The sequence below is a fragment of the Lasioglossum baleicum genome, chromosome 19 (genome assembly GCF_051020765.1).
Source record: "Lasioglossum baleicum chromosome 19, iyLasBale1, whole genome shotgun sequence".
Classification (NCBI taxonomy): domain Eukaryota; kingdom Metazoa; phylum Arthropoda; class Insecta; order Hymenoptera; family Halictidae; genus Lasioglossum; species Lasioglossum baleicum.
The window spans coordinates 6,905,127-6,969,192 of NC_134947.1; the positions used below are offsets into that span (position 1 = coordinate 6,905,127).

At 35.6% G+C, this 64,066-nt stretch overlaps 2 protein-coding genes across 2 annotated transcripts; one reads left to right on the plus strand and one right to left on the minus strand.

Moving 5' to 3' along the window:
* Positions 1 to 33,104: 33,104 nt before the first annotated feature.
* Positions 33,105 to 39,625, plus strand: LOC143218289 (uncharacterized). Its single transcript, XM_076443410.1, has 3 exons — positions 33,105 to 33,255; positions 35,400 to 35,732; positions 38,767 to 39,625. The coding sequence occupies exons 1-3, from the start codon at positions 33,244 to 33,246 to the stop codon at positions 39,052 to 39,054; spliced, it is 633 nt and encodes a 210-aa protein (XP_076299525.1). The 5' UTR covers positions 33,105 to 33,243; the 3' UTR covers positions 39,055 to 39,625.
* Positions 39,626 to 43,201: 3,576 nt separating this feature from the next.
* On the minus strand, positions 43,202 to 55,961 carry LOC143218311 (uncharacterized). Its single transcript, XM_076443437.1, has 3 exons — positions 55,804 to 55,961; positions 50,451 to 50,633; positions 43,202 to 46,428 (listed from the first exon to the last, which is right to left on the minus strand). The coding sequence occupies exons 1-3, from the start codon at positions 55,813 to 55,815 to the stop codon at positions 46,003 to 46,005; spliced, it is 621 nt and encodes a 206-aa protein (XP_076299552.1). The 5' UTR covers positions 55,816 to 55,961; the 3' UTR covers positions 43,202 to 46,002.
* Positions 55,962 to 64,066: the final 8,105 nt, after the last annotated feature.

Consider the following 64,066-nt stretch of genomic DNA (forward strand, 5'->3'; position numbering starts at 1 on the left):
ATGATATTCCAAATTAAAGTCGAGTTTAGTTTTAAAATAAATCATATGAGTTACACAACAATTCCATACATTCAACTGATTCAACTGCGAAATATAATATATCTTATAGATTTTCCTTAATTCTATTGACTCTACCGCTCGCAATATGATATAATATAATACATATACGACAGTTCAATATTAGTTGTCAACAATAATATTTAATATTTAATTTTACATATAACATTATTAAAGTAAGTATGTGTATAAAAAGAAATTCAGAAATAATATATTGTACATGATTGTGATTAATTATTATCGATGGTTAAACCACCGGACGTGACACACTAATTACACCATAACAATCTTTCTCGTTCGAATAATTTAATCGTTCGAATATGAATTTATTGTTGTTAAATGCCATGCGTAAATTAAAATAGAAAATATCTACACATTTTTGAGATTAAATTATTGTAAGCTATGTTTAATATACAAAGACCTTCGTAATTGCAGACACAGTGTTTTAGAAAAGTACCAAATATAATTAGATTTTATACTTCAATTACTTACATTTATAATAAGAATTGGTTTTAATTAAAAAATTGTACTGCAAGAAGAGTTAGTTAGTCATAAATGTCAATGAATAAACAAGATTTGCCTAAAAATCCTAAAGTTTGTGTCAAGAATGAAGTTGAAATTGGAAAATTGAAGTTGAACTTGACAAAACTAAAGTTAAAATGGAAAAATTGATGTTGGAATTAAAGTTGAAATTGTGAAATTGATGTTGAAAACTGAAAAAGTGAAGTGGAATTTGAAAAATTGGTGTCGAAATTGAAAAATTGATATTGACAATGAAAAATTGAAGTTGAAATTGAAAAATTAAAGTCGAAATTGAAAAATTAAAGTTGAAATGGAAATAGTGATGTTGGAATTGAAGTAGAAATTAAGAAATTGATGTTGAAAGCTGAAAAATGGAAGCGGAAATTGAAAAAGTGAAGTGGAATTTGAAAAATTGATGTTGAAATTGAAAAAATTAAAGTTGAAATTGAAAAATTGATGTTGGAATTAAAGTTGAAATTGAGAAATTGATGTTGAAAACTGAAAAAGTGAAGTTGAAATTGAAAAATTGATGTTGAAATTAAAAATTGATATTGACAATGAAAAATTGAAGTTGAAAGTGAAGTTGAAATTGAAAAATTGATGTTGAAATTGAAAAAATTAAAGTTGAAATTGAAAAATTGATGTTGGAATTAAAGTTGAAATTGAGAAATTGATGTTGAAAACTGAAAAAGTGAAGTTGAAATTGAAAAATTGATGTTGAAATTGAAAAATTGATATTGAAATTGAAAAATTGATATTGGCAATGAAAAATTGAAGTTGAAAGTGAAGTTGAAATTGAAAAATTGATATTGACAATGAAAAGTTGAAGTTGAAATTGAAAAATTGATATTGACAATGAAAAGTTGAAGTTGAAATTGAAAAATTAAAGTTGAAATTCAAATTGAAGAGAAAATCGAAAAATTGAGGTTGAAATTGGAAAACTGAAGTTGAACTTGAAAAAATTAAAGTTGAAATGGAAAAATTGATGTTGGAATTAAAGTTGAAATTGAGAAATTGATGTTGAAAACTGAAAAATGGAAGCGGAAATTGAAAAAGTGCAGTGGAAAATTTGGAGTCATTGAAAAAATCTCTGTACCAGGAGTGGGACCGAATGACGCCAGAAGAGCTGCGGCCCATTGCCGAAAATTTCAAGACACGTTTGAGCCTCTGTATCGGCGCAAATGGTGGCCATTTCGAAACTTCTTAAATATATGAATACTAAAGGTCCACGTTATGGTTGTTATTATTTGGTATTTCAAAATTCGTCATTTTTACAGAATTATAATAAGAAATGATTAACTCCGTTATTTCTTGTCACCCTGTAGAACCTAACGGATGTGAGTTTAGGACGAGATCGGGTTCAAATTTTCGAACGGCATTGCTCGCGTGCGGGTTGCGGCAATACGTTTCCGTCACCGAAACCCGAATCCGGCTGGAACAATCGACTGAGAAGCACGCCATAACCGGCCAGGAATTCGTTTCGCCGGCTTTCCAGGAAAATCCAACCGCGAGCCCTTTGTCTAGCCGTGATAAAAAGCCTTCGTCTATATATAGATAAAGGGAAGTGGGGAAACTCGAAGGAAAGTTCACGGCGTGACCCGCATTCTCGCTACTCCGTGAGATCCTGAGGAGCTCTCGGCACGTCGGGTTGCTCCTCGGATCGCGCGAAATCGCAGTCAAGGTTCCGCGGGACGCAAATCGCGAACCTCGTGGGTAGTTTCTACGCTATACAATGAGGGATCAGATAGCGGCCCGTAAAAATATTGTAATAGCTTGTCGCGCGGCGAGGATGTGTCGAAACGTTTCGTTCGCACATAATTACTACCGCAGGTTCCCGAGTCCACCTGATCGGGACAATATTTTGCACGAGACACGTAGTCCAGTCGCCAGGTACTTTTACCTGGAAAGTATTCCGAACTTAATGAAATTTTGTCACGTCATTTGGGGGTACTCTGTAGGGATGCCGATTATTAATCGATTATTTAAAAAATCGATCATTTTCACAAAATAAATCGATTTTTAGAATCGATTCTTCAATATCCGATTTTTACAAATAATCGATTCTAAAATTGTAAAAATAATCGATTTTTATGGCAAATTGTATGACTGTACGTGGAGACCGTGGAGTATGTTTATGCGGAGACTGTATAAAGAGAATAAGAGCATCAAAAGTAACTATATAAGTGTTCCTTCCTAAAACACGACAATTCTATTGCACATAATGATTCTAACGAAACTCGTTCATTGGTTAATTCTCTACTCGTACTCGGCCGACCACGCGACCATTGGTTGACGCGCAACGACATATATATGTATATATGTATCATTGCCCTTCGAAGATTGGTTATTAGACTGAATCTTTATACAAAATAAAAATTTTCTACACCGATTGCAAGAAATAGAAACTAAATTGAATGTTACCTCTTCCCGTAATGATCTTAATATATGCATAGAGGAGAAATTATATATTGATATCTTCAATTTTAAAAATTTTTCAACTTCTTCGATTTTCATATACTCAATTTTGCTATAAATGCATAAAGATCCGCAGTATAATAATTATTATTACTTTATTTCTTTAATAAAAATGTCCAACAAAATTTTGATCTTCGTTTTTTTATCATTTTCAGGCATTTCTAAAAAAAAAATCGATTATTCAAAACATCGATTATTTGGAAACGATTTTTTAGTGGATCGATTCTTAAGCTTCGATTATAATCGATTCAGAAAAATCGATCTTTTTGAAAATAATCGGCATCCCTAGTACTCTGGGGAGTCGAATCTGAGTTTTCGACCTCGAGGACCCTGTGCTAACGTGGGGAGGGGGAAAAAACCACGATTTTTCTTACCTGTTTTTGGTATTTCGTCTATAACTCAAGAACTATGGCTCCTATGATCTTTTCCTTTTCATTTTTGAAAAGAGCATTAAATTTCCTTCAAATTTCACTGCTCCAACGTATTTTTTGACCCAATAGGTACCGAGAGACGGGCGTTCGAAATTAGGAAATGTTTCTCAAAATGATATTTTGAGCCACACAATGTAACTTAATGAAATTTTGTCACGTCATTTAGGGGTACTCTGGGGAGTCGAATCTGAGTTTTTTCGACCTCGAGGAACCTGTGATAACAATTATTGAAAATCCTATTAATAGGCTTCCGGTAGGTAAAGTGTTAAAATGCACTAAAAAGGAGAAAATAATTTTTCTAGACATTTTAGTCACTATAAATAAAAGCGTGGAGCGCTAAACTATATTGACGTAATCTTCGTGGGCGCTCCATGCTTTTATTTATAGTCACTAATGCCTAAAAAGAAGTATTTTCTCCTTTTTAGTACATTTAAATATAAGCGTGGTTTTTAAAAAGTCTTTTTTATGTATATCCTTTTTATTTTTTACTGTCTGCTACTAATTTTTTATTTTCTACGACAAATTTGAAGAAAGTGGTTCCAAATATAATTCTATTTGCATTGGTAATATGTAGCATTTGTAGATCCAAGATAAATAAAAATCGTACTAGATCCTATTGAATTTAATCTACAATATATATAAAAGCGAAGTCCTGACTCACCTATCAACGCCCAGGCTAAACCCTTGGACTTAGAAAGCTGAAATTTTGCACAGAGGTTTCCCTTATGATCTATACAAGGGATAAGAAAGGATATTTCGAAATTCAATCCCCAAGGGGGTGAAAAGGGGTTGCAACGTTTGTATGAGGAATATTTTGTTCGTGGTCGGATTTACTTCATACTTGGTCTTAATGCTCTTTGATATAATTAATCAAACACCTGTATCGGCATTTTAAAAAATTGGACCCCCGAGGGGGTGAAAAGGGGTTGCAACGTTTGTATGAGGAATATTTTGTTCGTGGTCGGATTTACTTCATACTTGGTCTTAATGCTCTTTGATATAATTAATCAAACACCTATTTCGGCATTTTAAAAAATTGAACCCCTAAGTTGGTGAAAAGGGGTTGCAACGTTTGTATGAGGAATATTTTGTTCGTGGTCGGATTTACTTCATACTTGGTCTTAATGCTCTTTGATATAATTAATCAAACACCTGTATCGGCATTTTAAAAAATTGGACCCCCAAGGGGGTGAAAAGGGGTTGCAACGTTTGTATGAGGAATATTTTGTTCGTGGTCGGATTTACTTCATACTTGGTCTTAATGCTCTTTGATATAATTAATCAAACACCTGTATCGGCATTTTAAAAAATTGGACCCCCGAGGGGGTGAAAAGGGGTTGCAACGTTTGTATGAGGAATATTTTGTTCGTGGTCGGATTTACTTCATACTTGGTCTTAATGCTCTTTGATATAATTAATCAAACACCTATTTCGGCATTTTAAAAAATTGAACCCCTAAGTTGGTGAAAAGGGGTTGCAACGTTTGTATGAGGAATATTTTGTTCGTGGTCGGATTTACTTCATACTTGGTCTTAATGCTCTTTGATATAATTAATCAAACACCTGTATCGGCATTTTAAAAAATTGGACCCCCAAGGGGGTGAAAAGGGGTTGCAACGTTTGTATGAAGAATATTTTGTTCGTGGTCGGATTTACTTCATACTTGGTCTTAATGCTCTTTGATATAATTAATCAAACACCTATTTCGGCATTTTAAAAAATTGATCCCCTAAGGGGGTGAAAAGGGATTTTGAAATCTAAGATTGCGGCATGACATAACATTAAAACTCTATAGGGGTGAATGGGGGTTAAAAGGTTTTATATGGAGAAACAATATCAATTTCCGAGGGCATTAAACGGTTTTCTGTGCGAGCGAAGCCGCGGGCAAAAGCTAGTACTCGAATATTTTCTGAAAATGTTTATAAGCCATAAATGCATAAAGATCCGCAGTCTACTTAATTATAATCCTTCTGCAATTGTGCTCAATTTCTGGGATAGAAATTCAGTACAAAATAGAATTTTTAATTCTAGAATTTTCTGTTCGCGTTTTACTAATTAGCGTCGTTGTTTCCACGCGGCATAAAACTTGTTCAAAAGTGGTCCACACGACCCCGGCTTTCGTAGACGACAATGAAAATGATGAAAACATTTTTACAACTCTCTGATCGGTGCCCGTGTTTTTACCTGCAAAGTGAACCGAGAAAATTTTGGAATAGTAAATTTGTTTTTATTGTCCCCTTCCTCACAAGTAAGGTGTGATATATTCGATTGTAAACCATGTGGTCACTAATGACCTCGCCATTAATGCGACCTTATTAAAATGAACTATAAATAAATAAATTTTTCAATAAATCGATCCAGTAAGTTTCGAGACATCGTGGCCTCGTGTTTCGAAAATAGTTTCCAGAAGAGCTCGTCTTTTTGTTGGAATTCCAAGGAACGCTTTCTAGACACTAGTCTGTTTTTGCGAAAAAAAAGAGCAAAATCCGGAACTCTGAGATTTTATAGTTTCTAGGTAGACCTGTTAAATCGATCCCTAAAATCAATTCGGTTCCGAATATATGTCGTTTCGCCGCTGCATCCGGTTTTGGTGTTTCGGCACGGCGGAGACGTGTTGCCAGTTGTGGCAAGGTCAGCAATTAAGGATCATGTTAATTAGCTGATCCTGTAAGATGATTGGAATGCGGCGGCGGATAATGACGGTCGTTGCATAGCACTTTCGAGAAATTAATAATCGGTTGTGCACGCCAAGTCGAGAGTGAATGGAGATGGATAGTAAAGCACGAGTTGCGTGGCGCCCGAGCTCGCCCGAAGATGGGGTTGATTGTTTATTGTAATTATCTCGCGCTGTGAATGAGAGGATGTGATGGGAATCATTGAATTGTACAGGGCGTGTCAGAATTTGTGGACGTTACCTCAACGATGGATTAGGTGATGAAATGTAATTAAAAAAGGAAAGCTGAGATGCGCGTATACTTGATATACGCAATGAATCACAGTAATATTCGGACATTTTTAAAAGGACAATTGCAGTGACTCTCAATTATATTCGGACGCTGTTAACACTAAAACTATCGAGCACTGAACGCGATTAAAATGTTTGTAGCTGACGAAATTGATCAAGGCTTTATTTATTTAGATTTCGTGCAGTTTTTATTGCAATATGTGCTCGGATAGTTTCCAATGCAATTTCCATGCAAGCAACGTGATAATTTCAATAATTGCAAAATTGAAAAAAGTAAGATCGGTCATTTGACCGGTAATGGTAGGTTTAGTTTTAAAAACGATCACTTTTCTAAGCCTTTTTTAATTCCAATCTTCAACTTTTTCACTGACGAATCGATACAACAATCAATTAATTAAACAATTGATGAAAAATATATTTTTTTCTCGAAGTCTTGTTTCTCAAGAACTGTTCGTCTGGGAGAAAAATTAAGGGCAGATTCGGAATCAGAGCATAAAACTCTATAAGTACCACCGTCACAATGTAATTGTGAAACAAATTTGGTGCTGGACAGTGTTATTAAACGATACTTTAACTTACTTCTGGCACACCAAATTTTGTACATTTAGTATAGAAAGATCAATATCTTGATAAATCTTCATAAATAAATTTTGTTTTCAACATTACCATTAATTCATGCCTAATTTAATGTATAACTAGTCCGTGTTTAATTTCTTAAAAAATTCCCATGTTTTGTACAATTTAAAATTAGTCGGTAAATGAAATTGCATAATTATCGATTATGAAAGTGGTGTAAGTCCAATTGACAGAGGTAGGTGGCGTAGCAGATGGTTGCCGGTCAGATCAGTAGCCTGTTATTCTACATTCGTTTTATATTACGTGTCATATTACGTGTCAAGAGTTACTAGTTTAGGTTAATTATTCTATTTTTTCCTAAAATGGATAACTTCATATTAACATCAGATAGTGATATAGGTAAGAACAAATGGTAAATCAATATTATTTTATGACAATTGAAAATATTTATTTTATTTAATTTTAAATAAATTCACACAGAAATAAAGCCCATGAATTTAGACAGAAGAATAATCTCCGATTCAGAGGATGAAGATAATTCCGCTATGAACAACAAATTAATGAATAGTAAAAAGAGAGAAAGAATAATAGAGAACTTAGATTCTGCAGAACAAAATAAAGGAAAATATATGCAACAAATATACAAAATTAAGCGATGTCTAATTTTGAAAGTGATGCAAGTCTATTTGCAGCCCGTAAGTATACATCAGTGTAGTAAAAATTTATATAACCAAATTACATATTGATATGTAGAAACATACATATTGATAACAGTAGAAACATTGCCAGACTTCATATTATTTGCATAAATTTTTTAATTAACATATTATATGTTAACCTTTAATTTTCTCGAAACAAGAGAAAGTGGTATAAGTCTATTTGCAGCCCGTAAATATATATTATTTTAGTTAGCCTGAAAAAAATGATCAAATGATGATGTATATGATCAAATTACATATTTTTAAATTGACTAACATGCTAACCTTTAATTTTCTCGAAACAAGAGAAAATGAACTTACACCACTTTCAACATAAACGGTCCAAATATGTAATAAACTTGTTTATTTTTATAAGTGCATAAATATTACTGTTATCACGATTTCATTATTGAAAATATGAGTATTAACTTACTTTTGTTATGCACTGTAAATACATCAAATCCTCAGTCTAATAATAAGGATCGTAAGTTTGCAGGTGTTCAGAAATGAACAATCAAGGAATGTCGTTCACCGATGATCGTAACCGATTGCCGAAATCCGTCGCATCAAATCGACCCAGAAAATGGACTGTCCGATCGACAGCGTGAATATCGCTAGTAAATAACGGGGACTGTCTGCGTGCCGCATTATCTGCGGCTCGTGTAATGGCCACGAGGCACTCTAACTTTCTTCGGTAGGCGAGAGATTATTCAACGAGTCGCGCGCCTAATTGAAAAACGGACGGCACGATGTCGCCGAAAAGCGAGAGATTATACAATAAGCAACGAGGCTAGTCTGACCACGCGTGAATAATTACGTAAAGCCTACAGTGACTCCCACTAATATTCGGACACTCTTAAAAACACCATAACCTTTTCAATATTGAGCTATGCGACTTGAACTTTTTTGGGAAGCTAAAGCAATTTTCGATTACTACAGGACGTGAAAAGGAATTTTTTCAAAAATTGCATTTCGCCGGAATTGTAGAGAAAATATTTAAAGTTGCATTTTACAACTTTCTTGTACAGGCCTGTATTGAAATTTTCAGCAATACGTTTTGTAGATCTGTGTAAATTATATGCACTGTGGAAGTTTCATAGAAATCGGTTGATGCGGGGAAAAAACGACAGGCATTGGAAGATGTAAGAGATCCTTAGGATTACTGCAGTTGGAGGCCGAAAATCGTGAAAAACTGCAATTTTTACCATCTTTTCAGAATATGTTTAATTGATACGGATCGACGAAACGTGTTTTCTAAATTTTCCACATAAGCCCACATAAAAAAAGTTGAAAAGTACAACTTTTAGTATTTTCTCTGCAATTCCGACAACTTGCAGTTTTTTTCCAAAATTTTTGTCACGTTCTGTTGCAAACCAATTGTTCTACACTCGCCGAAATGTCTATAAAGTCATCGTCATTTTTTCATATAGATATTTTTAAAATATTACAATTTCTGTTGCTTTATCGTATCTGGCCTTGTGCTTTGTTTACACTCGGATAGAAGGACCGCGCACTCAAGACCGCATTGTTTACTATTTACGTTTTTTTTTATTTATTTCTGCGTGGTGCAGAACACAAGTTCGAAGTTTCTATAAAGTCACTTAGTGTTTCTCTGGATACTGAGCAGAGAACTACGGGAAATTGCGAATATTCTAAAAGTATTAGTTTTAGAACTCATAGCAATTCTGTTTTTTTTATAATTTGATTCGCGTGTAGTACAATGCCGAGAGGAAAAGTACTAACAATTGAAGAAAAAGCATCGATCGATGCTTATAAAAAAAAAATATCGGCTGCTCTAATCGCGCAATTGCTAAGAAAATTAGTCGGTCATAGACTGTGATTAATAATTATATCAATTTACGTGAAAATTACGGAAAAAATCATTTTAAAGGTGGTAATAAAAAATTGTCAAAGAGACAACAATTCATTGTTAATGAGGTCTGCGGCTAAGGAAACGAAAAATGCAGCACAATTGCGAGCTGAATTGGAGCTCCCAGTAACAACAAGACGTGTGCAACAACTTTTAAATTCTTCTGGGCAATTTGTGTGGACACAAATGCAACGTAAACCAGGCCTTAAAGAAACACATAAACAGGCCCGTCTTGATTTCGCACGGGCACACATATCCTGGACGAAAGAGTGGGAGTCTGTCATTTTTTCAGATGAGAAAAAATTTATTTGGATGGGCCTGATGGCTGTAAATATTATTGGCATGATCTGAGAAATGAGAAAAGTGTGACAATGAGTCGTAACTTTGGCGGTGGTTCCCTAATGATATGGGCTGCGTTCAAAGCTGACAAAAGAACTGCAATCTGTTTCACAAATCACAAAATGAATTCGGAAAATTATACGGATTTGTTAAACATGGTTCTAATACCCTTTACAGAAAATATTGAAGATGACAATTTTATTTATCAGCATGATAATGCCGCAGTGCACGCGTCGAAGCACAAAAGTAGTGGCTTCTTGAAAGAAATATCAATGTTTTGCCATGGCCTGCTTGTTCCCCGGACATAAATCCTATTGAAAATGTTTTGGGTATCATTGCGCGACAAGTTTATAAAAACTGCAAACAATACAACTCCATTAGCGAACTAAGGGATGCGGTGACTGAAGCATAGGCGTCTGTTAAAACAGAAACGCTACAAAAGTTAGTTTCGTCAATGCCCAATCGCATTTTTAATGTAATTAAAAAAAAATGGAGGTTACACTAAATATTAAAATAGATATAATAAAACAACAATTGTTGATTTCAACATTATCCGTATAAAACGAAAATGCAATTATAGAAATTTCGCAGTCTGTTCTGTGTAAAATTATATTTTTGTTCTCTTTTATCAATAAATGTTATACTTATGTTTTGAAATCGGTGTGTATGCTTTCTTTATGTAATCCCGAAATGCTACCAAACACAAATTTTTCATTGGTAATGATGGAATTCATTACAAAACACAGTGACTTTATAGAAATTTCGGCGAGTGTAACTTCTCCAAAAATTTCAAGTCGTATATTCCAGTATTAAAAAAGTTATGGTGTTTCTAAGAGTGTCCGAATATTAGTGGGAGTCACTGTACGTTTAAACGATTTAAAGGCCACGATGTGCGATGTATCACGATGGGCGTGCATATTTCAGATCAACATTACTCTCGTTCGATTAGGTTTGCACGCTTCCACGTCGAAGGGGATCGAGTTTACCTCGTCCGAACGAAAAGGTGTTCTTTTCGGCAGAAATATGGAGATTAAAGCCGATCGACGGACACGATCCGCCACGAATCTCGCGTAAATCTCTCCGCCGCGCCGCGTTGTGCTGGTTGCAGTGGCGATTGACCCTGACAAATTTTTTACTCGTTTATCTTGCACTCCGTTCGCCCCCGGGTCCGTTCGGCCCCGTGATTTACGGTCTTAGGTGTGCAATAATTTGCCCGATGTTTGCTCGAGAGGAAACAATATTTCACACGATCATTTGAACGCTGGCGACTCTCTTTTGCGGCCTTGCCAATTTTTCATATCCTCTTTAGTTCCTTAAATTATTACTCAATTTCTATACCACTATAATTTGCCCAACGTTTGCTCAAGAGAATACAATATTTCAAACAATCACTTAAATACTGGCGACTCTATTCTGCCGGGTTTAACAGATTGAAAATAATCGAACATTATTTTTTAATTCTTCTGATGTGTTTACTGTTTTAAATGACACCTACTCATTTCTTTCCATAAATGCGTAAAATATGCTATCCTCGGCTCCCGAGGAATGCCATAAAATGTCCTCTTTTTGCAGGCAGCTCCTTAAATTATTACTGAATGACGATCAATAAAGTATTTTATTGATTGGCGACCCTATGAATAAAACGAGCCTCTATTGCCACGTCCGATTAAGTTTGGCAGCTGCATGCAAACAATCCGTAAAATAAATAATGTTAATAAATAAATTTGTTCAAATTCCCTACGTGTGTTCAGTTTTGAATTTCTCCGTGCAGAAAACTCAGCGTGACCATGTCCAACTGTGTTCCGTGTTGCGTTACATAATTTATGACTGCAAAGGAGATCAGACAACGTGTGTTCAGTGGCCTTTACATATCCGTGTCGAAAATACACCGAATTAGGAAATAGAAACCACTCCACATATTGAAATTTCTAAACGCGAGATCGAAACTTCCGACGTCCTCCGTTTCGCCATCTATCGCCCGATGCTGCTATCTTCATCCTCGTAATAGAAACTATTTTGGAAAACAAATGTAGTAGCTTGTCGAGGTGTTAATTTACGCTGGCAATAAATTCGGCGGAACGTCTTCTTTGATCGAGCAGCTGTTACGTTGTGAAACGCGCGCGAAGAAACATCCGTTTCCCGAAGGCGAGAGAGACGCGTATATAAATTGGAAATTTGCGGAACGATTTCGATCCGGCTGTTTCTCCTGGATCGGTTACGATCGAGAATGTGAAAACAGACCAGCCGTGATGAAAGAGTAACAAATCTCTGTACGACTGATTACCACACGAGAATATCGTGTGACAGGGCTCTGGTTTAAATTTTAAGGCCGACAAGGTTCCACGTAACGTTCACGCCCGCGACGTTCAAAACACACAGGTGGGTCCCAAAATGGGTCATAAGAGTGGCTATAATATTGGTTACAAGGTTAGTTACAATATTAGTAGCAAGATTGGTCACAAAATTGGTTGCATTATTGGTCACAATATCGGTTACATTATTAGTCACAAGATTGGTTAGATTATTGATCACAAGATTGGTTACATTATTGATCACAATATTGGTTAAAATATTGTTTACAAGATTGTTTACAATATTGGTCACGAGAATGGTTATAATTAGTTTAAAATTTAAGAGCAACAAGGCTCCACGTGGCGTCCGCGCCCGCGACGTTTAAAACAAACAGGTGGGTCCCCAAATGGGTCATAAGATTGGTTATAATATTGGTTACAAGGTTAGTTACAATATTAGGTACAAGATTGGTCACAAAATTGGTGATAATATTGGTTACAAAATTAGTTACAATATTGTTTACAAGACTGGTCACAAAATTGTTCATAGTATTGGTTGCATTATTGGTCACAATATCGGTTACATTATTAATCACAAGATTGGTTAGATCATTGATCACAAGATTGGTTACATTATTGATCACAATATTGGTTAAAATATTGGTTACAAAACTGGTCATAATATTGGTTGCATTATTGGTCACAAGATTGGTTACATTATTGATCACAATATTGGTTACAAGATTGTTTACATTATTGATCACAATATTGGTCACTGGATTGGTTACAATACTGGTTACAAGATTGGTCACGAGAATGGTTATAATTAGTTTAAATTTTAAGAGCAACAAGGTTCCACGTGGCGTCCGCGCCCGCGACGTTCAAAACTAACAGGTGGGTCCCTGTGAAAAATGATTTCGCCCGGAACCGGCTCGGCGCGGACTACACTTTAACGAACACGACGACCATTACAAAATGCCGTAGAACCAACGACCATAGCAAATTGAACACGTATTCACCGCGATCGACCGAATCAATAAGACTCTCTAACTACATTGAAGGACACTTAAAGAATCACGAAAGATGATCACAAATTGCAGAATATAAATTACGTCCAGCTGTGTGTACTTCACTTAGCTGAAGGTCTGTGTAAGCTCGAAATTGTAAGCAAAAATTGTTTTTTCAACGCTAATGCAATGAAATAAGGCTGGGAGTTTTCTGCAGATTGGTTACAAGTTTTGAGTTGGTAACAAGATTGGTCACAAAATTGGTCATAAAATTGGTTAGAATATTGGTTACAAGATTGGTCACCAATTGGGTACTAATATTGGTTACAATATTGGTCACATGATTGGCCATAATATTGCTTACAATATTTGTCACAAGACTGGTCATCAGGTTGCTTACAATATTGGCCACAAGATTGGTTACATTATTGGTCACAAGATTGCTTATAATATTGGCCACGAGATCGGTTATAATATTGGTCACAAGATTGCTTACAATCTTAGTCACGAGATTGGTTATAATATTGGTCGCCAAAGGGGTCATAAGATTGGTTACATTATTGGTCACAAGATTGCTTACAATATTGGTGACGAGATTGGTTATAATATTGGTCACAGGATTGCTTACAATATTGGTCACGAGATTGGTTGCATTATTGATCACATGATAGGTTATAATATTGGTTACAAGGTTAGTTACAATGTTAGTTACAAGATTGGTCATAAAATTGGTTATAATATTGGTTACAAAATTAGTTACAATATTGGTTACAAGATTGGTCACATTACTGGTCACAATATCGGTTACATCATTGATCACAAGATTGGTTACATCATTGATCACAAGGTTGGTTACATTATTGATCACAAGGTTGGTCAAAAAATTGGCTAAAATATTGGTTCCAAGGTTAGTTACAATGTTAGTTACAAGATTGGTCATAAAATTGGTTATAATATTGGTTACAAAATTAGTTACAATATTGGTTACAAGATTGGTCACATTACTGGTCACAATATCGGTTACATCATTGATCACAAGTTTGGTTACATCATTGATCACAAGATTGGTTACATTATTGATCACAATATTGGTCACAAGATTGGCTAAAATATTGGTTACAATATTGGTCACAAGAATGGTTATAATCAGTTTAAATTTTAAGAGCAACAAGGTTCCACGTGGCGTCCGCGCCCGCGACGTTCAAAACTAACAGGTGGGTCTCCGTGAAAAATGATTTCGCCCGGAAACGGCTTGTCGCGGACGACACTTTAACGAACACGGCAACCATTACAAAATGCCGTAGAACCAACGACCATAGCAAATTGAACACGTATTCACCGCGATCGATCGAATCAATAAGACTCTCGTGACCCGTCCGCTGACTTCGGTAGTCATCAATAACCGTAAACGTGCTACCTTTGTCATTCAATCACGAATTATAACTCCTTTAAATTCTAAACACCTGTCGTTTGTCCTAGAGTATCCTAGGAATTTTTGAAAAATCCTCAGAAATCAATCTTGATTTTCTTTGACAAACTGTGTCTAATGTCAGTGAAGATGAATTGTCCTATTGAGTCCTGTGAAGTAAAAGGTAGCCTCTTCATTTGTGAAAAAAACTACAAACGACATCTGTTTTGTAGTTTGCAAATTTTTATGTAAATTAGAATAGAAGTTCAATTCCTTGTCCAATGATAAGTACAACCACATTATTAGAATCAGAACATGTACGACACAGCTGCAACCGAACTTATTTACGAACTAAAAATACAGTAAATACAGTAAAGCCTTGATCTAAGAAACACGCTCGGGTCCGTGCTGTTTCCTACATCCTGTAGTTCTACTATTTTTCATTGAATTATATCGTGTTTAGTGTCATTTTAAACAGAAAAAATCCAAAAATAAGTTGACGAAAGTCCCATAAAAAAATAAAGAAGAATAAAGAAGTTCTGTAATTGCAAACAAAAATTTTTAACATTTAAGTTAAATGGCCGGTCCTTCGATTTAAACTTATTGAAATTAAGAACACGTTTGTATGAAAATTTTCTGTGGCAAACTGTGCCTAATGTCAGTGAAGATGAATTGTTCTATTTTCGGCAAAAAGCAGCCTCCTTCATTCGTTAAAAGTGAAAAGACGATTTCTGGTTAATCAATACGTATATTGTTGATGGATGGACGACGGATTTTTATGCAAAATAGAAATTTAATAAACATTCAATCCCTTGTCCAGTTGACAGGTATAAATACATTATTATAATCAGAACATGTACGACACACCTGCAACCGAAGAACTAAAAATACAGTAAATACAGTAAAGCCTTGATCTAAGAAACACCCTCGGGTCCGTGCTGTTTCCTACATCCTGTAGTTCTACAATTTTTCATTAAAGTATATCGTGTTTAGTATCATTTTAAACAGAAAAATGCCAGGAATAAGTTGACGAAAGTCCCATGAAAAAGTAATGAAAAATAAAGAAGTTTTTTAATTGCAAACAAGTATTAACATTTAGGTTGAATGGCTGGTCCTTCATGTTACAATTATTGAAATTAACCTTCAGTTACTCGCACTCCACTCTCTAGAGAACTGTCTACATGGAACTTTATACGACTCCAACATAAATAAATTTTTATTGAATAAAAATTGAATAGAAAACTTCAACGCGAAATAAATTTAATGTTTTAAGATTGTAAGTATTACAATACTATATTAAAAGTTAACAAGCGTTCCTAAGAAAAATGTTTAACCATATGTTAGAATTTTCTGATTTTTAGACAGTTTTTAGGCAACAGAAAATAAATAAAGAAAATCGTTCGACGTTTAATGAGAGCTTCTATTCAAATTCGTCCATTCTGATTAATTTTCGATTTTCGGAGTCGTCGAACGTCCGGTTTCGACAACACTCGCGACGCTGCCTTTCATTTGGAGGAACACTTATAGAAGAGGGTTATGTATTCCGGAATTTCATGTCGATTGCCTAATTGTATCCTCCTGGTGGCACTGGATTCCGGAGCGTCGCGATTCGGCGACACAAAATCGACTTTCTTTCTGAACAGAGCACGGTCCCGACGTGAAATCCGGCTATTGCCATTCCAGCGTGTAATAACGTACCCGATCATGCTAATTTTCATGACAATAAACGACATGCACGGTGTCGTAGATCGTGGCGATACCCGGGCCAACGTAATTCGTACGTGAAACTTTTCGTCCGTTTTCTACACGCGAACGAGCTACACGCGATAGATGGTGTCATGACTGTTTGGCTTCGAGCAAATTGCTCTCCTCTCGAGTGCAGAATGGTTAATAAAGGTGTACCACGCGGCGAGATACAATGTAATCGGACTGTTACGACAACGGTGCCGTTTATTTAACAGTCCTTCTGGTTTTTATGCCGATTCTCGGTGTGGCACGCGCGCCACTTGAACTTTCGAACTCCCGCTTCTGTTTCGGCAACCAATCCCCCCGACGATTTACCAGAATTAAATAGGTTGTTTGGGCTCTTTGGCTCTTTGGGTTGGCACGAGAAAATATATTTTAGGAAATTGTTTATATTTTTCTACCAGTCATAGTTGTGCTAATTCAATTACGCAATTGAATTACAAATTATTCTATATTCCATTGATTACGTCGTAACTGAATTACATGATTCAAACCTTTCAATTAATTCAATTATTAAGTATTTTAATCGGATGTGTAATTGAAATACAATATAATTGAAATGCAATATGATTGAAATGCAATATAATTGAAATGCAATATAATTGAAATGCAATATAATTGAAATGCAATATAATTGAAATGCAATATAATTAAAATACAATATATTTTAAATACAATATAATTGAAATACAATATAGTGGAAATACAATATAGTGGAAATGCAATATAATTGAAATGCAATATGATTGAAATGCAATATAATTGAAATGCAATATAATTGAAATGCAATATGATTGAAATGCAATATAATTGAAATGCAATATAATTGAAATTCAATATAATTGAAATCCAATATAATTGAAATGCAATATGATTGAAATGCAATATAATTGAAATGCAATATAATTGAAATGCAATAGAATTAAAATACAATATATTTTAAATACAATATAGTGGAAATGCAATATAATTGAAATGCAATATAATTGAAATGAAATATTATATAATTGAAATGCAATATAATTGAAATACAATATAATTGAAACACAATATAATTGAAATCCAATATAATTGAAATACAATATAATTGAAATGCAATATAATTGAAATACAATAGAATTAAAATACAGTTCTCCAAATTATAGCCCAGAACTTTGAAGAGGTGCGGTATATTTTTATGTTCCGTTCATAATACGTAACGCTATATTTCATGTTTATGGTTGAAATTTTAAAAATATGTACCGCAGAAGTTATTTCTGTTCAGATATTATAAACTTATAAATAATAAAACCCTTCTGTTTGAAACCTTCACATGGATTTTTCAACCTCTTCTTACCTATCACTTTGTTATTCTTTAATTTTTAATTGTAATTTAATTACATCGTAATTCGCAATTAATGTAATTTAATTACAATCTATTTTATAATTGTACTCCGATTGCAGTTACGAATTAAATTGCAATTTAATTCAATCTATTTTATAATTGTACTCCAATTGCAATTACGAATTACATTGTAATTTAATTGAGCGAAGATCTGAATTATAAATTACAATATGACTGAATTACAATGTAATTCAATTACTTTGTAATTATAATTCCTCGAATAATACAATTGTAATTCTGCACAACTCTGCTACCAGTGAATTGGGGAAGATATAATATATTTAGATATAGTCGATGGAAATAGGCTTCTGTAAAAGGGTAGCAAATTAAGGGTTGTTTTCAATGAACTATTTCATGTATTTAGGATTACGAAGTACCCGTTTCTGTATAAATTTACTAGCCTCGCTTCATTTGTGTTCGCGATCGATGCGAGACAAGTGCTCGTTGGATCACCCGGTAGATTTCACGATTTATGTATCGACTATCGACAATAATCGACTGTCCCATCGAGGTACGCGCCTCGCAATTCGAACATGGAATTTTTATCGATTTCGCTGCACCACACCGCCGCGGTTTCGAAATCGAGAGGAACGAGCCCATCTCGAGCGCGTAGCAAACGATGCGTGGAGGAGGTTCGTGCGTTGAAAAGAAGGGAAAAAGGACAAAGACAGTTTCCGCTGTCGAAACTGACCGAGAGACGATTTATGCAACGCACAACGTGCGTGATACGCACCGTGTATATCCCAATCCGCGGTTTTCGCGCCGCTTCGTTCAGTCCCAAATCAACTTTCTGCCCGATACATAATTCGCGATTACGCGAAAGCGATCGAACGACGCAATTTCGCGCATTGATCGGGTGAAAACGATCCCCAACACTTTTGATTGGCCATTCGGATAGACGATAACGGGGAAATCATAACTGCATCGGGAATTCCGTGCTTCGTTGCAAACGGAATAAACAAATTGCGGAATATCTTCGAAATTCGCGCTTTCGTCGATTTAAACGATTCCGGAGGCTCGGAGAAATTTTTCAATCAATTTATCAAATCCTGAATTCCGTAATTTGTTCATCGAAAGTCGCGCTTTCGTCAATTTAAACGAATCTGGAGGCTCGACGAAATTTTTCGATCAATTTACCAGCTCAAATTTTTTACAGTCGTATTGATTTCTTCAGTTTTAACAATTTCGAGCGGAACATCTTGGAAATTCGCACTTTCGTCGATTTAAACGACTCTAAAGGCTCGGCAAAAAATTTTCGATCGATTTATCAAATCCTGTATTCCGTAATTTGTTCAAATTTCTTATAGTCGCATCGATTTTTTGAGTTTTAGAAATTTCGAGCGGAACATCTTGGAAATTCGCGCTTTCGTCGATTTAAACGATTCTGGAGGCTCGACGAAATTTTTCGAGCAATTTATCAAATCCTTCATTTCGTATTTATTCCATTTTATTTTTACATTCGAATCGATTTCTTCAGTTTTAACAATTTCGAGCGGAACATCTTGGAAATTCGCACTTTCGTCGATTTAAACGACTCTAAAGGCTCGGCAAAAATTTTTCGATCGATTTATCAAATCCTGTATTCCGTAATTTGTTCAAATTTCTTATAGTCGCATTGATTTTTTGAGTTTTAGAAATTTCGAGCGGAACATCTTGGAAATTCGCGCTTTCGTCGATTTAAACGATTCTGGAGGCTCGACGAAATTTTTCGAGCAAATTTATCAAATCCTTCATTTCGTATTTATTCCATTTTTTTTCACATTCGAATCGATTTCTTGAGTTTTAGCAATTTCGAGCGGGACATCTTGGAAATTCGCACTTTCGTCAATTTAAACGACTCTGGAGGCTCGAAGAAATTTTTCGAGCAATTTAACAAACCCTGTATTCCCTGATTTTCTCAAATTTTTTACACTCGCATCGATTTCCTGAGTTTTAGCAATTTCAAGCGGAATATCTTTCGTCAACTTGAACGACTCTGGGGGATCGACGAAATTTTTCGAACAATTTATCAAATCCTGCATTCCGTAATTTGTTCAAATTTTTTTTACAATCGCATTGATTTATTAGATTTTAGCAATTTCAAGTCTACTATGCTGTTATTGTTGAGAACCGTCTCAAGGGAGACAAAATAAACAAATTTATTCAGTTCTCAAGGAAAAACAAGGACAACTTTAAAGAAGAAAAAACGGAAAATATAATTTTGTCGACAAAAAAATGTTTACATGACTGTGAATATATGTATATACGAATTACAACATTTTTGAGACACCCTGTATGTGTAATTGGGTGTGAATTGATAACAGTAAAAGAATTTTTTACGTATAATTTTAATTCCATTGGATAAGGTACAAGCACCAGTTACCGAATATTTAGTGACGACTTGGAAGGTTTTTCTATTAATTTGAAGTCATTCTGTAATTTATTATTGCACTATTTCTGATAAAAGATCGATTATCAACCCTTTTTCTGTATCGTCAAATTTTTCTGGACGATTTTGTTAAAAAGCAAAAGAAATATTATCGTAATTTTGGTCCTATTTACCGGACGTAAGAAATTTGTGTTGACAAATTAGTTAATTAATTTCTCTTTATAATCGGAAACGAGAAAAATTGCGTTGTCTCGGGGAATAAAGTTGTCAACTAATCTTTTCTATATCTTAAACAAAAATTATATACAATGCACTGCTATAAAGTGTATCAGCCCTTCGTGGTCGCTAATACCTACACTAGTGGAATTAATTCTGGACACTTTGAATAAAAATAATCTATAGTTCATATTTCTGCAGAAAATGTATATGTATTCTGCTATGCTAAACTGATACCGCAATATTTTCATTGTAATCTACAATATAATATTTATACTTAATATTTTCACATGATTTGGTTTGTAAATGTTAAAAAATTTTAATTTTAAAAAGTCTAAACTGTGTTGTTATTGTGGTAGGAAGCATGGGTCCATTGTAACAACCAATCAAGAATGCTTTGACGGTCATTACAAACAGTTTCATTGTTGTTTCAGTCAGACATTGTATTTTCAGAATCGAGGACCTCAATCAAGTTTTTAAACGTGTGAATAACAACTGAAACAGTTTCTAATACCTCGAAACGTGTTGAAATTGTTATTATCATTGAAAACAATTATTAGAATATAAAATATAAATAATTATTACATATATTATATATATTATATACAGGGTGTCTCAAAATTAGGTCCGGAGCCGAAAATGGGAGGTTCCTGAGATCATTTCAAGCGACATTTTCCTTTGCAAAAATGTCGTCCGCGGCTTCGTTAACGAGTTATTAACGAAAAACACGGACCAATCAGAGCGCGAGCTAGACGCGTGCAGCCCGGCGCGCCGGCAGCCGAGTGTCGGTGGCACGCCGCGATGTCGTAACGAACAAAAGTTTCTCGATGATGTGAATCCTCGCCAATTTCGATAAGCTTTGGATATGTTGTCAATACCATGATTTTGAACAACATTTCCCTTTACAGTTTCTGTCGATCGGCTTTAGTTTACGACATTATTGTAAAAATTTGTAATTGTAAATCGATCGATGTACTATTTCCTGTCCGATTTCGATAAGCTTTGGATATGTTGTCAAGACCATGATTCTGAACAACATTTCCCTTGACGGTTTTTGTCGATCGGCTTTAGTTTACGATATTATTGTAAAAATTTGTAATTGTAAATCGATCGATGTACATACTATCTCCTCGCCGATGTCGATGAGCTTCATTTCAAAGGAAAAAGATATTTAAAACATCGAATTTATAACATATTTCAAAGTCATCGAAATCGGTGAGGACCTACATCATCGGCAACTTTACCCGAACGATAGAAGAAGCACAAACTTATTGAATCAAAAACTCACTTATTCAGCCGTAAATCCATTTGACTACCACATACAACCACCACACTTTTACATAATTGTTGAACTCGTACCACACTTTTATAACTCGTATCGATATCGAACGAAATTACTTACTCCGACGCGGAAAGAGTTCGATGCTCTTCGCGATGCCGCGCGAAACTGTGCTCTCCCAGCGTACAATGTATTCGATGAAGGCGTCGTTTAAAACAAATGAAATCGTTCCCAAGGAGATATTGATTTTTCGAGAATCACATGATTCTCGAAAACACCGATTCGAAGATTATGTAAAAGTGTGGTGGTTGTATGTGGTAGTCAAATGGATTTACGGCTGAATAAGTGAGTTTTTGATTCAATAAGTTTGTGCTTCTTCTATCGTTCGGGTAAAGTTGCCGATGATGTGGGTCCTCACCGATTTCGATGACTTTGAAATATGTTATAAATTCGATGTTTTAAATATCTTTTTCCTTTGAAATGAAGCTCATCGACATCGGCGAGGAGATAGTATGTACATCGATCGATTTACAATTACAAATTTTTACAATAATATCGTAAACTAAAGCCGATCGACAGAAACTGTAAAGGGAAATGTTGTTCAGAATCATGGTATTGACAACATATCCAAAGCTTATCGAAATCGGATAGGAAATAGTACATCGAACTATTTACAATTACAAATTTCTACAATAATATCGTAAACTAAAGCCGATCGACAGAAACTGTAAAGGGAAATGTTGTTCAGAATCATGGTATTGACAACATATCCAAAGATTATCGAAATCGGATAGGAAATAGTACATCGATCGATTTACAATTACAAATTTTTACAATAATGTCGTAAACTAAAGCCGATCGACAGAAACTGTAAAGGGAAATGTTGTTCAGAATCATGGTATTGACAACATATCCAAAGCTTATCGAAATTGGTGAGGATTCACATCATCGAGAAACTTTTGTTCGTTACGACATCGCGGCGTGCCACCGACACTCGGCTGCCGGCGCGCCGGGCTGCACGCGTCTAGCTCGCGCTCTGATTGGTCCGTGTTTTTCGTTAATAACTCGTTAACGAAGCCGCAGACGACATTTTTTCAAAGGAAAATGTCGCTTGAAATGATCTCAGGAACCTCCCATTTTCGGCTCCGGACCTAATTTTGAGACACCCTGTATATTATATATTATATATATTATATATATTATATATATTATATATATTATATATATTATATATATTATATATATTATATATATTATATATATTATATATATTATATATATTATATATATTATATATATTATATATATTATATATATTATATATATTATATATATTATATATATTATATATATTATATATATTATATATATTATATATATATATTATATATAGTAAATATAATATTTGGATAAATGCGAAATCTAAGTAAAAATTTAAAAGTGTCCAGGATTAATTCCACCAGTGTAGCTCTTGACGCGACCTTAATAAATATAAATAAAGAAAAAAATGGCCGAGAATCGACGCTGAAATTTCCCCTGATTTCCGTCCGGCAAAGGACAAGCGCGGCGGCGAACAAAGGACGAAAATATATGAACCTGTCTGTGGAACCAGTCGCCGATCATTCACTGCCCCGCCCGAAATGGCCGCGGAGCTGGATGCTGATCGGTAGCGGACGAGTTTACGAGCGACATGAACTTGAGCGTCCCCGTCAACCTTCGCTCCCTTTCGCAGTTCTCCGTATTGCGAAGGTTGCTCGCTTTTCTGCGCGCGTGTTCCGTTTTTTTTTTTTCTCTTTATCCGTTCCGCTTTTTTTTTCCTCGAGTGAAGGTGCATACGTACGAAGTATAACGTGCAGCTACTTAGAAGAAACTCGCGACTCTCGCGCACGGAACAAACGCTAATTGTGCGCGTCGTTCGCGGCCTTGTAACACTAAACAGCGGCCGGAGCTCTCTTCCGAGGGCGGTTAGAAAAATCAATTGGATCCCGATCAAGATAATGAGTCACCGATCAACGGGAAATAACAATCCCGGCCTTAATAAGGACAAGGTGAACCGGGAGGGAGTCTCGAATCTGATCAGGGTCGCCGGTAGGGATGGGATCAAGTTCAATATGTACTCGCGAATCCGAGTCCAATCTCAATAACCAAGTTTCATTTCATGAATTTCGATTACTACTTAAAAGCAATAATGTTTCAATGATTAATATTAAAAAAAATTTGAAAAAGAAACTGTACGTTCAGGAGTAAAAAATTATTTTAATATTAACCGTTACAATAAAAACTTTCGACTCGAATTGCAACTAAGTGGGCTGAAATAAAAATGGAACGGATAGGATTCTAATTTTCAAGCAAAATTAGCATCCTGCATAATACTAATTCATCAGTATTGATTATGTTTGAAAAGTATTCGTTTCATACAAACTGATATCGAACCTCGGAATGAGTACTTACAAGTTTCAAAAAGATACTTGCAAGTACTTCGATGTTGAAAGGAATCTTTCGCAAGTAGTACTCGAATCTTGGAGATCAAAACTGCACAGTGGGTTTTAAGCAGTTTATTTATTAAATTTGCAACTATTTCGGAATGGTATTTCATTTACAATATTTGGTTTTAGCAAGTTTCTTCTTTTTTACCACGCTTGTATTAGCTTGCCGAGTTGTTGTTGTATGCGTCAAATCTTGTAATCGAATTTTAAACCACTTCCCGATGAGCTAGAGACTTGAAACTTTAAACATAGCTCAGAACTGGGTGACAATGCAATATTAAAAAACAAATTTTAAAAAAAAACTGTGCGTTCAGGAGAAAAAAATTATAATATTAACCGTTACACCCCGTCGCGCGACACTTGGTAGTACATAGTAGAATTAAATGACTCTAAAACACCATTACTGTCGTATTAAGACGTTAGCGTTTACTTGCTAGTGTAAATTGAAGATTTGAAATTGAAATTGAAAGATTGACGTTGAAAATGAAATTGAAGGTTTGAAATTAACGAATTGAAAATGAAAAATTGAAGTTGAAATTGAAAAATTGACGCTAAAATTGAAAAATTGAAATTGAAATTGAAAAATTGAAATTGAAGAGCTGAAGTTGAAGTTGAAGGGTTGATGTTGAAATTGAAAAATTGAAGTTGAAGGGTTGATTTTGAAATTGAAAATTTGACGTTGAAATTAAAGAGTTAAAATTAACGAAGTGAAATTGAAAACTTGAACTTGAAATGGAAGAGAGTTAAAATTGAAGTTGAAATTAATGTTAAAATGGAAAAATTGACGTTGAAAATGAAGTTGAAGAGTTGATATTGAAATTGAATTTAAAATGGAAAATTGGATGTTGAAATTGAAATTGAAGAGTTGAAATTAACGAATTAAAATTGAAAAATTGAAGTTGAAATTGAAAATTGACGTTAAAATTGAAGAGTTGAAATTAACGAAATGAAATTAAAGTTCAAATGGAATAGTTGAAATTGAAGTTGAAATGAGAGAGTTAAAATTGAAGTTGAAATTAAAGTTGAAATGGAAAAATTGAAATTGTAAATGAAATTGAAGAGTTGATATTGAAATTGAAGTTGAAATGAAAAAATTGATGTTGAAATTGAAATTGAAGAGTTGATATTAACGAATTGAAGTTGAAATTGAAAAATTGAAATTGAAATTGAAGATTTGAAATTAACGAATTGAAATTGACAAATTGAAGTTGAAATTAAAAAATTGACGTTGAAATTGAAAAATTGAAATTGACGAGCTGAAGTTGAAGTTGAAGGGTTGATGTTGAAATTGACGTTGAAATTGAAATTAAAGAGTTGAAATTAACGAATTAAAATTGAAAAATTGAAGTTGAAATTGCAATTGAAAAATTGATGTTGAAATTGCAATTGAAAAATTGATGTTGAAATTGAAGAGTTGAATTTAACGAATTGAAATTGAAAAATTGAAGTTGAAATTGATAAATTGGAATTGAACAGTTGAAATTGACGAGTTGAAATTGAAATTGAAGTTGAAGGGTCTCCAAGTCACCACGCTTTCGTTCATAGTCACTAATATCTAAAACATTATTTTCTCCTTTTTAGTGCATTTTAATATAAGCGTGGTTTTCAAAAAGTTATTTTTTATATCTTTTTGTCGGAGTACTTACAGATAGTTCGAATTCAATCGATCAAAGTTCGAACCTGTTTGCGAGGTACTTGATCACATCTCTAGTCTCCGGTCTCTCGACATGCTTGCGACTCCCTACGACGAAGGGGGTTAGTTCGCCTCTAGGATTGGTCGGCCGAACAATAAAAACATTTCGCGAATCCCTTTGCCCACCCCATGAATGTCCTCTTCTTCTTCCACTTTCTTTTTTCATCGAGGGGCCCGTTGAGTGGCTCCTCTGCTCGCTCGCCCGTAATAAGCAACCGTTTCTCGGAACGAACGTCCTACCGACGTTATTCAAAGTGTCAGATGCAAAATTTGAAATTCACTGCGCCCGTCGAGGACTATTAATTATAGACACTACATGCACCCGACCGAACAGATCAGCTGTCGGTATTCTGAGGGTCTGTCTATGGACTTTTGGGTTCTCTCCGTTGACTAAAGGGATTGCAAGTTTTCGATCCCGCAATTTCTTAAATAAGTGATACGGAATCCCGCAAATTTTGGGCTGGGTGAGGGCTCATTCGAAAGAGGAAGGTCCACCGCAGAGGGCTCTGGTCATCATGTAACAAGATTATGTTTATATCTAATAATATGAGTGTCCAAAGTAGGGAAAAAATCGAGAAAAATCCCGCAGATTTCAATGTATTTTTCTGTCTCGAAAAGCCTTTTCTGACTGATGTAATGACCAGAGCCCCCTGCGGTGAACCTTCCTCTTTCGAATGAGCCCTCACCCAGCCCAAAATTTGCTCGTGTAAGGACATTAAGCGAAAAATCGCAAACCCATGTTTCGACCCAAAATCTAGTAAGATTCTAGTTATTTGCTAGTTTTGTCACGTGACTATCCTACCGCCTTAAATCCACGAAAGTATTTGAACGCACTTCAAAACAGCATAACTTTTTTATTAAATTGATTTACCAAATGACATGCAAAGAAGATTTTGAAAAAATTGCAGTTGCTGAGAATTACATGAGAAAGTGAAAGAGGCACCATTTATAACCTTTTTTTATTAGAGCTTGTAATGGAAATTTAAAATATGCGTCTCGTAGATGTACGTTTGTTATACACATGTTGGACATTTTTTCGACGCATCGAAAGATGTAAGAGTCTGTGGATTTTAAGCAGAAGCTGACCAAAAGTTTCGAGAAACTATTTATAATTTTCACCACATTGTAGCTCTTGGGTATGTTAATCGATTCTGATGAAATTTTCAGGCTTCGTTCTTGAATTATTAATGTAATTAAGGAAGTTAACTGAAGGTAAGAATTGTTTAGAACGAATCAGGTATACATAAACGAGCTGTCTGTAAACATCGTTTTAATTAAAATAAAATCCGAAAAATGTTCAAATTATAAAACAAGATTTTCTTTTAGGCTTCATTTTTTAATTATTAATGTAATTAAGGAAGTTAACTGTAGATAAGAATTGTTTAGAACGAATTAGGTATACATAAACGAGATGTCTGTAAACATTGTTTTAATTAAAATAAACTCCGAAAAATGTTCAAATTGTTTTATAATTTCCTTTTGTACAACTTTGAAAATATGATCGTAAAAAGATTGCTCCTCAAATCATTACAAAGATGGACGAAATTTCTATTTTACCATTTTTATTCTGCACGTAAAAGAAATTTTCGGTCGCCTATAATCTTTATTTGTAACCGATACGATTTTAATCGTCGAAATTCTTGTTATCCCATGACCTTTTTTCTCTTTGCTCATAACTAGACCGCTGATTTTATGAATTTGTGACAAAAATGAGTAAGTATAATTTAAGAAAGTAAAACAATTAGAAAAATTTGAAAATACTCTTACATTATATTGAATCTATTCTATTTTATACATATTGAATCTGTTAAGAAACATATTAAGAAAGAAAATAAACTTCCATTTCGCTCCAGTTTGTTGCAATCCGGGTACAACATTTTTATTCTGCATAAAGATCCGCTGTCTACTGATAACAGCTACGGTCCCTGTTATTACAAAACAAGCGAACTAAGCGATTTTTCGAAATCCTCAAAAATAGGTCGCATGCAATGTGTTAAAACCAACTTGCTCTTTCCTGGGATAATTCGACACATGTTTAAAACATGAAGTTAAATCTACATATGGGCATAAAATCGAACGAAATGTCACGTCTCGAGCGATCCGAAGAAATTATTAGTAAAAATTGATTTCTACAACTTCTTTAGCTTGGCCAACAACGAAAATTCCAAAGATGTGTTTGGCAAACTCGATCGAAAGTGGTAAAAATTGCAATTTTTCATGATCAGGTTGCGGATCTTTATGCATTTATGACTTGTAAAAATTTTCAACAAATGCTGGAGTATTAAATTCAACAGAATTTAGTACAATTTTTATTTATTTTGGATCTACAAATGCTATTACCAATGAAAATATAATTTCATTTGGTACCATTTTCTTAAAATTTGTCTACAAAATTTGAGAATTGCGAAAAACAATAGTAAAAATTGATTTCTACAATTTATTTAGCTGGGCCAACAACAAAAATTCCAAAGATGTGTTTTGCAAACTCGATCGAAAGTGGTATAAATTGCAATTTTTCATGATCAGGTTGCGGATCTTTATGCATTTATGACTTGTAAAAATTTTCAACAAATGCTGGAGTATTAAATTCAACAGAATTTAGTACGATTTTTATTTATTTTGGATCTCGAATGCTATTACCAATGAAAATATAATTTCATTTGGTACCTCCGTAATCTAGTGATCAGTTATGTTCCTAATTGTATACAGTCTTTTCAAACAAATTTCTGATCGCGTCATACAGAAGCCCACTGTGTTTGAAAATCCGGAATATATATAGTTAAACAGAGAGTAGAATAATGTCTTCCTTTTCAGATTCAAATTGTATTAATAATAAAAAAACAAAAGCAGAGAGTTTATGATATGTATTATAGTGTTTCCGGAGTACTTACGAGGATACACACACAGTGTTGGGCAATAAATAAATTTATTTAAATAAATACTTATTTAAATAAAAATTTAAATAACAAGTTATTTATTATTTGAGCAAATCTAAATGAATTATTTAAAATAATACAGTTAATTGTTATGTACAAATACAATTTCAATTATTATTTGTATTGACAAATAATAAATTAAATTGTATTTTTTTATAGGCCGCTAGAAAAGATTGCAGCTAGAAAAACTATTTATTTGATTTCCACCTAAATCCAAATAATAAATAACCTTTTATTTGCAAATGAGATATAATATTTTATTTACATAAAAAGAGTTTAGCTGTTATTCGCAATTAAAATCACACGTTTTTTTATTATTTAAAATAAAATTTGCCCAACACCGGGCACACGCTTGTATATTTCAAAGATCTCCTGCGTAAACACTGCTTCGACTCTCCAATAAAATATACTTTACAAGTTGTAAATTGAGAGCTTGAGACGAAATATAATAAATATAATATAATTAAAGTTGAAATGGAAAAATTGAAATTGAAAATGAAGTTGAAGAGTTGATATTGAAATTGAAATTGAAATGGAAAATTTGATGTTGGAATTGAAGTTGAAGTGTTGAAATTAACGAATTAAAATTGATAATAATAATAAAAATAATCTTTTATTTGCAAATAAGAAATAATATTTTATTTACATAAAAAGAGTTTAGCTGTTATTCGCAATTAAAATCACACGTTTTTTTATTATTTAAAATAAAATTTGCCCAACACCGGGCACACGCTTGTATATTTCAAAGATCTCCTGCGTAAACACTGCTTCGACTCTCCAATAAAATACACTTTACAAGTTGTAAATTGAGAGCTTGAGACGAAATATAAGGCCTTAGTGTGCGCATATTAGCATTCCAAGAAAAGGAATAAGTATAGAAGGAAGATCCGCGTGAGATATTCTACACCCTTTCGTCGAAAATAAAGGACGAAAACGTTTCCGAGCCGTTCGAACGTCATTTTTAACATTTTATGATTCCCTTCTCGCTGTCGATGGTAGTTTCGCTGTTTTCGGCTGCATCGACGCCGAAAAAGCAGTTGCTCACGTCACTATATTAGCATAACGATTTAGTTGCGATATCAAAAACAAGCCGATACACCCGACGACGAATATGTTTCAACGCTCGAACGATATTTCGAGAGATCACCTCATTAGGAAATACGAATTAAAGGAAAAAAATAGCTGGATGTTTATTCAAGTGTTAAGCTACGTCCATATCGAAGCAACATCGAGAGACTTGTCGGGATAGTTCTTGGTTTATTCGGTAAAAGTAATAGTTACTCGTTGTGGATAGAGCTTTACCGAGTTATCTCGATTCGTCCGGTTAGTTTTTGTATTTGCGACCTTCCTTCGGTTCATTTTTAGCTTCCCATTTCGGAACAGGTGGTCGGCTTCCGAGCAAGGCTGTGTGAAATCGCTGGAATTCTGGCCCGTTTATGCAACGCCGAAAAAATCGGCACGTTTCTTTCGAACGTTTCTGGTATTTCAGGAAACATGTAATTAGCCGAAATCGGGGAATACGGGGTAGTCCAATTCTCCAGGTCCCTTTATACGATTTAAGGTAACGCTCGCAACAATACTTTCTCCGTTTCGTGTGTGCGAACACTAATCTCCTACAGCAGTTTCGAAATTTGTGTTAAAATCAGTCGGCTAAGAGTGTCGATAAAAAAAAAGACTACCTCGTGATCAGAATATTTAAAATTCTGATAAATTTTTTACGAAAATGCACGAAACATTTTACTTATTGATTTTAGTTGTAGTCCGCGACAGGTACGATTAGATTTGATAATAAAAAAACATTGTTTGCGAGGCTCGTCCATCGCACGATTATTAATATTCGATGCCATCCTATTTTTCTTTTCTTTTCCTGTTTCGCAGTCAATATGATTATAGTACGTTCATATATTATAGCAATATTCACACTGATACTAATATATGTATAGTATATATTTAATATTAATTAATATTAATACATATATATTGTATGTTTAATATATTCATTTATACTAATATATAATATACATATATTCAATATTCATTCATACTAATATATGTATAGTATATATTTTATATTCATCAATACTAATATATATTATATATTTAATATTCGTCAATACACTAATATGTATAGTACATTAGTATCATTATAGTAAACAATAATTATTCATAAAAATACTCTCGTTTGCTACGAAAACAATGCATAAATTAAATAAAAGATTAATAATAAATAAATTAGATAAATCAGATAAAACTAAATAAAATTTAAAAATGTTCACGCTTACTGGAAGAAAAACGAGTATACGGAAGCATAATTGTATAATGTAATCAGTGGACTGTGGAACTTTATGCAAAATAAAAATTGTCTGCATCGATTGCAAGAAATGGAAACTAAATCGAATGTTATTTCTTCCCTTAATGAGAGATCATATATCGACGTCTTGAATTTTTTAGATTTTCCAACAATTTTGAATTTCATCTATTCAATTTTGCTATAAATGCATAAAGATTCACAGGCTGGTAATTGACAGTAGTGCTGGGCAAAATAGCATTTGAAATAGAAAATAGTTTATTTTATTTTTAAAGCATACCTGTAATCGTGCAAATAAATTATTTTACTTATAAGAAAAAGTTCCTGAAATACTATTGAAAAATGGTATATTTAAATTTATATTTAAATGTATATAATTTTAATTAATAATATATATAATATATTATTAAAATATATATTATAATTCATATAATATTTAAAAATAGTATTTTATTTGAAACATATTGAAAATAGTGAGACTTTTTTTGCAGGACTACGTAAAATAGTATTTCCAATAGTAAACAGTAACATTTCTAATTTGTTGTTACGTGCAATGTTATTAGGACATTGTCGTCTGTTTATCAACATACAGGAAGAGGTCCAAACCGTATCAGGATAGCAAAGACTAACAATAAGATAAGACTAGGATAACAAAGATTTTAACGCTTAAATTATAACCTATAATTAGACTGCGGATGTTTATGCAATTTGCCATTTTTCCGGACGAATTTGAAGAGAACCTCGAATAAAATAAAATCATATTTTCCTTTCTAGAACTGAAAAAAACTAAAATTGTACTAAATTCTGTCATGTTCTATATCCTAGCATTTTTTTTAATTTTCAAGAGCCTTAAATACATAAAGATCCATAATATCAACTCTTTGCTCAACTTATTTTCATTGTAAGGAAACATTGAAATATTTTATTTCATGTACCTGGTTAGCAAAATAAAAATATTTTGTTTGCCGCGATTCTCCGTTCTATTTAAAGTAGTATTTTATTTGAACCACATTAAAGTATACTATTGGGCAGAGCTGGGGAAAATAGTATTTTAAATAGTAAATACTAAATAATCCTATTTATTTTGAAGTATGCGTACAACTTCGAAAATAAAATATTTTAATTGATGTAGATAGTAACTTTTGAAAATAAAATAATTTACTTAAGAGAGGCAGTAACTTTTGAAAATAGTATTGTATTTGAAGAATACATTGCAAATATTTGTATTTTCTCTTTATTTTTAATTTTAATTATAAATATTATCGCTGAGAATAATAGAATGTTTTATATTAAATAGAAATAGAGAAATATAAATATTCTATTTTGAGGTTCAGATTGTTCAAATAGAAATATTTTATTTTCGAAATTGTATATCTCATTTAAAATACTATTTTCTTTCGGCAAAATAAAATCTAAAATATTACGTGAAGTATTCGTTTCTCTGCTATTGGGTTATAAATAAAGAAAATACTGTTGGGTTGGAACGAGAGTTCTAAGCGCGTTTGTAAATTAAAATTGAAAGCTAAAATTCATATGTGTATTCATAGATTGATTCAATAACACATTTTCCATTCTGTTCTATTTACTTTTTGACATTTTCGAGATAACTTCTCGTGTCATTGAATAAATCTATGAACAAATACCTGAATTTGATCTTCGATTCTTAATTTGAAAACGCTACGAACGTTCTTTCCAACCGAATACATTTCAAATAGCATTTGAAATATTTTCTCTCGAAATTTCGCCGAGGTCTGATTCCAGTGGACTGCGATTTACTCACAAAGCACGGTGGACATCGGTCGAAATCCCGAGGCGATCCTGACGTCACTAGATGCACATATCGAACAGAGTCAATTAGCGAGTGGAAAAAGGCACCCTGACGCAGACGAGTGGATGACTAGCAGCAGACTGAGGTGCAAGGATCCCGAAGTATTAATCAACAGTGGGGGGGGATATAATTTATCTTTCGCAAGAAAAAAGAGCGTGGCGAGCTTTGCCTTGGTTCGGTTTTCGGGGACCCCTGCGCGCTCCCCACGCCCAATTTCTTTTCACCGTTTCTCGGGGCCCGCCACTTGTCTACCACCTCCGACCTGTTCAAGGGTTCGTCCGGCTGTATAAAAGCAGAGGATCTTCTTGGTATCTCATCAGTCGCAAAACAACGACGAACCAACTCCACTAACGCAGCACCATGAACGCCAAGGTGAGCACAGCGTTTGTACCTCTTCGACTAGCGGAACGGTCCTGCGGATCAGTCTTTGCCGAGGATCAGGACCGGCCGCTGGTACCATTTTCTATCTCGAAGGGTTTTCAACCCTTTCGATAAAAGTGTATATAGTTCGACCAGTTTCTGCTTCAACTCGCAAACTTATTTTTTCTTTTATAAAACCAACGATCGGCTCTCGGTACCATTTTTGTGACGTTTTCGGTTCTTGTGTTGAATTATTTGCTTATGCTTCGTTTGGAATAGTAGTTACTATTTTTCAATCTGATATTATCGATTTTTCTACTGAATAGTATTTTTGTGAATTCGTAAAGACGAGTAGTCCGGTTTATTTGACTAAATTACTGCTACGTTGGCTTGAACAAATGGTAACAAACATGTTTGAGAAATAGTTTTGTTGAAACTGGTTCGAGAAATGAATTTCTGAAGTGAACATTATCGTTTAGTACCGGTTCTAACAGTTCACAATAAGCTAAATTATAAAAGATCAGCATATTCAATATCACTGTTCTTTAAGTAAAAATATGATTGTTTTAAAAATTATTGTTTTAACACTACCATAGCAAGAATTGCTACAGTTTCCCTTTATTTGTGACAAATACCGAACTCAAAAATCTGTACCATTTCTATTCTGAAATTTAAATTCAGTGTCACTTATTCTCTAAGTAAAAATATCATTGTTTTAAAAATTATTGTTTTAACGCTACCATAGCAATAATTGCTACAGTTTTTCCTTTATTTGTGGCAAATATCGAACTCAAAAATCTGTACTATGTCTATTCTGAAATTTAAATATTTGTTTCACATAATCGTGTTCTAAAAGATTTCTTAACCTTTTCACAATTCAATTCGACATTTTTCGGAACACAGTCGTTAATTAAACCAGTATATATATTTTATAATAAATAAAGATCGCGTACATAACAGTTTATACATCAGTGAACAGCAAATAACAATCAGTAAATGAAATTAAAAGGAAAGAAAATTTTTTCAATGGCATATTTGGTCTTTTAGAAATGTTTTCAATATCTGGTGCCTTGTGTGAAATAGCTACTCTCGTTTCCACTTCTATATTTGTTTCCTTTCTTATTATTATTCTTTACTCTCTTATTATTATTCGTTTCCCCTCTTATTATTTTTTTAATATTGAAAAACCAAGCTCAAGGGAAACATTGAAAATGGTAATAAAATTTTAAGCGTTTTAATTCTTCGCTGATTTCCAAGTTCTGAGGTAGGCAAAATGGCGTCGTTAACATTACACCTACTATGGTAAAATGGTTGGTTTTATGTTTTCCAATTATCGAAATTATAAAAATTCATTTCAGGACAATAGTGGAACAAATTTTCTTGTCCTAGCATTTGTTATATTAAAAATTTCAGACGAGCTCAATACATTTCTTTGCCATTTTTATAAGGCGACATTTTCTAGATACGGTTTATTTCATTTCATTAATTTCAATTCACTTATGGAAAATAGTAGAATACATTTCTTTGTCCAAGCATTTGTTATACTAAAAATTGCAGACAAGCTCAATAAATTTAATCAAATTTGCCATTTTTATAAGGCGACATTTACCAGATACTGTCTATTTCATTTCATTAATTTCAATTCATTTATGGAAAATAGTATTATAGAATAAATTTCTTTGTTCAAGCATTTGTTATATTAAAAATTGCAGACGAGCTCAATAAATTTCATCGAAGTTGCCATTTTTATAAGGCGATATTTACTATATAGATACTGTCTATTTTATTTATTTCATTCATTTCAATTCACTTATGGAAAACAGTAGAATAAATTTCTTTGTTCAAGCATTTGTATTAAAAATTGCAGCCATCTCAAAAATTTCATCAAGTTTGCCATTTTTATATGGCAACATTTTCTAGATACTGTTGACTTCATTTCATTAATATCAATGCATTCATGGATAATAGCGGAACAAACTTCTTTGTCCAAGCATTTGTTATATTAAAAATTGCAGACTGGCTCAATAAATTCCATCAAATTTACCATTTTTATAAGACAACATTTACTGTCAGATTCCGTTACGTCCTGGGACACTATCCCCGAGGATCGTAGCAAAGGCTGGTCATTAAAAAATATCCGTAAAATTCTGTTGCAGCTTTTATTAGTCGTCGCCTTCGCGGCAGTAGCTTTCGCCGCCGATGAGCCCGCGAAACCCGAAACCGCCGAGGAGAAGCCGAAGGAAAAGCGTGGAGTGTACGGCCTGGGCTATGGCGGATACAGCGGATACAGCGGATACGGTGGATACGGTGGATACAACGGATACAGCGGATACGGATTGGACTCTGGTTTGGGACTGTCCGCGTACTCCAGCTATCCTTCCATCGGCATCAGCCACGGTGTTTCGACGGTGTTGACCAAGGAAGTGCCCGTTGCCGTGCCTCATCCAGTCGCAGTCCCTGTTGAGAAGCACGTCCCAGTAGCAGTCAAGGTACAGAAACGTTTGTCTGAACGTGAAAATGCGCCGGGTAAAGGTCTTTGCCCACTAGACGCCTCCTCTGCCTACCTGCGCCATCGCTCCGTCCCCGTTTTGGGTTTCTTCTGTGTATTTCAATGGGATTGCGCCTGCTATACCTGCAATGGCGCCATATACCTGCAGGCGCAGGTATAGTAGGCGCAGTCCCATTGAAATACACAGAAGAAACCCAAAACGGGGACGGAGCGATGGCGCAGGTAGGCAGAGGAGGCGTCTAGTGGGAAAAGACCCTAAGAGAGTGAACGGGCCACTTTCGATCTCGTCGGAATCGTGTCGCGTGAAATCGTTAATGACCTAATCCTTCCCCCGAGCTCCGTGCTCCACGGAGAAGCGAAACGAAACCTGATGTGCGAGAATATGGGAACCGTGTCTCGGTCTATGTATATGTAGAATCACGCTCTGTTTATCGCCGAGTATCCGTTCGCGATCGTCGCACGCCGCAGCCGTGCCTTCGTCATCATCGATCGCTAATTAGCGTTCCAATGCGAACGGGTGTGCGATTTCGTAAGACGGGATCGTTACAGCACGCGCGCTGTGTTTTCTAGGAAATCTCTCTGAACCGCGGTCAACACCGTGAGAAATCAGTGTCTTTCATTGAAATGTCCAATGCTTCTCGATATTACGATCTCTTACCTCACATAGCTAGTTGTGGCGTCGATCATTCACGTGGAGGTCGTAGAGTCAGCGATCTAGAATACCCCGTTTGAATTATTTCGAGGATTAGAACGTGCTTTTTATAATAAATAGATTTCTGAATCCTGTTTGTTCGACGAGAAAATATCTCGCCTTGTAAAGAGACGGGGTAAATGGAATTGGAAAGTCAATTTTGTTACTGAATTTATTAATTGGAACATGTTGGCCAGGCTTAGACCAAGTTTGTAAATTTTTTAAGTATTTTTAAATAATCATTAATATATTTGTGCAATAATAAATTTTATTCTGCATAAACATCCACGTCTAGTGAAAGCACTTCCATCATTCTGGAGGTACGTGTAGTTGTCCGGACCATAGACCATTGCGAAGTGGAATAGCCCTTTTATTATCAAAGACTTGCATTTATGCAATTACAAACAAATTCGAATTTTAAACGATCTAGTGATTCTTGACCGACCCTGTATAAATGGCACTTTGTGCCTTGTGCCTTGTACTAGTATACTGTATGGAAACCTGAGGGACCATCGAAGTTATTCAGACGGATTTTAGAAAATTAGGACATGACGTCCCAAGCAGACCTGTTTAGCAGATAGCCAGGGAAAAACCTCAAATTTTTCCAAATTTCCATGTGATGTATTTGGTTCGTGTCGAGATTCCACAATGCTTATAAGTACACTCAAGTGTCAGTCGCTATTCCCATCAACACCTGAACGTGGGACCTCGGGATTTGCGCTTGCCTCTCTACTATCAGATTTTTAGCTTCCCTTCGCACGAGAAGAATATGTGACAGCAGTTGACTAGCAGCGGTAGTAGGAGTAATGTGACGTCACGTGTAGACCTCCTCGTGCAAGAGAGTCGCTAGAGGAGAGCCACATTTAGTGATAGAGGGAGAAGCGTTAAGCTACACATCCCCTCTCCTTTGACGTGAAGTGATCTACCTAGTTGAATGTACCAATAACCTAATGTAAAGTTAGAATCCGAAGGGTAGAGTAGCACAGCCAGCCTGGATATTGTTTACAGGAATCAGGAGGATCATTTAACGCAGTCGATCGTGTCGTTTAGGTACCCAGTGCTAGGTATAGGTACTCGGTTGTACATCTTCCCTCTGCTTTCAGATGAAGTGACCTATCTGATTAAAAGTATCAATAAGTAGAGTTAGGATCAGAAGGGCAGAATAGCACAGCAACCAAAGAATCAAGAATCACAGGAGGATCATCTAACGCCGTCGATTGTGTTGTTTAGGTAGCCAGTGCTAGGTATAGGTATCTCAGTTGCACATATGCTCTTTCCTTCCTTCAGTTGGAGTGACCTACCTAGTTAAATGTACCAGTAACCTAATATAGAATTAGGATCCGAAGGACAGAGTAGTAGATCCAGCCTGGACATTGTTTACAGGAATCAGGAGGATCATCTAACGCCGTCGATCGTGTCGTTTAGGTACCCAGTGCTAGGCATAGGTACTCAGTTGCACATCTTCCCTCTGTTTTCAGTTGAAGTGACCTATCTGATTAAATGTACCAATAAGTAGAGTTAGGATCAGAAGGGCAGAATAGCACAGCAAGCAAAAAAGGATCAAGAATCAGGAGGACCCTCTAACGGTTGCGGATTATGTTGTTTAGGTACCCAGTACTATGTATAGGTACTCAGTTGCACATCTTGCCTCTGCTTTCAGTTGAAGTGACCTATCTGATTAAATGTACCAATAAGTAGAGTTAGGATCAGAAGGGCAGAATAGCACAGCAACCAAAGGATCAAGAATCAGGAGGACCCTCTAACGGTTGCGGATTATGTTGTTTAGGTACCCAGTACTATGTATAGGTACTCAGTTGCACATCTTCCCTCTGCTTTCAGTTGAAGTGACCTATCTGATTAAATGTACCAATAAGTAGAGTTAGGATCAGAAGGGCAGAATAGCACAGCAACCAAAGAATCAAGAATCAGGAGGACCATCTAACGCCGTCGATTGTGTTGTTTAGGTACCCAGTGCTAGGTATAGGTACTCGGTTGTACATCTTCCCTCTCCTTTCAGTTGAAGTGACCTATCTGATTAAATGTACCAATAAGTAGAGTTAGGATCAGCAGGGCAGAATAGCACAGCAACCAAAAAAGGATCAAGAATCAGGAGGACCCTCTAACGGTTGCGGATTATGTTGTTTAGGTACCCAGTACTATGTATAGGTACTCAGTTGCACATCTTCCCTCTGCTTTCAGTTGAAGTGACCTATCTGATTAAATGTACCAATAAGTAGAGTTAGGATCAGCAGGGCAGAATAGCACAGCAACCAAAGGATCAAGAATCAGGAGGACCCTCTAACGGTTGCGGATTGTGTTGTAGGTACCAGTCGCAGTGCCGGTCGACCGCCCGTACCCCGTGCACGTCCCGAAGCCGTACCCAGTTGAGGTGACGAAGCACGTCCCAGTGCCCGTGGACAGGCCAGTGCCGTACCCAGTCAGCGTACCAGTGAAGGTTGCAGTGCCAGCTCCGTACCCCGTGAAGGTTGCCCAGCCCATCGCCGTCCCCTACGTGAAGCACGTCCCAGTCCCAGTGGCGCAGCCGGTCGTCGTTGAGAAGCAGTACCCCGGCTGGTCGTCTGGCTACTCGTCTGGCTACTCCTCCTGGTAAACGGCAAACAACTTGATCGCGAACTGTTCTCGAGGGAGCCAATCTGAGGGGGGCCAGGAGCAGCGCAACACATCGCGGCGAAACGACGGACGGACGGATCGTCAAGACCACCGACAGAGAAAGTTCCTGAAACGACGCCACGCAATCCTCATTGAGAGCAAGAGCGACCTTCGCCGACGATCCGACCGACCGCCCGCCGGACACCATCACGTTCACCCTTCACTCGCCTCTCTTTCCGCCTGTTCTTTTTCTTACCTCGTCTGATCTCTTGGTCAGTCACTCACGGACAACCCGCGCCATCCCAAGATTGGCTCCCCTTGAGCGACGGGGCTAACGGATCAGCCCCGAACAACACCCGGCCCTCGCCACCGGTGTCCTCGAGAAACCGATCGCACCGACCTCCGACGAGAGCCGTGAAAACCAATTGGATCGAGCGTCTCGCTACTGTGACATTAGTCGTAATTTTTTTCTACCGGCGTAATTGTTTGATATGTGTTTTTTTTTGTTGTACGTAACTCGACGCGCGTCTTACAACACTGAAATAAAGATATCTTTTTTCGTACGAAAATAACTGGTTTACCTTTACTCCCGCCTGATTTATCCGCCGACGAAAATTGGAGCAACGTTGCGAAACCTTCACCGCAACCTTCCCACCGTTATCCTTGAACACTTTCGGGGGGGGGGGGGGGGCGGCTACCGTGAGACGGATCACTTCACTGCACCGAGAAGTAGCAAGACATTGAAACGAAATCGGGTCAATGCAGGTTACACACCTTTCGTACGTCTCCTTCGGCTTTGCCGGTATTTCGGAGGAGGGCACAGTGGTCCGACCGGACGACCTAGCAGATCGTGAAGATTTTAATATTGTTTGGAAGTTTTTAAAGGCTAACAAGGTAAGTCTTCGGAGTCGTTTTGTCGTCGTAAAAATTAAAGGCCACCTTGATTTTTTACAGAATAAACATACTTTAACTTTTGTTTACTGCATTTAAGGAATATAGTGGAATAAATTTCCTTGTCCAAACATTTGTTATATTAAAAATTGCAGACGAGCTCAATAAATTTTTATAAGGTAACATTTACCAGATACTCTGTGTTCATTTCATTCATTTCAATTCATTTATGGAAATAAGTGGAATAACTTTCCTTGTCCAAGCATTTGTTACATTAAAAATTGCAGACAAGCGCAATAAATTTCATCAAATTTGCCATTTTTATAAGACGACGTTTGATAGATCCTGATTATTTTATTTAATTAATTACAATTCATTTATGGAAAATAGTGGAATAAATTTCCTTGTCCAAGCATTTGTTACATTAAAAATTGCAGACAAGCGCAATAAATTTCAACAATTTTTCCATTTTTATAAGGCAACATTTACCAGATACTGTTCATTTAATTTCAGTCATTCAATTCATTTATGAAAAGTAGTGAAATAAATTTCCTTGTCCAAGAATTTATTATATTAAAAATTACAGATCATTTAACTTTTGTTTAAAACTTTATTACGTCTCAATATTGGAACTGCATTTAAGGAATAAAATGAAATAAATTATAATATCTTGTTCAAATATTTGTTATATTGAAAATTACAGACTAGCTCAATAAATGTAATTAGACCTGCCATTTTTATAGGGCAACATTTATACCACAGATACTGTTCATTTCCTTAATTTCAATTCATTTATGGAAAAACTGGAATAAATCTCAAAACTCCTCGTCTCATTTATTATATTAAAAATTACAGATCAGTAAATTTAACTTTTGTTTAAAACATTATTTTATCTCAATATCGAAATAACCTAAAAAATCATGTTCAGTTTTCAAATAAACAATCCATAATGGTATTCATAAAATGTTGATTTTTAAATGTTCAAATTATAATTTTTATTCACTTTTATTAATATCGACGTTCTCTAAGATTGCCACCGAACAAACAAACACACAAACAAGAAAGCGAGCTAATAAAAACGTGGTAACAATATGGTTTCTGTGAGGGTGTCGGCTCATTTTTCAAATAAACAATAATCCATAACAGTATTCATGAATGTTGATTTTTAAATGCTTGTCCAAATTATAATTTTTATTCAATTTTATTATTGTAATATCGAGGTTCTCTAAAACAATATGGTTCCTGTAAGAGAGAGTGTTGGCTCATTTTTTAAATAAACAACAATCCATAATAGTATTGATAAAATGTTGATTTTTAAATGCTTGTTCAAATTATAATTTTTATTCAATTTTATTATTGTAATATCGAGGTTCTCTAAAACAATATGGTTCCTGTAAGAGAGAGTGTTGGCTCATTTTTTAAATAAACAACAATCCATAACAGTATTCATGAATGTTGATTTTTAAATGCTTGTTCAAATTATAATTTTTATTCAATTATATTATTGTAATATTGAGGTTCTCTAAAACAATATGGTTCCTGTAACAGAGAGTGTTGGCTCATTTTTCATATAAACAACAATCCTCAATGGTATTCATAAAATGTTGTTTATTAAATGCTTGTTCCAATTATAATTTTTATTCAATTTTATTATTGTAATATCGACGTTCTCTAAAACAATATGGTTCCTGTAAGAGAGAGTGTTGGCTCATTTTTTAAATAAACAACAATCCATAATAGTATTCATAAAATGTTGATTTTTAAATGCTTGTTCAAATTATAATTTTTATTCAATTTTTATTATTGTAATATCGAGGTTCTCTAAAACAATATGGTTCCTGTAAGAGAGAGTGTTGGCTCATTTTTTAAATAAACAACAATCCATAATAGTATTCTTAAAATGTTGATTTTTAAATGCTTGTTCAAATTCTAATTTTTATTCAATTATATTATTGTAATATCGAGGTTCTCTAAAATAATATGGTTCCTGTAAGAGAGAGTGTTGGCTCATTTTTCATATAAACAACAATCCTCAATAGTATTTATAAAATGTTGATTATTAAATGCTTGTTCCAATTATAATTTTTATTCAATTTTATTATTGTAATATCGACGTTCTCTAAAACAATATGGTTCCTGTAAGAGAGAGTGTTGGCTCATTTTTTAAATAAACAACAATCCATAATAGTATTCTTAAAATGTTGATTTTTAAATGCTTGTTCAAATTCTAATTTTTATTCAATTATATTATTGTAATATCGAGGTTCTCTAAAACAATATGGTTCCTGTAAGAGAGAGTGTTGGCTCATTTTTTAAATAAACAACAATCCATAACTGTATTCATGAATGTTGATTTTTAAATGCTTGTTCCAATTATAATTTTTATTCAATTTTATTATTGTAATATCGACGTTCTCTAAAACAATATGGTTCCTGTAAGAGAGAGTGTTGGCTCATTTTTTAAATAAACAACAATCCATAATAGTATTCATAAAATGTTGATTTTTAAATGCTTGTTCCAATTATAATTTTTATTCAATTATATTATTGTAATATCGACGTTCTCTAAAACAATATGGTTCCTGTAACAGAGTGTGTTGGCTCATTTTTCAATTAACAACAATCCACAATGGTATTCATAAAATGTTGATTATTAAATGCTTGTTCAAATGATAGTTATTATTCAATTTCATTAATATCGACGTTCTCCGCATTATTAAATATTAGAAAAGTAATATTGATGCATTAATTATCGATATACAATTTTGAGAGGATGTAGAATTCATCTACGATGATATAATTTCTGTACACCCTGTATGTGTAGAGTTAAACTGTAACAAAGTGGTCCGATTGAAATTAATATGCGGAGGCAGGTAAAAGTGCACTTTCATGGAACGAGGAACGGGAACCGCATTTTCTTTTTCAATGTATTTTCTAGAGCCTGTTATAGATACTTGCCGCCGCGTGCCACCCCGTTTCCTACTTCCCATAGCGGGAACGTTAACCGCAATTTTCCTGATCGCGCATAGATCAGAAATAACGTCGAGGATCGAATATAGATCACGCAGACATTGAACCAGTCGCGTGACTCATCGAATTGTGGCAGGACAATCCGCTTTCCATTTCATCGGACCGTGAAAGATCGTTCTCGACGCAACAGCATCGCTTTTGCTCCTTGTGAACGACGTCAATCCGTGCAGCCACGTTGAAAAACCGGCGGACGGACGTAAAGAGGATCGTAAAAAAATTGCTCGAGCGATACACAAGTGTTAATTTTTATTAAAAAAAGAGTCGATAACCAGAAGAAACTTCATTAACCAACAAAAACACATTACAAACAAAAACTTAACGACTTAACGGTACAGAGTACAATCGGTGGAAGCGTCGCGGACAACGTAGTCAATTTTTTCCCGGAGTTCCGCTCGCTACCTCACGCAAAACTCGAACACAATAGTAAACATTATACTCGGGACTGGACTGCGGATGTTTATGGAATTTGCAATTTTTGTAGACAAATTTCCAGAGAATCTTCAGATAAAAAATCAATTAAAATCGTACTAAATTCTGTCAAATTTTATATCCTAGCTTTTCCGACAATTTTCAGCAGTCATGATTGCATAAAGATCCGCAGTCCACTCGGGAAATCCACGAATTCTTAAACATAGAAGCTCCCTACGGCGTAGATTTAACAGAATAAACGCCATAACACGAAACATCAACAGGAATAAAAAAATCCTCCCACTATCCAATGTAACAAAAAATAATACTTTCGAAAGGTTTCAACTCGAGGAGTCGAAATGAACCACAAGATACTGTGCCTGAAAGGTGGCTACAGCCTGGTACATTTTCCTCGGAAGGGATTTCAATAATCAGCAACATGGCGGTTGAGAATGCCAACGCCCTCTTTCTCCACCAACTATACCGACGTACACTATGGAAAACAGCGCGTTCCATTTGTCTCGGGAAGACTATTCCGATCTATTTCGAGAAGTAGTAGGTCTCGAGCACCATTATGCATTAGAAAATTCAAGTATCATTAAATGAGATTCGTCGAAAACTGTGTCAGAAGTCAAAACTTCTTGTACACACCATACTGAATTTTCTAACAATATTAATTTCTGCTTGATTACGTTCCGATGAAATTTCTGTACACTAACGAATATCAACATTTTCTACAACATTTGTCTCGAATAATATACTAAAAAGTATGTGGACAAATTTATACAAACATTCAGAAAGGTCCTAGGATGATACTTGATGATGTGACTAAACACTATACCACTTAAGGGTTGAAGACGTTCAAGTCACACTTAAACCCTTCCCACCCTGTTTACCCTGTTATACGAGCCATATCCGTGGCTCCGAAGTAAGCACGAAGGACCATCCACAATTTGATTCGTAGACATCGTCAACTTGACCAACCGCAATATCTAATCAGACCCCGATCATCCCCTCCAGCTACCATCTTTTTCAGCCACGTGCAGTACTATACACGATCCAAGGAGACGAGCTAGCCAAAGTACACAAAACACCAGCGTGCGTCCTTTGCTATCTGTCTGGGACATGCAACCTCAACACCCAAGTGGTGTTCGTTTACCTTTAATCTGGGTTTACAGCGGTCCAATCCAGCCCTGGATCGTGAACAATATTTTCAATAGAGTGTCGTCGTTCCAGCAAACAATGCAGTCGTCACACAGTCCACTTGTCGATTTAGTGTCTACCCCCACTATCGAGAAGACAAGATCTAGGTATGTAGTAGATACTCAACGAGGATCCAGTCGTCCGACAATGTACCCAGACAGTCAAACAGTCATCAGATAATCTACTCAGACAATCAGACAGTCTATTCAGACAATCAGACAGTCTACTCAGACAATCAGACAGGCATGTGACAGTCTACTCAGACAATTAGACAGTCAGACAGTCTACTTAGACAGTCGAACAGTCAGACAGTCATAAGATAATCTACTTAGACAATCAGACAGTCTATTCAGACACTCAGACAGTCTACTCAGACAGTTAGACGGTCAGACAGACAGACAGTCTACTTAGACAGTCGAACAGTCAGACAGTCATAAGATAATCTACTCAGACAGTCACCTAGCCTACTCAGACGATCAGACAGTCATGAGACAGTCTACTCACACAGTTAGACAGTCAGACAGTCATCAGATAATCTACTCAGACAGTCGAACAGTCAGACAGTCATAAGATAATCTACTTAGACAATCAGACAGTCTATTCAGACACTCAGACAGTGTACTCAGACAGTTAGACGGTCAGACAGTCAGACAGTCTAGTTAGACAGTCGAACAGTCAGACAATCATAAGATAATCTACTCAGACAGTCATCTAGCCTACTCAGACGATCAGACAGTCATGAGACAGTCTACTCAGACAGTTAGACAGTCAGACAGTCATCAGATAATCTACTCAGACAGTCATCTAGCCTACTCAGACGATCAGACAGTCATGAGACAGTCTACTCAGACAGTCAGACAGTCAGACAGTCATCAGATAATCTACTCAGACAGTCGAACAGTCAGACCGTCGTCAGATAATCTACTCAGACAGTCATCTAGTCTACCCAGACAATCAGACAGTCATGAGACAGTCTACTCAGACAGTCAAACAGTCAGATAGTCATAAAATAATCTACTCAGACAGTCATCTAGTCTACTCAGGCAATCAGACAGTCATGAGACAGTCTACTCACATAGTCATCAGACAGTCATCATGTCTGATTGTCTGACTGTCGTCCACGATCCTGAACAATTTCCAGTGGCACGTAATTAGCTGGATCCATTGACTGGGCTACTGTAAAACCAGGTTAATCTGTTCAGACAATCAGACAGTCTACGATCCTGAACAATTTCCAGTGGCACGTAAGTAGCTGGATCCATCGACTGGCCTACTGTAGAACCAGCTTTGGCGACTCGACTGATAGGACGAAGTCTAGGAAGTCTTGAAGTCTTCTTCAACGTGGTGTGGGAACCCAGTGTATAGTCTTCGAGGCAAATGGAACGCACTAGTTTTGGCAACGTATTATTCAGGTTGTTCAGTGGTTGTAGTCGGGCTGGGAAGGCTGGAAGTGTCCATGGACTCCCGAATGATCTTGATCGTATCCATGACCCTGGTCGGTCACCGTGTAAGAGCTGTAGCTTCCGGATTCGTGTCCCACATGGTCAGATCCCGAATCGTAGCCACCGGAAACACCGCCCTCGGACTCGCTGTGAGCCTGATAAGGTATGGGGTGCGGTACCGGGTAGAAGACCGGCTTGCTAATGGCCACCGGCTGAGGAACAGGAACCGGCTGTGGAATCGGAACCGCCTTCGGCACCACCACCGGCACTTGCTGGTGGATCTCGATCGGGACTGGCCTCGACACCTCGATCGGCACCGTTTCCTGGACTTTCACTAGCTTCGGGTACGGAATCGCGATCGGATGGTTCACCGGCACCGGGACGGGTATGTGATGGGGCACCTAGAGAGAAAGGGATATTCTAGATCAGCGGGGAACGAGATCCACAAGTGTCTCGCGATCGATCTCGTCGAAGAGAAACCGTCGCTTCTGTCACGCAGCTGGGGACAGGGCGGAGCTGCTCGTTATTGGGTCGAGTTGCAAGCTGACTAGGATTTCATGCGTTTAAATAATCCATCAAATTTAAGTCGTATTTAAAATGCATCAAAAAATATGAATTTGAGTATGTCAATATATTATTTTCAGCTGTACCAAGATTATCTTTTAAAGAATAGAAAGGTTCTACAGTTCCCGAGGTAATTTGAAGCGACATTTACCTTTGCGAAAATGGCCGCCGCAACTTTGCTTAGGAGTTATTAACGAATAATTATTTCATATTCTGCAGTTTCAGCTTTCATTTTAAAAAAATTTCGTCGCTCTATCTCATTTCTATCGAAAGTTCTTTGATTTTGACACAGATTTCGTCGGTTTGGCCCATAGTGCGGCGCACAGTGGTCCGAAATCCCGAAAACACGGCCATAACCTCAAAAATGCACTTCCTCCTAGGAGTTTGTAATTCTAGGCTTGGGTAAAGTGATGTTATGACCACTGAATGTGCCACCAAGGAAAAAGGTAAAAAGTTTATGGTACGGTTCTGCAGTCAGTTCAAAGTTCAAAGTTAGCCTACGTTTGATGAGCATTTGTCGCGCGCATTAGTAGGGAATTGAACGCCCGCTTCTAAAGTGCATAACTTTCAAAATAGTGCACCAATTTCAATTCTGCAAAATGGATGCTTTTCCTGGAACTAAGTAGAATGTTTACCTGTTTTTGTATCACAAAAATTGTCAGTCATTACGTTACACGATGGCAATGTTCTTTGGAGAACGTAGAAGGTAAAACTTGATGCGCGTATCGTAGAAACGTAGACATAAGTTAAAAGTCCCACGAAAATTCCTTTTCTGACGTGTTGCTAATACATTTATCTTTCAAAATTTATAAAAACCAACCCCCAATAGTCTCCAAAAGATCATTTTCCAAGCAGACCTAACATTTTTTAATGTATATGTCCGCCATATTGGATCCGCCATTTTGTTTTTTGGAATTTAAACTTCGTATTTGTAATCAGCGACCCCGGAAACCCCCGAGTACGAATTTTTGGGTGCATTCAAGTACGTTTAGAGGTTTCGGCCGGTTTTTCGCGATTTGGGACCATTGTGCGGCGCGCCAACTGTCTATTGGCCGACTGTGCCGACTCGCGTCTAGGTCGCGCTCTGATTGGTCCGTGTTTTTCGTTAATAACTCCTAAACAAAGCCGCGGCGGTCATTTTTGCTGAGGAAAATGTCGCTTCAAATGACCTCAGGGACCTCCCATTTCCGGGAAGCGAAGGAGTTTTCGGACACCCAGTATATGGTTGCTGTTTCTCACTATTTATGAGAACAATTTTTATTTTGCGTAAAGATGAGTGTTCCTTATCAATAGACAGCGGTATCTTTATGCAAAATCAAAAACGTCCGCGTCGATTGTTGGACACAGAATCCGAATAAAAATTCTTCTTCCGATTGTCCTATTAAGCTGAAACTAAAATACATCGACGTCCTTAAATATTTTTAACACGTCTTATTTCGTAAATGCATAAAATCCGCAGTTTAATAATTAATATTCCTTAATGAATTTGAACAACTACTATACTATAATTCAAAAGTCTTTGTGTCTCATAAATTGTGAAACGTTCTCAGGTGTAAGTAAACAAACAGAACGGAGGGAGGTCACATTCTAGTTTTTTGAGACTCGATGAAACACTAAAACAATATGGTTCCGGTAACAGTGACGTGTAGAATACAATGCAATGAAATATAAATATGACCTTGAGATTCAAGGTCAAGGAGAATTTTGAGAGGACTTTTTCTTAATGATGTAGAAGATGTAGAATACGCCTATGGCAACCAAGACCAAAAATTTCTTTACATCCTGTACAAAAGCCAGATTAACAAGCCTCCGAATTCAATCAGTTAATAAAATTGCTGGTAATTATGCTATCGCGTGTCCGGCAGGATGTTGCAAAAATTATACCGCCGAGGCGGTTCAACTCTGTGCCCCCTGTCAAAACGATACCCTCCGGCTTGACGAGGATGAAGTTTAGGTGAACGTTTCGGAGTGAAGTTTCTTTTCTCGGGAATGGAAAAAGTACAGGTTGTTACGTTTGAATTAATTCACGAGCCGCTCTTCAAAAATCTGATGTGGAATGTATATGAGAAACACCGAGCAATATTTCGGTGAGAAAATTTCAGAGAATTGTGAACTAAAAATTTTCTTGTCAAAATATATTCTAGGTTTTACTGTTTTCATTCCTTATACGATGCTCGGGATAAATATTTATCGATCTTTCTGTATCTAGGCACTGTCTCATTTGGTTGGGTTCCAGGTTGTAAAATGTGTTTCACTGAAGTACGAAATTATAAATGGAACACAATTCGTTGATTGAGAGTATTTGAATGTTAGTGTAGCCAGTTAGTGTATTCTATGGAAAATTAATATTGAATGTAGTAAAACGTGTACACCATCCTTCCTAATTTTTATTTTTATTTGAAATTTTCCCTCAATTACAAACTCCATATGAATTACAATTTAATATTTTAATCTGAAATTCCCTTCAATTTCAAATTTTATATGATTTACAATTTTAATATTTTAATTTGAAATCCCAATTTCACCTCAATTTTAAATCTTATATGATTTACAATGAATTTAATATTTTAATTTAGAATTTCCCTTCAATATATCAAATTTTATATAAATTACAATAAATTTAATATTTTAATTTAAAATTTCCCTTTAATTTTAAATCTTATATGATTTACAATGAATTTAATATTTTAATTTAGAATTCCCCTCAATATCAAATTTTATATAAATTACAATAAATTTAATATTTTAATTTTAAATTTTATATGAATTACAATGAATTTATTATTTTAATTTCAAATTTCCCTTCAATTTTGGATTTTATATAATTTACAATGAATTTAATATTTTAATTTGAAATTTCCCTTCAATTTTAGATTTTATATAATTTACAATGAATTTAATATTTTAATTTGAAATTTCCCCTCAATTTTTCAAATTTTATATGAATCACAATAAATTTAATATTATAATTTGAAATTTCCCTTCAATTTTAAATTTTATATGAATTACAATGAATTTATTATTTTAATTTAAAATTTCCCTTCAATTTTAGATTTTATATAATTTACAATGAATTTAATATTTTAATTTGAAATTTCCCCACAATTTAAAATTTTATATAATTTACAATGAATTTAATATTTTAATTTGAAATTTTCTCTCAATTTTAAATTTTATATGAATTACAATCAAATTGATATTTTAATTTAAAATTTCCCTTCAATTTTAAATCTTATATGATTTACAATGAATTTAATATTTTAATTTAGAATTTCCCTTGAATTGTTAAATTTTATGTATGATTTACAGTGAATTTAATATGTATACTAAGTAAGTTAAGTATATGTTTAATAAATAAAACGTGTTCACTCTCAATGGGTTAGCAATTATTGCACTGTGGATGTTCATGAAAATTTTCCGTAAAGTTTTATACTTCTAAATCGTAAATGTTTTCTCTAAAATCCGTATCAATGCCTCCGATCGGAAACATTATGCCACAGATTGTATGATGAAAACAATAGACCAGAGTGAACTGAATATTCGAGGGGATATTGTATCTAGTAAACTGCGGATTTAATGCATTCATAAAAAAGCTGAGTAGATGAAATTTAAAACGGTGACGAAGAGATAATAAATAATATAAGGATGTCGATAAGTATATTTAGTTTATATAATTATAGTTTTATTTACGATAAGTATATTTTAGTAAGTATATTTATAACAAGTATGTTGCAACTTTAGAAAACGTTTAAACGAAGTGGAATATTGTCAATAGGGTCTGCAGTCTAATAATTAGTAGGCAGATGTAATGAAGTCAAAATCTGAATGTGAGGATAGAAGTAGTAGTTAAGGGACGTACCTTGACGGGATACGGCACTGGCACCTTGACGACGGCGGTCTTGGTGACCTTGATAATTTTCGTCGGTATCTCCTTCAGGTGTACCGATTGCGAGATCAGCTTCGGCTCACTATGGAGGCCATGGCCTTCCAGGGAGGAGAAATAAGAGGCCCTTGCGGCGGCCACGGCCAGCGCGAACAGAAACTGCAAAGTTGCAATCACGATTGAAAGCTACTGAACCCGCTCGAAATTACAGGGCGAGGGAACCTTCGACTCGGTCACGCTACGAACCCTTTCCTGGGAACGTGGAATCGAGTCACGATACTGTCGTCTCCTTACGGCGGTAGGATACCTTCGGATTGTAACTAGAAAAGGACTAGAATCTTACTAGATTTTGGGTAGACATATGGGTTTGCGCGCTTCGGTTGTTTGACCTTATTGGAGCAGATTTTGGGCTGGGTGAGGGCTCATTCTAAAGAGAAAGGTTAGGTGCAGTGCGCTCTGGTAATGATTTTAACGAGATTATGTTTATATCTAATAATATGAGGGCCCAAAGTAGAGAAAAAATCTAGAGAAAAACCCGCAGATTTCAATGCATTTTTCTGTCTCTAAAAGTCTTTTTTGACTTATATGACGACCAGAGCGCACTGTGATGAACCTTCCTCTTTAGAACGAGCCCTCACCCAGCACAAAATTTGCTCGTATAAGGACATTAAGTGAAAAATCGCAAACACATGTTTCGACCCAAAATCTAGAAGATTCTAGTCCCTTTCTAGTTACAATCCGGAGGTATCGTACCGCCTTAAGGTGGCAGTACACCCTCGGATTGTATCTAGAAAATAACTAGAATCTTACTAGATTTTGGGTCGACATATGGGTTTGCGCGCTTCGGTTGTTTGTCCTTACTGGAGCAGATTTTGGGCTGGGTGAGGGCTCATTCTAAAGAGGAAGGATAGATGCACAGCGCTCCAGTCATGAGGTTAACGAGATTATGTTTATAACTAATAATATGAGGGCCCAAAGTAGAGAAAAAATCTAGAGAAAAACCCGCAAGTTTCAATGCATTTTTCTGTCTCTAAAAGACTGTGTTGACTTATATGATGACCAGAGCGCACTGTGATGAACCTTCCTCTTTAGAACGAGCCCTCACCCAGCACAAAATTTGCTCGTATAAGGACATTAAGTGAAAAATCGCAAACCCATGTTTCGACCCAAAATCTGGAAGATTCTAGTCCCTTTCTAGTTGCAATCCGGAGGTATCGTACCGCCTTAAGGTGGCAGTACACCCTCGGATTGTAACTAGAAAATAACTAGAATCTTACTAGATTTTCGGTCGACATATGGGTTTGCGCGCTTCGGTTGTTTGTCCTTACTGGAGCAGATTTTGGGCTGGGTGAGGGCTCATTCTAAAGAGGAAGGTTAGGTGCAGTGCGCTCTGGTAATGATTTTAACGAGATTATGTTTATATCTAATAATATGAGGGCCCAAAGTAGAGAAAAAATTTAGAGAAAAACCCGCAAGTTTCAATGCATTTTTCTGTCTCTAAAAGACATTTTTTACTTATATGATGACTAGAGCGCACTGTGATGAACCTTCCTCTTTAGAACGAGCCCTCACCCAGCACAAAATTTGCTCGTATAAGGACATTAAATGAAAAATCGCAAACCCATGTTTCGACCCAAAATCTAGAAGATTCTAGTCCCTTTCTAGTTACAATCCGGAGGTATCGTACCGCCTTAAGGTGGTAGTACACCCTCGGATTGTAACTAGAAAATAACTAGTATCTTACTAGAAAAATGGGTCGAAACATGGGTTTGCGCCCAGAAGTTGTTTGACCTTATACGAGCATATTTTGAGCTGGGTGAGGGCTCATTCTAAAGAGGAAGGATAGATCACAGCGCTCCAGTCATGAGGTTAACGAGATTATGTTTATAACTAATAATATGAGGGCCCAAAGTATAGAAAAAATCTAGAGAAAAACCCGCATGTTTCAATGCATTTTTCTGTCTCTAAAAGACTTTTTTGACTTATATGATGACCAGAGCGCACTGTGATGAACCTTCCTCTTTAGAACGAGCCCTCACCCAGCACAAAATTTGCTCGTATAAGGACATTAAGTGAAAAATCGCAAACCCATGTTTCGACCCAAAATCTAGAAGATTCTAGTCCCTTTCTAGTTACAATCCGAAAGTATCCTACCGCCTTAAGGCCTTCTCATTTCTCGATAATGCAGAGATGGGGTTTCTCAGTACTCGAAAGCGCTGGATTAAAGATTAATCTAGGCCACAGTCGCCCTCAAATATCCTATTTTTACGTTTACGAGGCACAATTTCCATTATTCGGAAGCAAAGTAGCAATTTTCATAAAGCTACGACAGCTACATGCTGCCGAATAATGCAAATTACGTCTCGCGAACGTAAAAGTGGGACTTTTGAGGATCTTTGGCTACAGAATGATGCTATTTTTGAGTGCAGAAAAGCCCCATTTTTGCCCAGTTTCCCCATCAACCCTGGAAACGAGTCTACTCCCCTTAACCGTATCCCTGGTAGCACTTATGGTTGGCAGTTTGCTAGGCCCGTTGCAACATTGATTGGCAAATGTGAGAAAGATTTCGAAGGCAACGTTAGAAATGTCGCCCTTTTGTCTTCTCTTTCACGGTTACTTTTACGGTATATCATAAATAATAAATGTATTATTTATAAAAATGGGGGACAAAAGGAAAAATCACCCTTTTGCAAATCAATATTTCAACCTTTCACAATTAAAGCACCGTTAAGTAAGTTTTTAATTCACCAGCTTATGTCCGTAAATAAGAAAACGAAAAATCAATTTGGAATATAATAATTAGACTGCGGATCTTTATGCAAAATAAACAATGTTCGCATTGATTGCAGAACACAGGAGCCAAATAAGAATTGTATTCTTCTTTTAATTATCCTACTAACAAGGGAACATATTCAGATGCGAAAATCTGATTTTGATGAAACTTATGGGAGTTTGTGGTTCCTTGAAAAGTATTTGACACGTATTTTTTTTTTATCGGCAACCATCCACTTTGAAGGGGTGAAAACAGCCCTCAATGTTGGGGGTCGAAACCATATTTTTTGAGATATCTCGGAAACCAGAGGTCGAAAAAATTTGAATGTTTTTTTAAATTGTGTGTCTTTCAATGGGAAATGTATTCGCGCAAGAAAAGTTTAACAAAAGTTTTTTGTAACAAACAATATATTAAAAATTTGATTTTTTTCTGTTAAACTTTTGTTAAACTCTTGTTAAAATTTTCTTGCGCGAATACATTTCCCATTGAAAACCACACAATTTAAACCAAAATTCAAATTTATTCGACCTCTGGTTTCCGAGATATCTCAAAAAATATGCTTTTGACCCCCAACCCTGAGGGCTGTTTCCTCCCTTCAAAGTGGATGGTTGCCGATAAAAAAAATACGTATCAAAATAATTTGTCAAAGAACTATAAACTCCCACAAGTTTGTAAGTTGAAACTACATTGATACGTTGACGTCCTTAAATATTTTCAACACATCCACTGCTTTAAATTGTACGTGCCCATTTTTGTCATAAACGTATGAAATCCGCAGTCTAATAATAATTAACAAGTTTTCTAACGATAGGTGAGACATGCTGCATGTAAAAGTTGCTAAACAGTGGTTGGGCCAACGTATTACACGCAAATTTCTTGTTAATTAACCAATTATAACAATTGCAGGCGCACAAATGCTGCAAGGTAGACGTAGGAATGACTAACCAGCAAACGGAACAACTTTCTCCCGCGTCCCTTTCGGTATAATGCGCGATCAAGACGATCTACCATGAATTTTCGATCGATATACTTTCCCCAAAAAAGTGCAACCGCTCTACTTTCATTCGACCGTGTTCAAACCCGCCACTTTATCGGAGACTCGGTTCGAGGTTTGCTACCAGGATTTTCCACTACGCGTAGTGGGGTATTTCGCTGAAAAACGGGAATAAAATATTGTAGCGTTATTTATGGGCTCACGGTCACAAATAAGTAGGTCGTTGGATTCGTCTTGACGCGTACGCTGCGACTTTCCATGCTGATTTCTACTTAAATTAGTTATAACTCTCGAATTCGGAAAAATTCGGAAGATTTTTTTGTTGGACTATGATCGCAAAGCTTTATAGAGTGTAATGGTACCAGATGGAGTGCTCAATTCAGCTCAATTGTATACCAAAATCGTCAATAAAGTTTTGAAATCGAAAAAAAACTTACAGAATGATTGGTAATGTTGAAATATTAATAACAATACTAATTTAGATGATAACAGAATAAAATCTGTGAAGAGTTTGTACACCTATCTCAACTCAGTACATAGTAATCAAAGCATTCCATTATCACTACTTTTCAAGAGTTCGGATAATCTGACGACAAAATGGTTCCAATAAAAGTTGAACAGTATTGAAACATGTACAAAATTACATATTTCAAATTTAGAAAAAAAAATTTTTTTCGCACAAAAAATAAGAATTATTTTGATTTTTTAAATGTTAAGGGGGCCGTCTCCTAGCAGATGACGGTCGAGCGTGAACACTCACACACCGCTAGAGTACACTCACACACCGCTAGACCACGTATACGTACGCGAGAATTGCTAGGATCAGGGAAATGCCTTCTGATTTCTCGATAATGCAAAGACGGGGGTTTTTATTAGTCAAAATCGCTAGATGAAAGATCAATCTAGTTCGCTGTTTGCTTCAAAAGTCGTTCTTTTACGTTTCCGAGCAATGATTTTGCAATATTCGGCTGCATGTTGCCCGTCGGAGAGGCTAGTACGCCGGCGTGACTGTAGCGCCATCTGACGGGCAACATGCGACGGGCAACATGCAGCCGAATATTGCAACATCATTGCTCGGAAACGTAAAAGAACGACTTTTGAAGCAAACAGCGCGCTAGATTGATCTTTTATCTAGCGATTTTGACTAATAAAAACCCCCGTCTTTGCATTATCGAGAAATCAGAACCCATTTCCCTGATCCTAGCAATTCTCGCGTACGTATACGTGGTCTAGCGGTGTGTGAGTGTTCACGCTCGACCGTCATCTGCTAGGAGACGGCCCCCTTACAGTACAATTTTTATTTCATAAGCTTATAGCTGGCGTCAAGACGAATCCAACGACCTACTTATCTGTGACCGTGAGCCCATAAATAACGCTACAACATTTTATTCCCGTTTTTCAGCGAAATACCCCACTGTGCTACGGTTACACCTCCACGAGACGGAAAGCAGAAAAGTGAAAGGGATTTCGATCCAGTTCTTTTTCTGCGACACACTTCTCTTCCGGTTTCTCCGCGGACGATCCTCGAGTGAAGGGCTCCCCCTGAACGATGATCAACTTACAACTCGCAACATCGTGATCCGGTTCGGAAACTTGTAAGCAGATAGGACGCTTCCGATGAGACGAGACACACTGACAATTGCAGTGCCGGCAGTTGCTTATATACGAGGACCTTCACCGTCACCGATTCACGAAGAAAGCACTCTCTTTCCGATTGGCTTGCGTTCTCCTATCTTGTCTCCGGTGCTCCCCTTTTTTTGCTCTTCTCGCGGCGGGCTCCCGGAGTTCGACGACCGACCACGCGGCCCCGTCATCTCCACGCTCGATTTCAACTGTAATTCGAAAAGGATCCTCCTACCAGCCGCATCCCACGGACGCTGAACCGCGAGCGCAGTTCTTCTTCGACGTTTCGAATCGCGTCGCGCATTGCGTCATCACCGAGCGCATCCTCATTCAGCTGCTCTCTCAGTGTTCCGGATGATGCTCGAATGACGTTGGTACAATAAGAATTGCGGTTTTCATTGAACTCGTCTTGACATCTGCACTTGAACTTGTCTCACTGGAGTACTTGAGATCGTTTCATTGAACTCGTCTTCACAACAACACTACGAAGTTGAAAACGTGTGGTGCCATTTAGAAATCATCGATGACATTCAGGAGACCTTGAATATTATGAGTTTATTCTTTTTTACTGCGCATTGGGGTGGACCTGCAACAAACATTTTGAAGTTATTATTGTTTCATCATTTCGATTTTTTAGTTCAAGGTGCTTTGAAGGTCATGGTGAACCACAGAGAAATCGTCTTGACATCAGCTACAACACTACGAAGTTGAAAATGTGTGGTGCCTTTTAGAAATAGATGATATTGAATCATGAAAAATCGATGTCATCGATGACATTCAGAAAACCTTGAAAATTATGAGTTTATTCTTTTTACTGTGCATTGGGGTCGACCTACAACACACATTTTTGAAGTTATCATTGCTTTATCATAGATTTTCTAGTTCAAGGTCCTCTGAAGGTCATGGTGAACCACATCATTGAAGTCGTCTTGACATCAGCTCCAACACTACGAAGTTGAAAATGTGTGGTGCCTTTTAGAAATAGATGATATTGAATCATGAAAAATCGATGTCATCGATGACATTCAGAAAACCTTGAAAATTATGAGTTTATTCTTTTTTACTGCGCATTGGGGTCGACCTACAACACACATTTTTGAAGTTATCATTGCTTTATCATAGATTTTCTAGTTCAAGGTCCTCTGAAGGTCATGGTGAACCACAGAGAAGTCGTTTTGACATCAGTTACAACACTACGAAGTTGAAAACGTGTGGTGCCTTTTAGAAATCATTGATGACATTCAGAAGACCCTGATAATTATGAGTTTATTCTTTTTACTGTGCATTAGGGTGGACCTGAAACACACATTTTTGAAGTCATCATTGATTTATCATTTCGATTTTCTAGTTCAAGGTCCTCTGAAGGTCATGGTGAACCACATCATTGAAGTCGTCTTGACATCAGCTGAAACACTACGAAGTTGAAAATGTGTGGTGCCTTTTAGAAATAGATGATATTGAATCATGAAAAATCGATGTCATCGATGACATTCAGAAAACCTTGAGAATTATGAGTTTATTCTTTTTACTGTGCATTGGGGTGGACCTACAACACACATTTTTGAAGTTATCATTGATTTATCATTTCAATTTTCTAGTTCAAGGTCCTTTGAAGGTCATTGTGAACCACATCATTGAAGTCGTCTTCACGTCACCTACTACGATATAAAATTGAAAATATGTGTTGTCATTTTAAAAATCATCTCAATGACCTTCGAAAGACCTTGGAAACGACAGCAATCAGAATATCTTTTGCTTTCTTTAACAGTGCAACTGTGCTCTCCAAAATTCACTATATCTTAAAAATTGTTGATTATACGTGTAAGAAAACCTGTCGCCATTTTTGCATTGAAATCATATCCACTGAAAATGTTGACATTTGAAAAAAAACGCAATGTTTTTGTAGCAGGGAAATTAAAAAAGATTTTTTCTAATGCGGACACAGTCCCGAGTGTCCCCTTTACGCATCTGTTTTTAAAAAGGTGATCATTTGAAAATTTGGCGAAATTAAAATGATTGAAACGGCTGAAATTTTGGTGACATTTTACTATAAGATGATTATGATATATTTATTGTATACATAATACAGAATTCATTATATGATCAATTTTCGAGAGAGATCACTAAAATTAATTAAAAAATTATTCCTGTCTACCCAATAATTATCGTACTAAATATATACTTTTCGTAAGAATTTCATAATTAATCGTTTACATTTTTCGCGTTGAAATAATATTTAAAATTGTTTGTTACTGATTTCGTACTTTAAAAATTATTTGAAGGGCTGGATCGAGAAATTTGGTGACGTTTTACTGTAACTCTTGAACTATGAGAAATATCGTGATGAAATTTGCACTAAAATTCATTAATCCATCATTCGACAATTGTTGTAATAAACATATATGTTCTGTAATAATTTTATAATTAATCGTTTACATTTTTCGCCTTGAAATAATATTTAAAATTGTTTATTACTTTTCACAGATAATTTGAATCATCGATGTCTTCATTTTTCTTGACGTTTATTCTTCATATTATGAACATGTATACAATAAAAAAATTTTTCTAAAAACCACGCTTATATTAAAATGCACTAAAAAGAGGAAAATAATTTTTTTAGACATTAGTGACTATAAATAAAAGCGCTAAACTATATTGACGTGATCTTCGTGGGCGCTCCACGCTTTTATTTATAGTCACTAATGTCTAAAAAAATTATTTTTTTCTTCTTAGTGCATTTTAACATAAGCGTGGTTTTTAAAACCTTTTTATTTTCTACTTTTTAGTCTTTTTTAAATGGACGGCAAGATATAGTAATACTGGTATGAAATAGTAAGATACAGAAATGCAAGATATGGAAATGCGCGAGATAAAATGAGCGGATGACTCCGAGAGACGATGACGTCTCTTGATGGAGTTCGAAATGGAAGTGAATGAACGGAACACCACACTGACTGAGCTCCTTCGGTGCGAAATGGGTCAGTGGAGTGGGGATGAGTCGGAGTGGGAACGCGTAGTGGAGTAGGGAGCTCTGGCGCGCGGAGTGGGGATCGCTGAACGCGATCACGTACTATCGAGCGTCGCGCGACGAGGTGTGACGGTTAATATAAACATTTTTATTTTCTCCTAGACGCACAGTTTTTTTTCTTAATTTTCTTTTTTAATATTGCATTGTCATTCAGTTCTGAGCTACGTTTAAAGTTTCAAGTCGCTAGCTCATCGGGAAGTGATTTAAAATTCGATTACAAGATTTGACGCATACAACAACGACAACGACAACTCGGCAAGCTAATATAAACGTGGTAATAGTAATAAAATGGATGCGCATCATGTAACAGGACAAGAAAGTAGCTCCGAACAGGCGTTCTACAATCAAAGCCGTGAATGAATCAACGAGCTTGCGTGTATCTAAATACATGACCGGATAGTTATAGTGATTCCATCGAGATTCATTAACCGTGTGCACGATATAATTATCGCGTGCACGAGATAATTATAATCCCCTGATTCATCCTGGTTCCCCAAACCTGCGGATCGTACAGCGTCCAACCATACGCAATAAACCATCATGCAATAAATACGTTAAGTTACGTAACTAATAACTAAATAACATCGTGTTCACTGCGATGGCACTCGATCTTAAACGATTCAATCCTAAACAGTTATCTCGTAGACAGAACGAGTCAGTCAAGGATTCAATCGAGTTCGCCTAAGTGCACACGTGTCGTTGTAATTTACTCCGGGAACTCCCTCATCTTGCACCCACGAGATCACGACAGCTGCACTTTCTCCGGTAATCGCGTTGGCTCCAGCTCGGTCGTTACGAGCCCGCTGAAAGTCATGAAAGCGAACCTTTTTGGAACATTTTCAACGATACACGGCTTTACTGTAACTCTGGCTGTTCGGATTTTGCAAATTCACATTGTTGGAAAGAAATGGAGGAATCTTCGGTTGGAAAATCGATTTAACTCCTCGTGTGGTGTGCTTCAGGAAACTGGAAAATTTGTTCTTCTTGTTTTTGTAAGCCTAGCCAAGGTCTAGTACTTCGCTAAACAATATATTCGTTTATCTGATAACAGAAATATCTTGTGACGTACTGAAGTTACGAAAAAAATTTGTTCACAAACGTTGTCCGGTATGAAGGTCACAATCATATAGTCTAATTTTTTTTAGGACTAGGAACGGTGGGGACGGGGGATTTCAAAGTCAAATTAAGTTTTTAAATGGAATTTCCTGTTTTTTTTATACCATAGATCGATAGAGCATCAAATTCTGAGTATAAGAGTGTTGACCTTCATGTGTCCTAAACCTAAATAGTTTGCGAGATATTATAATATAATAATAATATTGATATAATAATATAATATCTCGTTAACTATTAGATTTAGGTCATTCACCTCCATAGGTGAATACATTTTTACTCAGAATTCGACAGTCTATCGATTCATGATACAGAAAGTAGGTGTTTCCATTTTTAAAAATCAAGGTGACCTTGAAATCTCCTCTATGCCTCCACCCCGGCAGAAAATATTTATGTCACAATATGCCCCCCCCCCCCTCTATACCGTTTAAGTTTTGTATACAGGGTAGGGAAATAACTATGTCCACCTTGAATATATCCGTTATTTGTAATAATATAGAAAAATGTTATATAGAGGAGGCCATATTGTAACACAAACATTTCCTGCATGGGTGGAGGCATAGAGGAGATATTTCGATTTTTTAAAATGGAACGTCCTTTTTTTATACCATAGATTGATAGATTATCACATTTTAAGTATAAAAGTGTTGACCCTCATATTGGAATTGAAATTGAAATTGAAATTGGAATTGGCATTCAAATTGAAACTGGAATTGCAATTGGAAGTGAAATTGGAATTGGAATTGAAATTGAAATTTAAACTGGAATCGAAATTAAAATTGGAATTGGAATTGAAATTGTGATTGAAATTGGGACTAGAATTGGAATTGGAATTGGAATTGAAATTTAAACTGGAATTGGAATTGAAATTGGAATTGGAATTGAAATTGGAATTGGAAGTGAAATTGAAACTGGAGTTGAAATTGGAATTGGAATTGAAACTGGACTTGAAATTGGAATTGGAATTGAAATTTAAACTGAAATTGAAATTAAAATTGGACTTGGAATTGAAATTGTGATTGAAATTGGAACTGAAATTGGAATTAGAATTGGAATTGGAAGTGAAATTGGAATTGGAAGTGAAATTGAAACTGGAGTTGAAATTGGAATTGGAATTGAAACTGGACTTGAAATTCGAATTGGAATTGGAATTGGAATTGGAATTGGCATTGAAATTGGAATTGGAATGGGAAGTGAAATTGGAATTGGCATTGAAATTGAAACTGGAATTGGAATTGGAATTGGAATTGGAATTGGAATTGGAATTGGAATTGGAATTGGAATTGGAATTGGAATTGGAATTGGAATTGGAATTGGAATTGGAATTGGAATTGGAATTGGAATTGGAATTGGAATTGGAATTGGTATCGTAATTGGAATTGGAATTGAATTTGAAAGTGGAATTGAAATTGGAAGTGGCATTGAAATTGAAACAGAATTTGGAATTGGAATTGAAATTGAAATTGAAATTGGCATTGAAATTGAAACTGGAATTGCAATTGAAATTGAAACTGGAATTGAAATTGGAAGTGGCATTGAATTAAAACAGAATTTTCAGTTGGAATTGAAATTGGAAATGGAATTGAAATTGGAAATGGAATTGAAATTGGAAATGGAATTGAAATTGAAGCAAAAACACAATAATGAAAAAACAATATACCTAACAGTATTATTAAGTGGTTCTGATGTTTTTCGTTATAAATGCATTGAATATTTTTAGTGGATTCGGTTTAAAATCTTCTCGTCACGAGCCTGCCTTATAATGGAGGTGTGGAGAAGGGTTGAAGAACAATCACGTTTAATAAATATGCTAAATATAACGATTTCCGAAGATCTCCTGTGTTCTCGTGTGTGACGCGTGAAAGACTTTCACCATTTTTCGGATGTTCATCGCACTGCGCCGGGTGAACCGCTGCAGGAAGTATGTAATACTTCCGAGCCATAATAAAAATGGTGAGAGCAATCGGACACTTTGAAATGCGAGCCGAAAGAGACGATTCGCGAGCGAGGGAGAGAACGGTGAAAGGATTACCACGGACAGACTGAAAGAATGTCCAAAGTAAGAGGACTAATCTGGATCATCTGGCTCTTTCCACTCTGAAGCCACTACGTGCTCGTTCGCATACTCTCTCATGGAGAAACGGATCTCTTTTGTTACCTACCACCACAAAAATTACTGGAATTTAGTGGAATTTTTGTACGATATGGAGCCCAAAGAGAACATTTGACTTTCATTGAATTTTTGTTGAATTTAATTCAATTCTCAATATTTGAGTTTAGTTTGTAACATATAATAATATAAAGGTATGTAGACTGTGTATATAACTTTTCATGAAAAATTGTAATGTTTCAGAAAAAAGTTTTGCAAAGAGAAGCTAATTTTTAAAATTACCTGTCATCGCAAAATTCACCCATTTTAGTGCAATCCGATTTTAGTGGAATTTTTGTACGATATGGAACTCAAAAGAACATTTAACTTTCATTGAATTTTTGTTGAATTTAATTCAATTCTCAATATTTGAGTTCAGTTTGTAACATATAATAATATAAAGGTATGTAGACTGTGTATATAACTTTTCATGAAAAATTGTAATGTTTCAGAAAAAAGTTTTGCAAAGAGAAGCTAATTTTTACAATTACCTGTCATCGCAAAATTCACCCATTTTAGTGCAATCCGATTTTAGTGGAATTTTTGTACGATATGGAACTCAAAAGAACATTTAACTGTCATTGAATTTTTGTTGAATTTAATTCAATTCAATATTTGAGTTTAGTTTGTAACATATAATAATATAAAGGTATGTATACTGTGTATATAACTTTTCATGAAAAATTGTAATGTTTCAGAAAAAAGTTTTGCAAAGAGAAGCTAATTTTTACAATTACCTGTCATCGCAAAATTCACCCATTTTAGTGCAATCCGATTTTAGTGGAATTTTTGTACGATATGGAACTCAAAAGAACATTTGACTTTCATTGAATTTTCGTTGAATTTAATTCAATTCAATATTTGAGTTTAGTTTGTAACATATAATAATATAAAGGTATGTAGACTGTGTATACAACTTTTCATGAAAAATTGTAGTGTTTAAAAAGATAATCTTGCAAACTGAAACTAATTTTTATCATATTTTTTAAACAAATCATTCTTTTAAAAATTAGTTCAGACTTAAAGGATCGTCATTCAAAGCCGTACAAATAGGACTTTGAAATATTAGTAGAATATATTTTTCAGCCCCAAAGCCGAAGGCTATTTTCACCCCCTAAACACGAATGCCGCCAGCTAAAAACAATACGTGTCACAGATTGTTTTGAGTTTCCTATCATACAAAAATTCCATTAAAACCAGTGTGTTACAATCTGAAATAGCAGAGTATAAACTCTTCTAGAGGGTAACAATCCTAATAAAATTGTGTCGATTAATATGACCGACGCTTGAAACAGTGATAACTAGACTGCGGATCTTTATGCGTTTACAAAGAAATTGGTTGGCCGAACTATAAAAAAGTGAAAGATTTAAACAATTCAAGAATGTTGTAGTGTTGCTTTTAATGTAACAAAGTCGTTAAGGGATGAAATCAATTTTTATGTTATTCCTGGTTCCCGCAATCAATGCAAAACATTTTTATTTTGCATAAAGATCCGCAGTCTAGTGATAACTGGACACAGAAAGGGAACGTCAGCTTTACGCAAAAATGGACGTACGTCGAGCATCGTTCCACTGGATATTGGGTTGGCAAGAAAGTAACTTCGGTATTTTAATGTGAAATAGAACCCAATTTTTTCATTCAAGCTTTCATTCAGACTTAATGAACGAGATATTTTCCCTTTTGTTCGATGATCTTTTTAAAAAAGAATAATTAAGAAAATATTTTATTGATTAAAGTTCATCGTTTGAATAAAGAAATTCGGTTTTATCATTTATTATTATTATTATTTTATTATTATCGGTTTTATATTATTATTTCACCTAAAAATATCGAAATTACTTTCTTATAAGTAACACAATAGAATGTTATGTTCTCACGTCCCGAGAGGATCGGTTTCCGAGAGGCGCAGCC

What these genes read in the sequence shown, in the direction of transcription:
- LOC143218289 (XM_076443410.1), top strand. An exon ending in ACGTCCCAGTAGCAGTCAAG is followed by an intron (nt 35,733 to 38,766) that starts GTACAGAAACGT and finishes ATTGTGTTGTAG; the next exon opens with GTACCAGTCGCAGTGCCGGT.
- LOC143218311 (XM_076443437.1), bottom strand. An exon ending in CAGTGCCGTATCCCGTCAAG is followed by an intron (nt 46,429 to 50,450) that starts GTACGTCCCTTA and finishes CTTTCTCTCTAG; the next exon opens with GTGCCCCATCACATACCCGT.